The sequence below is a fragment of the Dreissena polymorpha genome, chromosome 8 (assembly GCF_020536995.1).
Source record: "Dreissena polymorpha isolate Duluth1 chromosome 8, UMN_Dpol_1.0, whole genome shotgun sequence".
In the NCBI taxonomy this organism is placed as follows: Eukaryota; Metazoa; Mollusca; class Bivalvia; order Myida; family Dreissenidae; genus Dreissena; species Dreissena polymorpha.
Window position 1 is genome coordinate 32,286,244 of NC_068362.1, and position 71,502 is coordinate 32,357,745.

The 71,502-nt window shown below is 33.4% G+C and overlaps 1 protein-coding gene and 1 long non-coding RNA gene across 3 annotated transcripts; both read right to left on the bottom strand.

Annotated features, from left to right (window-relative positions):
• Window positions 1–264: 264 nt before the first annotated feature.
• Window positions 265–9,940, bottom strand: LOC127842506 (uncharacterized). 2 transcript variants are annotated; one of them, XM_052372037.1, is made up of 14 exons: window positions 9,711–9,940; window positions 7,962–8,312; window positions 7,310–7,597; window positions 6,925–7,197; window positions 6,362–6,667; window positions 5,315–5,683; window positions 4,678–4,803; window positions 4,117–4,311; window positions 3,793–3,817; window positions 3,386–3,504; window positions 2,834–2,893; window positions 2,177–2,207; window positions 1,364–1,463; window positions 265–1,232 (listed from the first exon to the last, which is right to left on the bottom strand). In XM_052372037.1, the coding sequence occupies exons 1-13, from the start codon at window positions 9,784–9,786 to the stop codon at window positions 1,406–1,408; spliced, it is 2,277 nt and encodes a 758-aa protein (XP_052227997.1). In that variant the 5' UTR covers window positions 9,787–9,940; the 3' UTR covers window positions 265–1,232; window positions 1,364–1,405. The 2 variants fall into 2 exon arrangements, with proteins under 2 accessions (XP_052227997.1, XP_052227998.1); XM_052372038.1 differs by having other exon boundaries at window positions 265–1,247.
• Window positions 9,941–25,104: 15,164 nt separating this feature from the next.
• LOC127842535 (uncharacterized) lies at window positions 25,105–59,574 on the bottom strand. The gene is made up of 3 exons (XR_008031693.1): window positions 59,367–59,574; window positions 48,539–48,619; window positions 25,105–26,337 (listed from the first exon to the last, which is right to left on the bottom strand). It is a non-coding gene; the product is annotated as an uncharacterized LOC127842535 (long non-coding RNA).
• Window positions 59,575–71,502: the final 11,928 nt, after the last annotated feature.

A 71,502-nucleotide genomic window follows, 5' to 3' on the forward strand; every position in this document is an offset into this window, starting at 1 on the left:
CTGGATTTATGACGTCATTTCGTCGAAAATACGTCATTTCACAGTTAAACAGTGAAAAATATCGTTATTTGTCACTGTTATTTTTCACTGTTTAAAACAGTGAAATACCAGTTTTATTTCAATGATATGTCTCTATAAACTACTGGAAAGCATAAAATAAATATATATATATATATATATATATATATATATATATATATATATATATATATATATATATATATATATATATATATATATATATATATATATACTATTGTAAACCGATGCGTGCTCTTCTTGCTTTATCTTCTGAGAAACATAAAAAAGTCATATGTGCTGTTTATCATATTCCTGAACTCCTGTCCCCACAGCTTCCACAGCCCAAGACCACACAAAATACGAACAAACAATTCAATATTGCTCACAACTTGAGCGATTCCAATAACTTAATTAGGTAGGAGTGATGGGAAACACTCCGAGTTCAAGCGCAGATAAACAACATGTCAGGTATAAGTCTACCTCTTATACTTGCGTCGAAATATTTTATTCATCAACCCTCCCCGATAAAAAAGCAACAAATAAACACCACCAAAACAAAAAACGTACACAACAAAAACAATATAAACACAGTATAAATAAAGCTTTTTGTCCAATTAAGCAACCCAGAAAACGCTCGATCATCTCCACGGCTGGCGTCACTTTCTGGCTAGCAGAACAGATGTGATTTTTTATTCTACCAGGATCTGTTTCCGTCAGAGAGAACACGGTATCTTTTTGTGTTTATGCACTGCTACTTTACCTTTCTATTAACACATTCTATGTACAATGTTAATGTAGTTAAAAATCTGCATCAGGCACAGATCGGGTTAAGGATCTGGATAAACGTATGAAGATTGTGCGGCATTGTTGATGAGGTCTTTTGTGGACGCGATGTAGACAAATGAACGAATTTCAAGCGTAGAAGAAACACAGCGAGAGATCGACCTGAAGTGCACACGTCAGCGTTACGACCATGAATTCCGCATGCGTCTCTATCAGATCTTAATGTAGTATATAAATGATTGGTACTGTTTCCATTTTCCTTTCTCGTTCTCACCATATACGTTGTAAGCATACTCAAAAGCTTTCCATGTCCTACACGTTTACCAAGACACTACCAGATCTCCATTGCGTATCTGTTTGTTCGCTACACGTTCAAAAAATCCTCGCCATCATGTAAGGACGAAGAGGACGTAGACACAGAACAATGTCTGAAAATGGTAGCACTAATGTAAAAGAGCAGAATTATGAAATTAAATTTTAAAACTTAAAGATTTCATTACCACACACGCGCGCGCTTATTCAACTTAAGCATTATTACCATTTATAGAGACATACTTACTTAAAAGAACAGACCCAAGTTGTTTTATTTGGGCCATGCATTCTATGAACGTGGTTGTATAGAAGTGTTCGCAACATCATCATATTCACTGGTTAAGAAACTGGTGGAAAAATAAAGTTATACGAATAAGATTCGCAAAGTTCGAGTGCCGCTTTTCTTTTATTAAATAGGACAATATGAACTTCCTAAAAAACAAACGTATTGAACGCTTGAATTTGTTTTCATATATGATCAATCGAAAGCGCAGAAACAGTATTCGTTTCATAAAATATTTAAGCAATGGATGAATTTACTCAAAATCACACACATATACACTAGACAAGGTATGGATAACAATTATTCAAAAATACAGTATCATTAATAGTTGAATTCCTTTTTAGTTGTTCAACTGTAATCGGTTTACTACATGAACTAACGGTTATATGACATTGCCCCAATCTAGCCCAAATAAAGTCCGAAGCGAAAACAAAATATAAATTATTGAGTCGTTAAGTGGTAACTAATATTCTGCCTTAAAACTGTTTACACTGAACTAAAAAGCATTCACTTTGCATGCAATATGCTATTCCAACCGAAGCATTGATTACACATATAAATGTTTTTACAAAAGACAAATAATTCCTGTTCGTTATCAAGCGGAAACTACAATCTGACACCGAACAAGTGACCAATCAGCACCACCACCACACTCAGACCCCCACCGCATAAACACAAGCAAATCCTGATAAGGTATAACGTATTGTTATCCTGCAACCATATGCGCTATAGCATGCACACACACTTACTTTCTATACAATTACTTAAAGATATTACCTTTCGGGTGGAGTTGGCAGGTTGTCAATCACTGAAACATAACGATACAATACAATAAATCAATTGTTTTTTTTGCAAAAATACTGAGTTGTAAATTATGAATGCCTGTCAATGTAATCATTGAATTACTTATAATATTTATCCAGTGGTCTATACGTTTCTTTTAATTAGATGACGTCGCGAAATCGTAGTAGATATGCTGTTAGAATTCAGACTCTTGGACCGCATTTAGATTCACCATGTGCCAGTTTTCTTTATATATTACCAAAAACACACAGTACTGATTCTTCCCAGATTAACGGTGTCTCATAACACTTCAGTGTTGCGAAGCACTTGAGCTTATATTCAAGACGTTAAGCTTTATCATAAAAACAATACACAATACAATAACAACTTACACTATTTGACAGTCTATCTGAAAATTAATTTCTTTATAATTTTAGGTAAATTCACAAACCAGAGATGACCTTTTCATATTTATTCATTAAAATACACATTACTTGACGCTAAAGCATAATATAGACACGCTTCTAACGCACTTGAGTATTTGACCATATAATACAAACAAAACATACAGATTGAAATTTATGTTTATGTCTAACATTGGTAGCTCAACTATAACTGTCTTCGACTAAGCAAAAACGGTAATATGCTGACCTGTTAAGTACTGTAAACATGTGTCGGAGATTACCGAATCGGTTGTCGAACTACTGCTATCTGTAAAAAGATAGGATACAAAAATGTTAAAAAATATTGGACAAAATAAAAACAAACAATCTGGTCAAAGCATACAATGGTGTTCAGTTTTTACTAATTGTAGTGTGACATGCTCATTTTCGAATGTCGAATTAATTTTTCTACAATAATCTGCTGCTGTAGTCAATATTACCATTAAACAAATCTAGCATTCTTAAAACATCTAGCATTCGACCAGTGTCACAACAATTCCTCTAAATATACAAAGAAAAACATGAATAAGGCTACGGCTAATGCTACTGCTACTGCTTCATCATGTATAACTTCTAGTACTTCAACGTGTACTACTTCTAATAGTAGTTGTAATACCACTATTTCTAATATTCTTTTATTACAACCAACGAGATGGTGTAGAACTACAACAACAACGTTCTTATACTACCTTACCTATTAGTGAGAATTAAGTTTTGGTATCAATACGGCTTCAACTCGTTTACACATAGTATAACTTACGGCAGCACTCAGTCGTGTATTCTTCTACTTCACATTCATCAACCTCTCCCAAATAGTTGTACTGCTCCTCAGACGGGTTTCTAGCGCGATTCAGGATGTAATAGGCGTCTTTATTGGCCCTGTGCATATCACAGCGCGAATTACTCAGAATATACTGTCCAGAGAGCATAAAACAATACTGGTCCTTCCAGAATGCTATGACTATGGTATTAGAATTACATGCGAAAATTTCCGAAGTTGAATTGGTGGATGGCATGTTTATGATGTTTATGCAATCGATATTAAAAGAAATAGGTATTTAACGGAAACCGCAATCAACTGAACCCATTACAAACCTTAAAAATCTAATCACGCAATACATATGTACTGTAGAGAACAAAACGACGTTAACCATGTAAATTACATACGTTTTAGTCTGCAAACATATTTCATCTGAAAATAAAACACGCGTGTATATTATGTCATTCTGGAAACAGTTGTTAGCCAGACAAAAAATCAGTTTAAAAGCATGTTAACTATCAATTGACAGCGTTTAATGTAATCGCCTATCCGGTATCAAGCTGATGCATATTCACAAGAAGTGATTAATATAACGAATTATAATAACAACACAATTGGGAAACCGAACAAATGCGTGATCTTGAATGGACTCTGCTTAATATTTTCAAAAGATACTAAACGAACTTCTTGTCAACGTCATTACATAAATAATGATAATCTTAAGAGCGCACCACGTAGATTGGTTCCACCAATAATTTGAAGAGGGACTGATTCAATATGAGCACTTCGAGCGACTTGTGGATCGATACTTGGATGCATTCTGCTCATGTCAATGCAATCGTAATGGTCTTCAAATTCAGATGCATTTCCTACCGTACTCATGGTGGCCATATTATTTCGCGCGCTCATCCGTACGTTTTCAATCTCTGCAAGCAAACATTACATCCGCTCTTAGAGTGTTGAAGCTTTTTTTTTAAATAGAAGGCTTGATACTTTAAGTTTACCACATTGACAGTGAAGCAGTGAAATACTAAGTCTAAATAGTTTTGATTACATAATTTGTTGTCAACGATTTCCCATGTTGTTTACCACGCGATAGAATTATAGATATTTAGATGTATATATGTAAGCTTTGCAAACACCAATTTATGCTTTACTATCCAACCGGTGTAAAAATCTAATACACTTTGTTTGATTTCATTTCTTTATATTGCTAAGGTTTGATAACAAAAAGAAACACTCAACTAATAGCAGTTGTTGAGGAAATGTCCGTCTTACATATTGATTCTTACCTCCCTGTGTATCAGATCTTAGTGATCTTTTCAAACACAGTCGCAGAACTGCGCCCATGATGCACATGATAAGCACCGAACCGACAATAGCCGCAACAATTATGTAAAGTTTCGTCTCTTCTGAAACTAGCACAGACATTTAAATAATAGTAACTTTTCAAAATTCATGCATTTAACAATAACACAGAAATGTATGCGTTCTTCAATATATAAACGTGCATAAATAAAACATCGGCATAACGTTGTTAGGCAATCATTCAAAAGTAACTTAAATCTCAATCTTTAAAAAATTATATGAACTCCTATATTTGTCTCGAGCAAAGCATGATACAAACAAAGACGCAGGAGAAGTTCAGAAGGAAATTCGGTGATAAAGTTTGCTTAGATATATTAGACTTGATATATTAAAATCAAATTTATTGCATGTCATTAAAAAACAACACCTTTAATTTTTATTAAATGAGTATTGAATGAAGATTAAGCATGTTCACATAGAATTAATATTTGCAATGACCTACCTATTGATTTATTATATTAATCATTCATATTTTGAAATATATTAAGGCAAGCGTCTTAATAATGCAAGTAGTACATTGCCGCTTAAAACAGACAACTAAGACAATAAAGCAATACATACACGACAATGTCTTGAACGGCACTGTTGGTTCGATGGAGTAATTGCCAGACAAGAAACTTGTCTTGAACGTCAATGTTGGTGCGATGGAGTAATTGCCAGACGAGAAACTTGCTATCAACTGAGCTTCATACTGAATGTCAGGACGCAGGTGCGTAAGCTCAAGATCCAGCTTTAGTAATGTCAAATTCAGCGTCCAATTTATATCTATTATAACTTTGTCCCAAACTATTTCTTTACTAGTCTTGTAAAGAACAAAACACGTGTTGTTTTGCACTATATTTAGCGCTCCAGCGTCGGAAAGAATCCATTGTAAGTTAACTGAGGTATCAGTTACAAGCATCGATCTTCCGTGCATAAGATTCCCAAGTTCTAAAATTTATATTATTTTTTGGTTTAAAAAGTGTGAGTACGCATATGCTATTATTATAGACGAAAGCTTATTGCAACCGAGAGGGGTCAAAGAAGAATGTGTTATATATAAGTTATAATAGTTGTATATAGCAAGTGTATTTGTAGAAGATGGGGCTCGTGACATTTCATACAATATTACAAAAATGACAAAACATGTGATAATAAGAATTATGAATGATATGAATATAGTCTGAATAAACACACATTTAATAATACCATAAAATGAATGGTCCCATAAGTGTGTACAAACATATTCTAACCCACCACATTCGACGACTGTAACGGACTAGAGGGTCTTGCCAAATGAGAGCGGGTTTAGTTAATTTTGAAAACAATAAAGAGTGATGTATTGGATTGTCGATTAACATCTAGCAATAGCGACAATAAATGGATATTCGACATAACAATTAATACATAAACCATATTGGATGAATTCAAAACTAGCAGATAACATATTTTTTACCTTCAGTAAATGGATATTATATTACACGGGATATTATAAATTGACCTTTACTACAAAAACGTTTAAAGCGCTATAAAAGATTCATTAAAAGGCTATTTATAAATCGAATAATTATAATCACCAGTTATTGTAAACTGGTCAATATGAATTCAATAATTATTAAATATATTAACCTTGTAAACTTTTTATATATAAATGAAGAATTCTGGCATTCTCGCCAATAGAGTTGGAAGATGCACAGGTATACTGGCCAGAATCTTTACTGCTAACAGCCGCAATGTCATAACGGAGGATCATTCTATCAAAGGTATGTGTTAATGTCTCATTTAGATCATCTGTTGGCTGTTTTATTAATGTAAGTGTTGGTTGAGGATTGCCATCTCCGATACATTGAAATGTTGCATTTTCAGTTTCTATCAGCGTCACTTGCATATTTTGGGGTAATGCGTTGATGTGAAATCGTGTTATTGTTGCGGGATCTACAAACATCACGGAAAGCAACCATCATAACTCCCAAATCTTTATCAGTTGATATATTAATATACATATATTTGTATGATACCAGAACGGTCAATGCAAATATTTAAGACGTAAGGTTATGATGAAGCAATAAAAGTACGAATAATGTTATCCTTTTGGAGGAACAGGTCATGCCAAATGTATTGTAGCTACCGTAACCACCAATGTCATTACTTTGCTACTTTGCTGACAAAATTAAAAATACATTTCTACTCACACTGGACTTTGAGTTGCAACATGCCCGATCCTTGGCCAATATATGTCAAATCATCTTGATCAAAACGATTCATTGCTTCACACATGTATATTGCAGCACTCTGTCTGCTAACTTGATTTATTATGAGCTGACTGCCGAGCACAACTAACTTACTCCCTACCCACCAAGATATATTTGTCTGCGTTGGGTTGCCATGTATATACTTGCATTCCTTGCTGATTGTTCTGTTCTCTATAATTGCAATGTATCCCATGTCAAAAACAGTCGGTGGATCTGAAAATGTAATTGTGTTTATCACCGAGATGTCATTAAGTGTACGTGAAGCATTTCAATATGATTGCTATAAATGCAATATATTTAATGCATAGTTTGAATTGTTTCTTACACAACACGACGATTGTCCATCGGGCTATGATCCTTAGCCCACGTATGCAAGACATAAAGGTGCCGTTATCATCCCTTGTAAATGAAACATTAAAGTGCTCATTTGTTTCACTCTTTTGGATTCGGTTAAACTGCGTTCCATTTCGCAAAGACTGTACTAAAAACTCGTTCACTGAGATTGATTGCGTTGATTTCTTAGTAATTGATTTATCGTCAGAACAATTCAGCAAAACGCTTTGGTTTTCCGTTGTATAGAAAACGTATTCCTGTCCTTTATTTTGATTAATATCTGAAAAATAATATTCAGCATAATGTGCTAGTACACTGTATTATATTGATACGTCGAATGATTCATCCGATATATTCTATTAAATAATTAAACATATATTCATATTCGAAAATCTGGAAATAAAAATGACACCGGCACCTCAGTAACAGTTGTGTGCCAACGTTCGTGTATTTGTTACACAGTGACTGCTGAGTAACATTCTTGATGTTAACAACAAAACGAATTAGGGCAAATCTTTTAAGCTAGCTTTACGAAACGTAGATAAAAAGCAATTTTATCAACAACGTCATTGATTGACGTCTTACACTAGCATATGTTATATTTAACATTTAACATTATAATAATGTTATGGAAACACACGTACCTTTTATTGATACAGTGACACTATTGCTTTGTTTTATTACTGGTCTGGAAAGAATTTCACACATCCATTCGACGTCTTCACTGATTTCCGGAGAGCTTGTTATATTACAACCTGTACGTCCACGGATTAAACATCCGCATTTCACACCATCAGGCTGAGACGGCGGTCTTATAGAACAACCGTTCTCATGATAAGATATCGTCAAGATATACTGCCAATCAGTGTCAGACTTCTTTTTTCTGTACACACCGACTGGAGCGTATGGGTCAATTGCCCAAGAGCACACCAATTCATATTTTACTCTTGGTGATGTTTCGATTAATTGCACATGTAAAGTAACGACTGATGATGCTGTCAAATAACAAGAAAGCGCGTTTTGGAATTATTATTGAATTATGATTATTAAAAATAGAAAAAAATGATAACACATATATTTCGAATAATATCATGCATACGTTTAGCATAAATACATTCAATACTTATTAAGCCTGTTAAACAATCAACGACAAAAACAATCTAATGGTGTTGAATCATACATTACATAACTATCACTGCCAGTGATAGATCATTCTAGGTACGAACAAACCTTTTCCACTCTATTGGAATACACGTGTAGATCATTTTATCGAGCATTATGACTGTTATCGGATGGATACATTTAAAACAGTGAATGTTAATATATTTAAGCACATAGCAGGTTTTACATGTGTTTATTGTTTAAATTGTTGCAATATTCCAGTTGCATTATTTCAATTTAAAGTTGCGACTGATGTGTAGAAGATAGAAATTTGTTGTAATACATAGCACTTTTGTATAGGCCCATAGTTTTTATGAACATGAAGCCATTGAATTTATAATTGATAATCGCAATTGTTTGCACTGTAAAAAAACGCATATATATTCCTCTTTTTTCCTATGTGCAAACGTTGACACATAGAAAAAAAGATTTTTTTTTTCAATCTAAATTTAAATATTGCTCGTACAACTTTTTCATAATATGTTGTCAGAATTCGTTCATAAGTTGATTATGTAAAATGCTTTGATAAGAAGTGATAGGAATATTGTGTAGGCTGTAATTAAACATACAAATGGTGTATTGTATATCCGATACAGTATGGCTGATGTTTAATTAAATAAAAAATCAGAATGTATGTGCGTGCATTCATATTATTATCATTCTCTAAAGATAGCCTTAATTATTCAAAGGTACATTTTCGTATTTAGTAACTTGAATATGTTGCTATATGTGTAAGACGCGTTGACGTCATATTTAAGTATGGTCAAGGAATCAGGTTATTAGCAAACATGGCTCTTGATGTTCTACTTTCAGCAGTCAAGTGTACCCCTTTTTAAGCTTTAACATCAGCACCATTACCCCTTTGCCACAAATACATGCGCGATACCCCATCACGAGACGGCATAATGCATTACTCGTGTTCTGTATATGTGCCTACTTGTTCGTGTGGTACCGACTGTGACGGGCAATTTACTCGTCACTAGCAAAAACAATCAAAGTAGGTGTTAATTGGGGCATACAAGTTTTTTTCTTGATTAAAATTTGTATTATACCAGATTGCGCTAGTTTATGGAAAAACACTCTTATATTTGTACAAAAAAACTGACCCATTATATTAACCTATGGTACCTTCTGTTAAATAATAACGATTGATTCGGTATGTGATTCAGTACTCGTTCCGTCTCTGCTGCATTGAGGTAAAAAGAGAGATGCAAGTTTAAAATAGTACTTACCTGAAATGCAAACTACAAAGCACACAGAGCATAACACTATTTCTTTAAACCATAGCATCTTCTTAGATGTGTCCATATTTCTATAAAACTTTCAAACCAGTAGTTACACGAATCATACGATCACAACGACGCTACACATATGTTGCACACTAAAAAGAAACGATACGCATTTCATGCTGAGTCGCGTCAAATGTTTAAACATTTAAATACTGATTGTGGTAAAATGTGAAACAATGATATGTTACAGGACATAACTCCACGTTTCTACCGAAGACTTCACATTAGAAAAGTGAAACTAAAACTTAAATCAATTTACTACGGAAAAAAAATAAACACAATGACTTTAAAGCAGCACTGTTTTAATCAAATAAAAACATATAAGCTAACTTGTATAACAAAGGCAAAAAAATAATATAAATTGCGAACCTTACTTTCACTACTTACTGCAATCAAATGAAACAGAATTAGTTTGTAAACTAAAGATACCAAAAATAATGAAACTTTAGTTACATCGCTGAACAAGGAATTCGATTTTTACATATGACAGCGCTTTTTTGAAGGCTTATGAACCTTTTCCAATGCATCACAAGTCAAACACCACAACATTTCAAAAGTATGTGCTTAAACCGAGTGTTTGTTTTGATTGTAGTTGGATGCTAGAAAATAAGTTAACAGTAGATCCATTCTCCGTAGTATTTTTAATCTTCATACTAATATATGTCTGACCAGTTGTTCCAAATGTGCAAATTACGTACGTAAATATTTGGAAGACTTTCTTTACTTTTAAAATTCATGATTATAATAAATAAAAAGTAATTTGTTACTTAAACTATTTGTTTCTTAAATCCATATCCGTTGTGATATATATGCAGTTTACGGTAGTTCGTTATTTTGTATAAATATACCGCTTAAATTTAACAAACCTTTCCCCAATTCTGGGTTGATTTGAGTAGACATAACCCTGTAACCATTATAAAACTTACATTCCATTCAAACGAGCAAAACAATGTTAGTACGACAAATAAAGCAGTTGATTTCGCATGGAAGTGTTTATGTATATGCATAAATGTATCATCATTCCAATTTATCAATATATTGTAATTTCTTTCAAATAATAAAGATTGATACGGCAAGATACATTTCGATAAATCAAGGGTCGTTCTTATCAAACTTGGTCAATATTTCAAGCCAACATCGATGCAAGACAGGATTATGCGGACCAGGTGAAATTCGATTTTTTTTTAATTAAAGTGCCACATTTCAGATTCTTCAGGCGAACGAACAAGTTATCGAACTACAATTGAAAACTGTTTTATACACCGTAATTTAAAATTATTCTTGATCTCAAATTTTTTCTCTTGAATTAAATAAATTTTAAATCGCCAAGTTAATTCAATTTTGTCAATATTTAAAATAAAAACTCTGCCCAACAACGCTTAGTAAGCTAGATAGTGGTAGTAGCAGTAGAAGTAGTGGTTGTTGTTGTTGATGTAGTAGTAGTAGCAGCAGTAGTAGTTGTAGCTGTAGCAGTTGTAGTAGTAGTAATAGTAGTAGTAGCAGAAAAAGAAGTATTAGTATTAGTAGTAGTAGTAGTAGTATTAGTAGTTGTAGTAGTAGTAGTAGAAGTAGTAGTAGTAGCAGCAGTAGTAGTAGTAGTAGTAGTAGTAGTAGTAGTAGTAGTAGTAGTAGTAGTAGTAGTAGTAGTAGTAGTAGTAGTAGTAGTAGTAGTAGTAGTAGTAGTAGTAGTAGTAGAAGTAGTAGTAGTAGTAGTAGTAGTAGTAGTAGTAATAGTAGTAGTAGTAGTAGTAGTAGTAGTAGTAGCAGCAGCAGCAGCAGTAGTAGTAGTAGTAGTAGTAGTAGTAGTAGTAGTAGTAGTAGTAGAAGTAGTAGTAGGTGGAGGAGTAGGAGGAGGAGGAGGAGGAGGAGGAGGAGGTGGAGGTGAAGGAGGAGGACATTGAGGAGTTGGAAGAGGAATAGTAGTGTAAGTAGTTTTTGTAGTAGAAGTGGTAGTAGTAGTAGTAGTAGTTCTTATAATAGTAGTGCACTGAATATTCTATTAGAATGACGATTAAACGCTGCATTGCGGATCACATACGGTGCTCTCTCTGCATGGGTATTGCATTGTTACCATCTGAAACCAATTTGTTCCTCCATTCCTCTTGCTTGCTGAACATTTTTCTATGATTTCACATAATTTAAAACAACTTAAAGCCATTACCCATATGTTGAACTTAAACCTAGTAATATCATTGAAATAATAACTATTGCGTCGATTCAATAGCATACATAAATGATTTCCTTTAGAATATTTATAAATGTTATGCTTGCTATCGCCGAATTAAATTTACGCGATATTGTTATCGTTGTTGAAAACTATTCGTTGAGATAAACATGCTTGCTCAGGTAAAATGTTTAACTCCAGTTTTTTTATTGTTGGTTATGTTCTTTTTGTACAATTGTGTTTACGGGTTGTCTCGATTTCGAGCACGCTCTACGTTTTTGAAAGAATTTATTTTTTCAGTTAAAGTCTTTTCTTTAGCATCTTAATATATGCACCAGAAACAAGTAGTGTCACCATTATGATCAACGAAAATAACCACTGTATATTTAAGATTGTCAATTAGATCTAGGATAGGAAAGGACATGCTTAAATGTCGAGTGTGCAGGACATATAGTACTGCTATTATGTGGATCTTTGTTCAGGTATACATTAAAATCAAATTTAACTTGTATGAGTATAAACCACGTAATACAATAATCATATAATTGCTGGCCATTGTTCATGTATTTTCCTCGGGTGCGTCTATCCGGTTTCGTACATAGATTGTGACTTTGACCGGAAAACACTCAGTTGGACTCTATCTGCCACAGTAATGCTGAGAAGAAAACCGTACTAAGGCAAATTGTATTGAATAATATTATCTACAGCATAACAATTTAGGATATTTTATTTAAAGAGCGTTCCCTAGTCTTTGTTTATATATGATTTTGAATGACAACGTAGTTTTGTGTAGCTGCCAGGCGTTTTTCTTTATATGTGTGATTGTGCAATAGTTATGAAATTAACATATGTGTGACTGATTGACATGCAATAACTTTCAAATACTAGTTACATACGTTGCAATTTGGCTTATTTTATCATTGTATCGATGTTATAAAAATATTTACTTTAAATTGCCATTTTAATTTTATGTTTTCAATCAGAAGTACTATGAACGCAAAAAGACAATTTTTTGCAAGGTATGTAAGTCCACGACTGAGTTGTGTAATGCAGCGAACACATTTACCTGATTCTTCTGACTTGGATTAAAATAATGTCTGTTTGTGTTATTGTATTATCTATTATTATAATTGTCCTTCTCGTCAACTCGACACTTAAATTCACGTGGGTCACTGTCAAGAGTAAAACAATGAAAAGTTGACCAATATGTATAACTGTGACCGCAGAAACATTCGTCTTAAATAATAATTCTTTTTTTTTCCAGAAAAATCTGTTGAAGTTGGTTATCGGTATGCGCTGACTAAAATGTTCTTATAACATGTATGACGATGAAATCTGGTGTGTATTTTACACATTCATATTTTCAATATTTTATTCGGTTTAATAAAAATAAATCTTCAGAATGTTTTATTGGTTAATACAACATCGCCTCTCTCTTCTAAGAGTGCTGTTAACCAGGCCTGTTGGTATCGATTGAAACCAGTCGCATCGGGGTGCAAAATTTATTAACGCCGGAAACCGCCTAAGAGATACATCATAATATAGTTTGATTAAAATATTGCCACATTCAGGAACACAATTCATGAATATGTCAGGTTCAAAAAGTATTGGGGCAATTTCAAATCTAAAACATTGGTGTTTTTTAATCAAATATACAAACATCAAAGATTTATTATAATATTGAGATACAATAAGAAGAAGGTTTTAATCAAAAAACAAATATAAAGGAGCTTACCAAAGTTTAAATATGACAGTGCGTTTTATTTCATACAAAAACAACAGTTTTGGATGCATAGTATATATTCTGTTCACACTTACGCATATTATTATTTATCGAGCAAACACCAAGTGTTCTGTTGTGGTTCTGTGGTTGGGTTTCGGCTTGAGATGGGTTCGTGCGATAATTATATGCAGCGAGAACTTATACTGCAAACCGAATTTCGCTCTTTTTTATGTTAATTACATGTGAAATTAAAAAAAACAGTTTAATAGAACACTTATTTTTGGAAATTAAAATCTGACAACGTTAATTTGTTAATTAACGGAAATAAGACTAATATAACAATTATTATAACCGATGGAAGTTTTCGAAAGGTGTATAATATAGACAGCAGAACTCGGCGGTCAATCAAGACACGTAACCAATAATCTTTGCACTTCTGTTATGTATTGAAGACAAAAATGACTTCAGTGTTAATTTGAAGGCCGATTGTATTCTGTAAAGACATTTGTTGTTTGCGTTAATCTAAAACACTCGTTCTTAAATGATGTAAAATGTTTCATTCATTAAATATTGGCGATTAAATCGTGTTTTTATATATCAAAGAATGCGTACATTAATAAACATTTGTCTTCAAATCAAGCATCGTGTTATCTAGTATAAAACAGATGTTTTATAGTAGAATTCAATGTTTAGAAACATAACACTCAGATCTTTAATTAAATATGATGATGATATTGATATTGATGACGACAATTCTTTTCAAAAAGCATACATACATAAATGGCGTTATTTTTTATGTTAATAACATCCTACATGTTAACATAAATTAATAACATATAACGGATTTCCTTCAAAATAGGGTGCAATACATATTTATTAATCGCATTTAAATGCGGGTACGTGTTTGGACTTCCAATCAACACAAGCATCAAGAACTGCGTCCATTCGACTGTCTAAATAGAAATAATCGACAAACACTTGAACATTCATAATGACTATTTAACGATGTCGATTGCGTATCTTCATATTTGTCTTATTACAATTCAAATGTCGGAATTCGTTTACTCAAATTAAGCAGAAATCGCCAACTGATATGTGTTTTATAACACACGAAACCTGTTCATGGATCTAAGATGTTACAATGACTTTGTTCAGAGTTCTAAAATGTTACCAATATTAATAAAAATAATATAATTTTATATTTGGCAATACCAAATTATAGCAGGTTTTCAAGTATGCTAATGGACGATTTCAAGTGATCATCAATATCATAAGGTTGCTGAACATCACGTCAGTAATATTTTATATGTTCAGTATAAATGAATGTATCATGTTTTCCCATTTTATAAAAGAGAGATAATTTCATTAAGCTGAATGCCGCTTTGTAAAACAAATAAGAGTTATCTCAATGTTTTTCAAAAGCGTTTAATACATATAAGCAAATTATCTCACCATATGTCATAAATATACTATTTCATTCATATCGCTCTAAATCATGTGCAGATGTTTCTTCACAATTAAGTTTAACAGTATTTATTTAAAATAGAAATTGAATCATGACATGTCAATAAATGTACAATGAATAGTTCATACTTCATTAGAAAACAAGAGAACACGTTTAATATTCAACAAATTATCATCAATATTATACATAGAAACGTATATTAAAGTACATTATATTTTGTGATGGACTTCCCTGAATGTAAACCATGGTAGGTTTTGGCTCTGAGATCATGGGATTACATTGTTCTTTATATGAGGTCTTTGTAGTATGGCCTATAATGAACACTAGAGATAGAAACGTCGAACGATCATGACGAATGTTGAGCAAGGTAATTGGCTTCGGTGCCTATTTTACAGGATTGACGATGGTAACCCATGGTTAATAGTAGAATAGATTTTATGAAAATTGAAAAATCGTTTATTATCTGTCAATGAGTTTGAATAGGATATAAGTATAAGAAAATTTTTGTTTGCTTGAAGGTGTGCGGAAGGTTAATTGTAAAACACGTCCACATGCAACAGTTATTCAATTATTATCATAATACAAAGAATAACTAATACATCAAGAATAACTCAGAAAGAACAACTCATAAGCAATACATATGAGTCTAGCTCTGGGCAAATCGGGCTTTATGCATGCGTGTAAAGTATCGTCCCATAGTAGCCTGTGTAGTCCACACAGGAATTTTTGTTTAAAGAAAGTATATTCTAAACGGAAATCCTTTTTAAGTGTCGTCCTTGATGAGCATGTGCGGACTTAACCAACTAATCTGGTATGACACTTCATACGCAGTTGAATTAAACGCCGTAGTCCCATAGCGCGGCTCATTTATACTACTTGAGGCATCAACTTGAAACTTAAGATATTGGTAAAATAGGTCAATAATGATCTAGACGCGCGTAATTCTGATCGAAGAAGTTTAAACATCTAAAGTTAGATAAATGCCGATAAATTATGATTTTTTCCTTAACGGTTTTTCAATTTCTCTGTTTTCTTCTGGTATAAAAGCAAGATATCCATTGCATATTTTCAAGTTTGTGGATATTTCTTGTATCTTTTGGGTCTCTGAAAAAATATCGCTAATATCATTTAAGACGGCGCCCTTCTGTCCTTTTGGTTGGTTGATCATCATCATCATCATCATCATCATCGTCTTCATCATCTTCATCTTCATCATAGTCTTCATCATCATCTTCATCATCGTATTCATCCTCCTCCTCCTCCTCCTCCTCCTCCTCATCATCATCATCATTAGCATCATCATCATCATCATCATCATCATCATCATCATCATCATCTTCATCATCATCATCATCTTCTTCATCTTTATCTTCATCTTCATCATCATCAACATCATCATCATCATCATCATCGTCATCATCATCATCATCTTCATCTTCATCTTCATCATCATCTTCATCATCATCTTCATCATCATCATCATCATCATCATCATCATCATCGTATCATCATCATCATAATAATAATAATCATCATCATCATCATCATAAACATCATCAGCATCATCAGCAGCATCATCATCATCATCATCATCTTCTTCTTCTTCTTCATCATCATATTCATCTTCATCATCATTATTTTCATCATCTTCATCTTCATCATCATCTTCATCATCTTCTTCATCATTTCCATCATCATTTTTATCATCATCTTCTTCATCATCATCATTATCATCATCTTCATCATCATCTTCATCATCATCTTCATCTTCATCATCATCTTCATCAGCATAATAATGATAATAATAATAACACTCATGAAAATGAAACAGATTGTCGTTGAACTGCAGAGCGGATGTATCAACTCAGTGGCCGACAATTCACTTACAAGTTGTTATATAAAATCTGCGATGTATACACTACATGAGGAGGTTTTTGTTCTTTCACTACAAAATGAAGTGATTGTGAATATTTTAGCATGTTAAGTTTGATAGATAAACAACACCAACAACTCTTACATGTGTACGAATCGTATTGTTGCTTTAAGTAAATACTGTGATTTTTAACAATACATTTTAAAACTGCAACTTTTATATCGATTTTCAAGTGCGAAACTGGTGTATCTTCTTAAAATGTATTTGTAAGATACCATTGTTTCATGCTCAACATTTGGTAAATACATATAAATAAAATAGCTTTAAAACACACTTTCAATAAGTAACCCATATAGTATTTGTCCATGTTTGTGAAAATAGTTTAAGACAACAATCATAATCTTAAAGGGGCCTTTTCACAGATTTTGGCATATTTTGAAGTTCGTCATTAAATGGTTTATGTTGATAAATGTAAACATTGGATCTTAAAAGCTCCAGTAAAAAGTCAAAAATAAAATTAAAACAAGGTAAAAAAGAAGCCGGTACCAGGGCTCGAACCAGTGACCCCCGGAGTCCTGGAGTTAGTCTGAAGTAAAAACGCATAAGCCCTCTCGGCTATTCCGCCGAGTATACACAAAATAAGTGTTTTATACGTTATATAAGCAATCTTCGTGGTTTCGATAATTTAAACGACAACAACAGAACTCTCCAAATTATTCAATCGTTTCGCGTTGCAACGCTTTATAATTTTTAGGTTTTCAAATCGTCAAAAGATACATATTATGGCTATATTGGACTATGGTAAATGTTCAGAAATACTTTTTCCTCACAAATATCATAACTAAAACGAAAATTTGCGAATCTGAAACAACTTTTTTCAATTTTGACAATTTACCAAACCGTGAAAAGATCCCTTTAAATGGTAATTCACTTTTGTAACGCAGTTTACCTTATGACAATATTTACTAAAGAAAATAGTAACATTTTAGACAAGACATCTATGATAGTTGACTTTAATAGTTGTGTATAACCATAATGATAATGCATGTATTAAATATCGCGTTGTTGGTGAAAATTATCTTACTAATTATAGCGGCGTTTATGAAACGCATTGCTTACTCAATATGATTAAAAGGAATATTACGAAATCTGTCTTCTCTGAATTCTCGCAAGAAGGTCGCTTATATACAATATTCCAGATCTCGTTTAATAAAGTATGGTATGAAATACAACGCGAGTCCGATCCTATTTTACAAACTACTTTTCACAGAAAGTCGTGTTTTAAGGTTGATACATGTATCTGAATATTTGTTGTAAAAAAATACAAAAAAATGACCTAAATGAATTCGGTTAAATGTATTTATGCTTTACATATTGAATGCACTCTGATAGCTGGTTCATGTATATTATGTTGAGAACACAACATTTTGATCAACAATGTTTGAAGCGAAAACACTGGTTGCCGTAGTCCCTTTAAGCAGATCAATCCGCAAGCGCATGAAAAAAAAGCTCTACAATCGCTAAAAACATCGCGTGGAGTGTCAGATGATATGCTTCATTGCGGGCGTGTTAATCGCAATGTGACAGTGTGTTACACATTTATTTAAAAAAACAACGTTATACTTGCCGGAGAATAATTATTAAGTAAATTATTTGAAAGAACTTGTGACCTAAATATTGATATATTTGAAAGTGTGTATTACTACTGACGTGAACTGCAATTAAACTGTTTTTTGCAAACTAGAACAAACAGGTAAAATATATATCAATTATCTTTTTAATGTAAGATAAACTTTATAAAATAAAACAGTAGTAATAGTAGTAGTAACAGGACTAGTAGAAAAAATAGAAGTAACAGCAGAATAATCGTATTTGTTGTATTTACACTAGTCCGGCAGAAAAGGGGCCATTGTTCCACTAAACACAACATTTGGGTGTATAGTAAATATTAAAGTGTTTTTGTTTGAGGACATGCTACTGATGAAGAATCAAAATGATGCCGGGCTGGTATATTTGGGGGTTTCGAGAAATTAAAGATGGCGTCCAATATAGCGGCCTTTTTCGGTCTGATTTGTTAAAACAAATATAAATGCATTATTTTATGTATTATAATGGTATTTGGATATATTTAAATTTGTTAGATATCAATATTAAATAGAAACATGTGTAATATAAACAAAAAAAACAGATGGCGTCGAAAATGGCTTCCATAATCGATTTGGCTGCTCAAAAAATTCTCTTAAAACAAGGATCATACCCAAATTTTCTCGCAAAAATAATAAATATGAAAAAAATCAGACAATTAAGTAGCCATTTAGGTTTTACTAAGTGTTTGATTTTATGAATTCCTAAAATACTTAATCAAAATATAGTATAACAAGAACATAGCGACCTAATCATGACCATTGGCGAAAGTTATATTATCTTTGTGTACAGTAACAGCAACTTTGTCAAAGGTATGATTTGTATTATGAAGAAACACCGATGTCATAAATGCCATCAAACACATTATATATAAATTGAAATACCATAAAGCGTAAAATTCCACAGTTGTTCAACAAGGTATAAGGTCACATTTTTCAAACATCATAGTATAATGTAGTATGTATACTAGATAAGCTCATGTTGTGAGTTGTTTTCTATCATAGAGTGATGTTCTAAAGTAAATATTAGCTCAGTCCTATGTCTGTCTTTCGTAACAATAATTAATTAACGCAATATAACATTATTTTCCATCTTCCCTTCTTTATAAACAACGTTAGGTACCTCATGGACATGTTTTGTCTAATCATTGTTAAATTGTATTATTTCAACCTGAATCTTTTGACCAGCGCAAGCAAAAGTTCATGGTAGTCGCTCTTTTTACATGAGCAACATTGGCTATCGCTTATACACCCTCATTTTAGTACATTAAGTAAATTGAGTGGAGCTTAAGCAACATTTTAAGGTACGGTAATTGGTAAAAAGGTTTAAATCACATGGATTCAGATCTAGGGGACCTGCATCCAAACTATCCAACAACTTTATTGCATCCAATTAGCTGTTCTTTGTTCTCAGTGACACCTAGTATAATATTATGTGGTGGTACAGACATGTCACACGTTAGATTGACACCCTTGAGACATTCGATTGTCTAACTGACCTCGCCACACTCTTGGTGCTGAACTCCATGTATCGACCAAACACTACTTAGAATTCGAATTTGTTCAGATTGTGTCTTATATAAGACTTAAAGTTGCCAATAAAATAATGTGATTTTTCGTCTAAGGGCCAGTTAATTACGCACAGGACAGCAAATTTATCTATCTATAAACATGTCATATGGCTTTCAATGTACGGCTCACACACTTCTCCTTTTAATTGTTTTTTTTCTATTCTGTATTCCACTGTAGGTTCTGGAGCCGATACATTGTTTGGTATATGGTATACGGTTATTTCCTAGAATTAGCTTGTAAGCAAATCACGCTTAAATAAATCAGATTGATGTCAAACACTTTGGTTTCTTCACGCATAATGTGCTTTAAAGACACAATCTGGGTTTCAATTGTTTAAGATATTGACCCATAAATATGTTTGCAGCCATGAGTTTGCAAATTCCATGATTTGGGTTTTACCAAAACCTTGGTCAACATTAGTTCACTAGACTAGGTGGATGCTTGCTTGGATCCAACAGATGAATACATTTTGTTAACTGTCTGAGAATACTTGCTTTATCCTAAGCATCTGCATTAATCCTCGCCCATTTTTCTCTTTTGTGTTGTTCATCAGTGTCTACTAAATTGGCACTGCTAATTTCTCTCAGATCTTCTACCGTCTTGTTGCAAAAATATGCATGCTCAATACCTTGAGATATTCAGGTCGAAGTGATGAACCTATAATTGCCTTCTTCTCATGGCTATCTCTTATAAAAGTTGTTCCTATTATCATGTCGCTCCGTATTGCATTCCATATCCCCGAAACATGTCTCATGACATTCTCATCCTTTAAAGCCGCCCGAGTTGAAGTTGGTGTATTTTCCCATTTTTGTTATGTGTCGCAAAAAGTGATTATGTGTTTGTATTCGATGTGCAAAAAAATTGGTCAAAATCGGTCAAGACATGTCAAAATTCAGTACAACGATTGGGCTTTTCATTTTCTGTGCATGCACAGAAATAATCTAAATTTAAACCCGCGCGGGTCACTTGTAAAACCACGTGACCATTGCATCATTGTTTACAACGCCATTTGCATGAATGATGAATAATCATGTCATTACCCGTTTACAATGGGACAAGCAAACAGACAGGACAAAGCAGCGTAAACAGTATCCAGATTAAGTTTGCAAATCCAGATTATTTGCAAACTTATTTTTTTTATCTATTGAACAATTGTTATGAAATTTTGCATATTTGTAGGGGACAATGAGTACATACATATATTTGAAAAAAAAAGAGTTAAAATGTTTTTGGAAAAAAGAGTTATTTGATGATAAAGTTGCCATCCCCCGTGGAATTTCAACGGGGTTTTGGCTCCCCCGTTAAGAATTGCTATTCTCCCACGGGTGATTTTTCCAGACGGGAGAATTTTACATATATTTAAAAATTTTTTTTTAAATATAATGTTTTGCTTTCTGTTCCAATGTTTACAAATACACATGCTCAAGTCATAATTGTAAGAAATATGTACTTAAATAAGAAAATAAAGTGTTTGTAGATTTTCTTCCCCCGTGGATTTTTACGGGGGCCCCCGCCAAACTCCCATTTCCATTAAACTCCCGTGGGAGGTTAGAAGGGTCCCCCGTGGGAGGTTTGACGGGGGACCCAGTCAAACTCCCATTTTCAATGAACCCCAATGGGGGTTTGACGGGGCCTCCCGCCCATTTACAAAGAACCTCCCGTGGGAGTTTGACAGGGGGTGAATCAGACTTCAATAAACATTTAATACCCATTGCAATATATTCCATTGTATAAAGACACCAAACTTAATTAAATAATTTATGTTTTCTTTTTAAGGTGTCAAAATAAATTTATAATGATTGAATTTTCTAAAATAAGTACCAAAATGTATGTTAAATAAAATGTCTTTTTGGTAAGAGATTAGACCAACATATCGATATTTCTGTAAAGATGAATTTAAAACGTTCAATAATTTTGAAAGTGACTTGTCTCGAAAATATATTACATTTACCTTTTGATAATCCAAACGTTGCTTTTATCCATTACGGTGATGATAAATACAATTGCGAAAGACAATATCATTGGAAACATACTTATTGTCATTCGGACTTGTATTTCTTTTGATGTTTATTCCCGTGTAAAAGTTTTGGAAGTTGTTTGCTCGAAACTGCTTGGAACCATGTTCGGTGCAATGTCGTACCTTAGTGTACCGGTTTCATTCCACAAGTTTTTACACAAAATGCCTGAATATGGCAGTGTGTTAGGTTCATTGTTTTGTTACTGTAGTTGTTTGTTTTTTATCATTAACAACACCGTGCACTGGTGGCGTTATTATCAGAGAAATGAGGGAGTCTTCTTGCAACATACTGTACTGGCTACAGTACATTACAACATAACCAATACAAGCAGTTTCAATTATGGGACACAACATCACTTCTCCAATAGAATCGATGATGTTGAAATACATTTGAGTTATATTTGTAGTTTCAGTTATTTACTGGGGTGGGGTTTCTAATGAGGATACATTGTATGATATCCCAGACGTTAGTGCCTGTGCTTTTGTTTCTCTAAACAAACAAACATTTTACCTCAAGGACTTTGATCACTTTTAATTATTGTGTATAAAATACAAAATAACACACAAACTGAAACATATTTGATATAACCTTATCAGCAGCATGATTTCCTTTCTAAATGTAACAAAAACTTAATTTCAATCATGAACTTGATATTTCAAGAAAACAGGAAACCAAGAAAAAATGTGAAACCAACAAATGCGTAGAATTGTGAATTATGCAAGCCAGAGTTCTCGAGTTACGATTGTTGTGCGCTGCACTTCTATACACCACAACCTATCTTTGTTCGAAGTTTGATGCCATTAGGCCTTAATGTAATTACGTTATGACCCGGACAATAAAAAAGCAAGATAAATATAGTAATTCAGCGGCTATAGCTATAATTCTTTACACAAAACTTCTCATCAATAAGATATATCCATATATGAAGTTTCATGTGAATAGGTGTTATAGTTAACGAGTTATAGTCCCGACAAAGACTGGAAGCTGCCTGACCCCAGGCATGACATAGGTAACTCCTAAATATGCCCTTTATAAGACGGACGTATATAAAAGACAAATGGAAAGGATGAAAAAAAGCAGTAATTAGTTTTATCAGAGACAAATAACAGAGATAGGCAGCTCGCCAAATATCGGCAAACTCTCGCATGTCAAATGGTTTTGGCGAGACAAGTCTAAGCGCGCAACTGTTTGTTGGTTGCAACGGTAGATAACATTCTTATCAACATTTCTAAAACACGCTTTTGCATTCCATTTTTTTATATGAAACAAAGATACTGTCATGTATTATTAAAATGATAATGTATGTAGTATTATCACTTAATTGTAATGTGTCAATTAAAACAAGAGATTGCCAAGCAATATGGTCCCCTACAGGTGAAACTCCACCATTTTCAAGTTTTATTTGTTGCCATAGCAACCACAATTCTTAAGGTAGGAACAAAATGAAATGACGTGCATAATCTCCCTATTGCCATCTATCCATGTTTCAAGTTTCATGTAAAAATATACAAAACTTTCAAAGTTATCGCATGATCCAAAAAAGTGTGATGGACTGACAGACTGACTGACGGACAGAGCGCAAACCAAAAGTCCCCTCCGGTTTCACTGGTAGGGGACAAGTCATCACATGCCGCATTGTTTTATTAAGCGATTTTATCCGGCTACAGTTTGAAAAGAAAAGATTTCCGGTATATAAAGTTGGCCTTTGTAATAAGATAAAGGAGCGATCAGAATCTTACAACAAACAACTAATTATAGGTTGTTGTAATTAGATTTTTGCTTTGTTTTTCATTTTTATTGCAGTGTTAAAATTTGATCAATCTGAATGCCATTAACCTGTAGTATAATTTGAATACAGCTCTGAATTTTTTTTCTTATGGAGAGAATCTATTATCGGTCTGTATATGATCTGTATATAATCGGCTGTATATGGTCTTTGTTCTCTTTAATTACCGCTAAATTCAATGCACAATTTTAACAATTATAAATAACATTACCATCTAGAAATCTTCAGACCCGTATACTGTGCCATTCTCCGATATTTAGCATATCGATCAAGTTATTTAGTCACATTTCTGTGTTTATTTACTATGTCTTCGACGGATTTTGTGTCATAGGATGACGAGGATTTAAATCTGGATTTACTTCTAGGTATACCGATGATGATGAGCACTGTGATAGTGAATTTGTTCAGCACATTAATCAGTCAGTTGTGTATGAGTGCCCAGAATGCAAAAAGTTAATGAAAAGAATATATGGATTCTATTTATTGTTAACAAGAGTGCCAAACTGTCACAAGACACGCCCGTTCGAAGGTTTTGGACACCATGCTCAATGCTTGCAATGCATTAAGTGACCTCGAGACCAAGTTATTGACCCAGTATGACCCGTATTTGAACTTGACCTACATATCATCTAGACACAACTTCTGACCAAATTTGGTGAAGATCGGGTGAAAACTACTTCAATTAGAGAGCGGACACCATGCTTAATCCTTGAAATGCACTAAGTGACCCCGTGACCTAGTTTTAGACCCGGCATGACCCATATTCGAACTTGACCTTGATATTGTCTAGACACAACTTCTGACAGTTTGGTGAAGATCGGATGAAAACTATTTGAATTAGAGAGCGGACACTGCTGTGGACGCTGCCCGCCCGCCAAGGGTGAAACTATAATACGTCCCGTTTTTAAAAACCGGCGTATAAAAAGCATAATCTAAAATTGAAAAGTATGTCCCTTTATGTACATAATGATAAACTAAATGAAATGTGTCCCGGCTTCTACAGAGGAACCTATGCAACCATTTATGTGATACAGTCTCTTAATAAACCTCTGAAGTAACAATTTTATTCTGTGCATAAAAGAATGCATGAACACAGTTTTTACAGTTTAATGATATTTCATCAAAACTTCATAATTCATGAACAAATATCAATACACCTGGCTTAAAAAATTAAGCAATTTATCAAACATTACACATATTCAGCAAGTTGTTGATATTACAAATAACATATTGGAAGAAAACAGCTAATATTCTGCAGTTATGCAGGCAACAAACATGTAAGCATAAGAGCCATAATCGTATAAGGCAGGGTATTAATGTTGCATAAGTAAAATCATTCTCACATGTGACTTAGAGTGTTAACATGTTTTTACCATAGCCATGTAAGGAAAAAGCTTTGCCCCCCCCCCCCCCTGGAGGCCATGTTTTTAAACCATGATATCATTGTGACACATTGTTTGACCAAGTTTCATGAAGACCGGACAATAAATGTGGCGTCTAGAGTGTTAAAAAGGTTTTTCAATAGCTATATATATAGACTTATAAGGAAAAATGCCCCGCCCCCTGGTGCCCATGTTTTTGAACCAACCGGAACCATTTTTGAACTTGCCCAAGATATCATTGGGACAAATTACCTGACCAAGTTTCATGATTATGGACAATAAACCGGAACAATTTTTTAACTTGTCCAAGATATCATTGGGAAAATTGTTTTGACCAAATTTCATGATGTATGTGGCCTCTAGATTGTTTACAAGGCAAATGTTTACACCGCACAACACACATCGCATGACGGACCATTAGCACATTGTGCTCAGGTGAGCTAAAGAGCAAAAAGATAATCACTAGAAATTTGTTTCCACAAAAATGTTCCTGTGCAACTTCCTTTACATGAACATACACAGTAGTGTGTCCTGCTTCATTAAAACATACTTTCATACTTAAATATGTCTTGCCATTGCTTTGATCTGAATGTAAACAGAGAATGTCAAGGTCTCTAGCGTGCATATTGACAATACATGGCTTTGGATCACTTCATTCAGTATGTAACACTCAACCCTGATAGGCACAGTGATCTCAACTTGACAGTCTCCAACGTCAGCTGAGTCTGGTTCTGTTGTTGACGATGACGAACCACACTGAATTGCTTTGTCTTCATACAATGCAGTGATGAGAGAAGTATCATCCTCAGTGCTCAGTTATGGATTCATCGTCATCGAGCAGGAAACCATCGTCAAGCGCTGTTTGGGATGACTCATCATGTCAAGATGGCTTGTGCTTCTTCTGCACCCCATAACTCAGTCACTCCCTCCTGAGCATGGCCAAACTGAAAATACAAATCAGCATATCAGATGAACACCAAATCATATGATATGTATTATATATTATTCTAAATTTAGATAAAAAATATAAAGGCCTCATGGAATTTATAAGTAAGGCATATAAGTATGCAAGTTATAATGTTTCATAGGTGAATTATTTTTCTTTCTATCCGCATTTTAACCTGACAACATTCAGGCTGTTCAGTTGACTTGTTACTGCATATTGTAACAAGACTATTGCCAAGCAATATATGTCCCAAACCGGCTCCACCATTGTCAGAAATTCAACCATTGTCAGAATATTATTTTTGCTGTTGGTATATCAACCAGAAGTTTTGACGTAGGAACAAAAGAAATGACTTGCATTAAGTCCATATAGCCATCTATCCATGTTTCAAGTTTCATGAAAAAATATGAAGAACTTTAAAAGTTATTGCAGGATCCAGAAAAGTGTGACTGACTGACAGACAGACAGAGCAAAAACCGGTAGGGGACAATAATGGCATTTCTCTTTAAGATATAACAGACTACTGCAGTTGACGTCCCCAAAAGCCAGTTACCTTTAAAATATGGATTTATGTGTGTTACATGAAATTATGTTACATTGTAACTTAAAATCACTTCCATAATACAAAATTTATTTTCTTGTAATAGACCCTTGTCAAAAAAGTGAGCAAAATACGGTTATAACCCAGTTTTAAACTGGGTTTAACCCTGCGGTATTGGCACCGAGCTAAAAGCGAGTCTTTTAAACACACTTTTTGATTACCGACTTGGTTTTATCTGAGTTGAATCTTGGTTTAACTCGCTTAAAGCCAACATAGTGGTTTTTTTAACCGTCTTAAGTGGGTTTAAAGTGAGTTTTTTTCAGGCATCTGTGTTTAACTCTGCGGTATTTGCACTGTGCTAAAAGCGGGTTTTTCAGACACGCTTTTAGCTTACCGACTGGGTTTTTTAGCTTACCGACTTGGTTTTTTCTGAGTTAAATCTTGGTTTAACTCGCTTTAAACCAACATAGTGGGTTTTTTAACCATCTTAAGTGGGTTTAAATTGAGTATGATTTTCTACAAGTTGCTTTTGTGAGGTTTTTTAAACATGCTTAGACCAACATCTGTCTGTGGAGTTGGTTTTAAGTGGGTAAAAAGTGTGTTTTTTATGTGAGCTATAAGCAGGCTAAACACGGTTTTTAAGTGAGCGAAAAGTGAGCTGAAAGCACGCCTTTGTTAGATTTTTTCACAGTGAAAACATGCTTTTAACTCGCTTTAAACCTAGTTATTAACAGTATTTTATCTGTGAAAAAAACAAAAGCAATTTGTGGGTTTGGGTAAGTTGATTTTTGTGGGTTTTTAACAGTGTTTTAGTGAGTTTTTTTAAGAAAGTAGGTTTTTTGTGGGATTTTGCAGTGTGAAAAAAATAATTTTGGACTGATATGTTCTAGAAAAAATGGTTTTTGTGAAGCAATTACAACAGTTCATTATAAGCCCCATGTGGTTAAAAGGGAAAAAAAACACAATGTGTACGAAAATTATGTTTATATGACAAAAATAGTACACCGCAAATTAATAAAAACAGATTATTTTTACAATACATTATACAATAATAGACATTTATGGAAGATTTTGAAGCAAAAGGTTGACCGCAATGGACCACTGCGGGTGGAGTATTTAGACCGCAGCTGCTGCAGAGACCTGGATCTCAGCTGTTGGAGGAACCTGAATCGCAGTGGAATGAGGAACCTGGATTTCAGCTTATGGAGGGACCTTGACGGCATACAGTGTTGGGACCTGCACAGCAGCGACTGGAGAGACCTTGACTGCTAGGGGACCTGGAAAGCAGCCAGTGCAGGGACCTAGACCTGATCTTGGCGGGTGGAGGGACCTGGAAAGCGGGCGCTGGAGCGACATGTAGTTGTACCATTGATGCTGCTTGTGTCCTTCTCCTCTTGAGCATCTCTTATGCCAGTTGATCTGCAAAGGATTAATACCATATCACTTTCAAAAGGGCAAGGCATTCTTCAAACATGTTGATTGGTTATGTTTTCGTTCCACTTAACTATGAAATATTGCTGTTATGGTAATCTTGTTGCTTTAATAATAATAAATTTAAGTTATTTGCTTGTTGTTTTTGTTTGTTTATTTTTGAAATTTTAATCCCGTGATCACATGTGACTTAGCACTTTTCATCAATTATTAAAAGAAATTGGGTTTGGTAGAAAATGCAGTTTGAAAATGTACCAAGATGCGTGGTCTCATTTGGCTGTGTGGTCTGGTGGCATTGTAAATGCAATAACCTGTATAGTTTACCTCTCAACAAATCGAGCTTTCTTGGTCAAGGACAGGGCGAGGTTTTCCCACTCTTGTTCCCCTCAAGTTTGCCAGCTTGTGCAGGGTAAAAACCGGGTTTAAAAGTCCATATATCAGGCAGGCGATGATGCACATTCTTTCCAAAGGATCTTCCCATCTATGTCAATTTTGCCTTGTGGCAAGAGTTTAACCTTCAAAATTAAAATATATAAGTTCTAATTAAGTATGAGGGAAAGAAATCCGTTCAGTAATAACCAGAAATAGATATAAATAAAATTTTAGATGACAATAACCATGAAACACAACCATAATTATTCACTGTACACAACATTTACACTATTTCATGTGTAAGTTTATCTATTTTTGCTTCAAAATGTGTTGTTTATCCTTTAAATTGCAATACAATAACTTATCCATTTACATTTCCCAGTGACAATACATAAATATGATAATGATCATAATTAATTCAATAAACTAAATAAAAAAGGGGTGAAGAAATGACAATACAAACCTGTTAAAACTGTTCTTCAGTATTCCAAAAACAACAACAGGCAGTTCAACCCCTTTCCAACCAACTTATTATTGATTACCACATTGCAGTAAAAAACACATTGTTTTCATCACACAATACTTCATGCTGACAGAATTTCAAGACATTTTACACTACCATTATAAGTCTTTCACTTCTTTATATTAATGTTGCTGAATTAAATTTAGCTCAATATTCAATTGCTGACACCAGCTTGTTTTTCAAAAGTTGTTTTTTTTCAAAAAGATAACTTCCTCAGTGCAATAGCCAATCAAAAGCCTTATATCTTATTCCACACAGCCTTATCTCTAGGCAAACCCCATCAGTAGCCTTATCTGCCCCTTAATCAGTACCCTGTTTAGCTCTGAATGCCTGACAGATTGTTATCTGTTTATTGTTAGTGGTGTGAAATAAGGGTGTTTTTAGGTATTGTCTTGTTATTTTGTTGACAGTTTATGTAACACAGGTCATGTTTGGCATTTTATTATTTTATTGCAAATTAAGAAAATGGATATGATGGTATCATATGCAAATATCAAAATCTTGCATAACTTATGTACAAAAATAAATAGATTATTTCCAAAATAATGTTTCCAATACCATAATTATTTAAATATGCAGATTTAACAAGTAAATACTGTTTTAAACAAATATAAACAATCATATGAGATTTATTTTTAAAAATAAAAAATTAAGACATAAAACAATCATAAGATATTGTTAATAAAAACAAACATAAAGATAAAAATTCAAAGTGAAACACAAACTCTTTCATTTTCATGTATAAAACTAAGCTTGACCATTGTTATAGTTTTTGTCAGTGAAACTTGTTGTCCATCTGTGAACCTGTGATGTTCTGAAAGAGCCATTTTCATCCAATATTCCCTAAAAATTATGGGGAGCACACAAATGTACAATAGGGACAATGGCAAACAAGCTGTAAAAAAAGCCCCTTTACAATTGACTTGTTTTATTTATGGCTAAAAACATCAAACAAAGACCCAGTTGAAGAATTATTGTTTCATTGATGAGTTATATTAATAAACAAAAGACCAACTTGTTGAAAAGTGTGTTAAAGTGAGTCTTTAAGCCTCGTTGCAGCTCTCAACTTTTTTACAAAAAGACCAAGTTAAACTCGCTTAAACCCACTTCTGTTTATAAAAAGACCAACTTCTGTTGTAAAAGACTCGCTTATAAAACAAAAAGACACACTTAAACACACATAAACCAACTCATAAATAAAAAGGCTCACTTTTGACACACAAAAAACCGACTTCTTACAGAAAAAAACTCGCTTAAACACACATCTTCTTAAAATAACTAACTTTAAACTCAGTTAAGCACAGTTTAGCGCACATAAAACTCACTTTTATTAGCAAAAACCAACTTCTGCTAAGAAAAACTCAGAAAAAACACAGTTTTATGTTGGTTTAAGTGTGTTTTGGTATGAAAGTGGGTTATTTTTTGACAAGGGGAATTAGCTTCATTTTTATAAATTCATTGTCATATTTCAGCAAATGAACACCGAAAGACAATAAACAACCAATCCACCATTTACACCACACAATACCCGGTAATAAGACAAAATTTTATTTCCAGGTATTGTGTGGTATTAAATATTACCTGAGCTAAGACACCTTATTAAATTTCCTTCCTATATTATAAATTGATCAACAAGCACCTGTTTTAAATAAAATTCTTAGATTTAATATTCCTTGATTAATGGATTAAAATGAAATTACTAATTAAATTCTTATATTAATTATTAAATGACTATTGTATCAAAACTGAATTTATAAATTAAATCCTATATTAAATGCTCAATTTATTAAAAACTTCCTTAACTTATAAAACTGAAGCACTTTTTTAATCAAGCACATTATTGATGGTTTTAACTGAACAAAATAAACAAACCATAATTTAGTCTTATTTACACAAAGTAAGATTGTCAATGAGGATAAAGTCAAATTATAAATGTTAAGATTATTATAAAAAGTTGATTTAATTGGGGAGAGCTACCGTAATCTGGTATCATACTGTGTCTGCAATAATAAATTTGAGATATATCAACTGATAAGAGACTTTTCATCACCCACATAGCCATAGACTAGATGACAAAATTAATTGGCATTTTTGTATGAAATATTACACAAAATTAGTAACTGGCATCAAGTTGACATCTTTAGTTGGGTGGTTTTTATGGATATTTATGAAAGTTAAAAAAGGAGGAAAGGAAAACATCTCTGTGTGCGCTTAAATTGAATCCAGATATTGAGAAATGCTCAGTTGTTCATTGTTTAAGAAATCAATACTTATGAACCATTATCATATTATACTTAAAATAACTTTACTGTAATTAACATGCACATGTTGAATTTGAGCTTTAATTCCATTGAAATACTAGCCATAACCCTTGTCAACTGTAATCTCCCATTATCTCCCTCCTTGTATTGCCAGCTTGAGTTCATTTCTGTGTAATAAATTTATTTTTTAGTAATTTTTGTATAATTTAATTTCAATCATCTTGAGATATATTTGACTATTCGAGTGCTTGACAGTATATCGTAAGCCATCATGGAGATGGGGGGGTTGGGGGGGGGGTATAATGTGGCTGTGTGATCATTTAATAGATGATCTTTCAAAAATAAGAAAAGTGGGGGTGGAGGTTGGGGGCGGGGGGGGGGACTTCTGGGGTGGGGCGTGGGGGGATGGTTTTGGCATTGTGGTTTGTCAGGTAAGTGTTGTTTTGTCAAACTTTAACATAGATTTATCAATAATATGCATATTCTAAGTATGAAAGGGGCCATTATTCTGTCAAAATGCTTGATACAGTTGTCTGCTCTTTTTATAGATTGGGGTCATGTTGGTTAAGAAGTATGCACAATATGAAAGCAATATGTCAAAGGACATAGGAAATATTTGGGGTAGTACGCAAACTTTAACATAGATTTATCAATAATATGCATATTATCTAAGTATAAAAGGGGCCATAATTCTGTCAAAATGCTTGAAACAGTTGTCTGCTCTTGTTCATAGGTTGGGGTCATGTTGGTAAAGAAGTATGCAAAATATGAAAGCAATATGTCAAGGGACATAGGAAATATTTGGGGTAGTACGCTAACTTTAACATTTGCACGCTAACGCCAACGCAAACGCCGACGCTGGGGTGAGTAAAATAGCTCCAGTATATATATTTGATATACAATAGTTGAGCTAAAAAATCAAGTTTATCACATTCTTTCAGTTATGATTGCCTTTGCCCTTCTTCATGCACCTGCAAATTAGGATAAAAGAGTCTGTAGTACATTTCTTCTGTTATATAGGAATTTCACTAAGCAAATGTGAGCAAAATAAAATAAAATTCGCACATTAGAGAAAAAAGTTATGATGATTCAAGCACCATTTGTATGGCTTTAATCAGTCAAAATTTTGAAGTTTTTTTTCGAAAGTAAAAATGGCTGATAGCAAGTATGTGAAAAATGTGGTAAATAAAATCTTGTATAATTTGATGGTTTCAAGGAACATCATATAAATGAAAATATGGGAAAACCATAAAACTCAATCAGCACATAAAATCATCTATGGTATATGTTTTCATTTTTAGTCGCTACAACAATGAGGAGTTTGATTGAAAATAAAATTAGCTTAAAACATGCACTTACAAGATGGGTATACTAAATCTGGTATAATTTTCTTATGCAATAGAATATCACTATAAAAATTGGACTTATAATAATAAATTATGTACAATCAGCACTTAAAAAAAAAAAGTTAGCACATGATGCAATGCAACTTTTTTAGCTTTGGTCACTCAAAATATGCATTTTTTTGCAGAAAATCCAAATGGCTTTATTCAAATATCTGAAAAAATGGATAAGTTAAAACTTGCATAATTTTATCATTTAAAAGAATATCACAATGTAAATATGGGCAGCCATAAAACTCAATTTGCACTGAAAACAATACAGTTTATGATACAAGCCATAGTATATGTTTTCAGTGTTAGTTAGTACAACTAGGAAGAGTTTAGATGGAAGATATTTTTGGCTTTAAACATGCACCTGAAAAATGAGGTGTATAATATATTGTGTTTTTTCTTAAGCAAAGAAATATCAAAACTAAAATATGGGCAGCCTTAAAACTCAATTGGCACTTTGAATGCCAGCATATGTGATGTGATCCATAGTTTATATTTGAAGTTTGATAATAAGTCGCTACAACTATGAAGAGTTTGGATTTTTTTAACTCTTCATAGTTGTTTTGAGCGACTTGAACTTCAAATAATTTTTTTGTAAACTTCGGCTTAAAGAATGCACCTGCAAAAGGGGGGTCGCCGTGGTGTAATGAATATGGTGTCCGCCTAGCGACCGGGAGGTCACAGGTTCGATACCCACTGTGGGAGCATTCTTCAGATCTCCCTCAAAGACACCAAGTACTGGTTCTAGGCCCAGGAAACGGACTCAAGAGCGTTTATATAAGCCAAAGGCTTTCGACGCAATCAAGCTAAAATAAATAGGTTTAAACTAAAAGGGGTTAATACAATCAAGTGTAATTTTCTTATGCATAGGAATATCACAATGAAAATGTGGGACTAAATAATTTACAATTAGCACTTTAAAAAAATATAAGTTATGATAAGATGAAATGCACCCTTTTTTAGATTTGGTCATACAAAATATATTTAGCTTTAATGTCCCGGAGTTTTTTACCCCCCACAACAATTGCTAGGGAGAGGGGGGGGGGGGGGGCTATATAGTAGTATTTAGTATATTTTGTCAGGACCATAAGTATGTCATTCATTTCGAGATTTTATATGTGGTCCATATATATTGTTTGGATTACACTAATTTTAATAGTGTTTCCTATGTGGTCAGCCATACAAATTATGAATCCTATAATGACAAACCGTGTCAAATGTGTTCTTTTCTATTGATGTAAAGAAATACTAAAATTACTTACCAAAATGTATAATAAATAATAACATTATCAATTTTTGCAAGCATTTTCCACGCATTGGGCATGTCTGCCACAGTTGTTTATGTGTTAGGTATGGCAAAATATATTAATTTGATATCTATTCATATATCTAAATGTTATTTATACATGTCTGACTTTATATTAAAAAAGAAATATTTGCAAAATATAAGTAACTACTGTCCTGAGATATTATCCATAACTTCAAAGGGCACCAAAAGGCCAGTCTTTAAAAAAATCTGAGAAAAAAAAAAACTAACAAGAGATGTGTTTGTCAGAAACACAATGCCCCCTATTGCGTCGCTTTGAAGCCATATATTTGACCTTTGACCTTGATGGATGACCTTGACTTTTCACCACTCAAAATGTGCAGCTCCATGAGATACGAATGTAGGTAAAAATGTCAGAGGTAAAAAAGCCAGATGTAAAGTGGTAAAAATGCCATAGGTAAAATGCCATAGGTAAAAATGCCAGATGTTATATAGTAAAATAGAGTTTTGAGCAATATTCTTAAGGATATTGAGTATTGTAGGGGTTAAGTGAATGTTTAAAATCCGCAATTAATTAAGAAAAAAAAGTGCAGATAAATATTATGTACAAAATTTCAGTTGTGGCGGGAGGGGAATTTACTCTGTAATAAATCTATATATTATCGGCTCTAAGTTAAAATGCTTTAATAAGCTATAATATCAATACATGCCTCATTTAATAATTAATGTAAACATAATTACCATCAAAACCCTGCTTGTTTGTCACATTGCTTTTATAATTTATTGTCCTCAAAAATCAAAAGATTCCTTTACATCAATAAAAATAGCTTTTAAAAGGAAATTAACAAGTGTTATTTAATGACCGATTCATCAAAGAAACAAAAATCCCAACCAATAAACAGAACGAATAAAGCACAATAAAACAAAATTATAATCTAAATTTATTAGTAAGACAAGTAGAATAAAAATAACATGTTCAATAAGAAATGTTTCCGTACAATACTCAATATCCTTAAAAAAATATTGCTCAAAACTCTATTTTACTTTTTAACATCTGGCATTTTTACCACTTTACATCTGGCTTTTTTACCTCTGGCATTTTAACCTCTGGTATTTTTACCTATGGCATTTTTACCTCTGGCATTTTTACCGCACACCTAGTCACCATGAGATACATATGCATGCCAAATATCAAGTTGCTAGCTTCAATATTGCATAAGTTATGGCAAAATGTTAAAAGTTTGGGCAAACAAACCAATCAACAGAACAACCAACAGACAGGGCAAAAACAATATGTCCCCCACTATAGTGGTGGGGGACAAAAAAAGATATACGGCATTTATTGTGATTGGAGTTGCTGAAAAGTAAAGAGTTCAATGAATGAGATCAAAGATAGCGAATGTCTTTTTCGGTGCAGTTCTTAGCTATATCACATGCAGTACAAGATGTTACGCGGAGTTTTTGCGGCTTATTTAACAGTATTACATATTGCTGGTCATAAATCTATAATACAAAACAGGAAACCAAAAGAAGAATGGAAGTGAAATTAAAACATAGAAGTCAACCAGCCACACCCGAAGTATCTGTACATATTTAAAATATTTATACGCGTGTTCTTCGAACAAACCCGTTTTAGTGGTTTGTTGGGCATTTCTATTTGATTCGATTATTTACAGTATCGTGAATCGTCGTGCACATGCATTAGTCAATATGGTGGAATAATTCTTGTTAAATTTATCAAAAATAATATTTATCATGGTATTGTTGGAAACACAATAAGATTCTTTTATTGACATACCATAATTATATCGCTCAAATCAGCCAATGGAATAAATAAGGTGTCTTTATTCGTGTCTAGCCGCGGGATATTTTTTATTTGAATTTTATTACAAAGCTCATGGTGAAAAGCTGGCTTAGACAGCTTCACAGCAAAAGTACAATTGAAACATATAACTGTTAAACGGGTGCTTATTATAGCACAAAACCAAACCTGCATATTTAATTGGCTTTGGAGATAATCTGTGTACCGTACTGGGGCAGGTGTTGCCCCCCAATAGCTTATCTTATCAGTTTATTTATAACTGCAGTGTGATTGCTCTTAGAATGAAGTGAAGCAAAATGTCAATATCACAAAACAGTGTTAATCTCAGTTGCAACTGGGCAGACATGTGGTCAATTACTCGAAAAAGTAATCAATTAAATTAATGATTTTAACTTATTTTTCAAACATGATCAATGGTTTTTGTTCATTGAACAATTATTAATTGGTAATCTAAACCAAAGTGATCAAATTGTTTATTAATGAATCTATTCATGCATTTAATAATATTTGGGCTTCTATACACTTTATCAAACACTGTTTATCTAAAAAAAATATATATCCTATTCTTATCCTATTAATTTGCACACAAAAAAAGAAAGATGTAGCATACTGCATGATAATTGCATTTGATGTTTATGGGCATTTGAAAAGTGTGGTCACTCATAAGACTTCTATCAGGATGGATAGAAAATGCCAGTCTCTCCACTGGTGCAGAAGTTGCATCAATCATACATGCCATACGTCCCGATCTCGGCGGGACAGTCCCGCTTTTGGGCCCTTTGTCCCGCCGTCCCGCCATGAGACGATTTGTCCCGACATTCGTAAAAAACGATGTAAGGTGTATAGGTTCCCAATAAAATTCGCTATTCAAGCTCTGTTTCGCTAACACTTAACACCGCTAATCCCTTTATTGCCCTCCAATTAACAATCCGATTCTACTTATCGTGTGTACCAGTGTTGTTTATGACACCTTATCAGCGATTTATCGGCTAATTATTGATTTCATCAGGCATTCACACCATGGTGGTCTTCAAGATAGTGGTCGCTTATTGCTATCGATAGTTTTATTATAATGAAATAAATGTTGAAAATGTGTTTATTTTGTATTTGTTTGAAACGGTTTACAAAACAATTGTTTTGTAAAATTAACGCTACGTCATAATAGAGTCTTTTACATTCAATGTTTAGTTCCAATATAGCGGGATATTCCGAATGTGCAATATACCAAAATCGCAACAAACAGTCCAATAAGTGATACCCATCCTGTCTAGTGTAATTGTAATAAAAACAACGAGGTGGTATGCATGACAGTTTGACCCTACTCCAATTAAGCTAAAAACAACGAGGTGCTATGCATGACAGTTTGACCCTACTCCAATTAAGCCGCGGAAATTGACAAGTAACAAACTGCGCATGGACACATGCTTAAAAAAACATCGCAACAAACAGTAAAAGAGTTACCCATCTTGTCTTGTGTTATTGTAATAAAAACAACGTGTTGTTATTCATGACAGTTTGACACTACCCCAATACAGCGCCTGACAATTCACAATTCAGTTTAATCTGTGTATATAGGAAGAAAACAAAATACGGAAATGTGTACGGCCGCGCATTCCGTGTGTAACGGAGGAGAAGTGCCCCCCCGGAGAACTGCCCCCCAAAGATTTTTCACTGGGCGGAGAACTGCCCCCTCACTGTTTTTGTATAGGGCGGAGAACTGCCCCCCTGCTGATTAATAAGGGCGGAGAACTGCCTCCCTGTCAGAATTGATGACCCGGAGAAGTGCCCCCTAATTAAAGAAATAGCGGTTGAATGACAATAACGCCAGTAACTTTCTTGCTATTATGTATGGAAATTGAGTGAAATTTCAAAAGTAATATAAAGTTGTACAAGTAATAAAAGTTATAAAACGGCATAAAATACCTACCTCGGCATGGACGTCGTCACGTCGCCAACTTTATAATCACGTGCTTTTCGTCAATGTGAACAAAGAAAAACAAATAACTTTTTGCTAATAAAAAGTTTTCGCGGCTGAATTATTTGATATTTTCCCCGTAATAAAAACAAACAATTAGCATGCAATTTAATCCATCCTTATGCCAGCTGAAAACAATAATTTATTTGTTTGTTTTCGCCAATTACGGATTTGGACGGTTCAATATAATAAACCCGTATGCGGCTTTATTCAAAGCTAACAAGTTCTTAACAATTAAGGTCGGTCCGGTCTACCAATTAAAAGATTAAAAGATCGCGGTACTTATCGTTAACGGTAACAAGTTCTCTGCCTGCCTTATTAGCTGCTAATTAAAGCAACTGTTACCGATTTTGTTTGTTTGGCATGTCGACATGATCTGCTCAAAATGCAAACTGCGGACGACTCGACGGTCTGGCGATGCTACCGACGGAAAAGGTGCTAGAAGACATGAATTAACTAAACAACATAAATAAATTGCTTATAAATTCAACTTCACTTCACTTTTTTCTTCAAGTCAGCTAAATTATTGCCTTTGCCTTGCCTATTAATTTACTTTTTTATATGTCAATTAACTTTTTTTCCATGGGTCAATACTATCTTTATAATGTAAATTAATTCCGATGTAACTTTTCCTCCATAAGTACCGAGTTGCACGTCTATATTTAGTTGCAACATATTGCCAGTATTAACACGCACGCGTTTCCTGTGTGGATCTCGACTATGTTTCGCGCTCTTATTAAAACACGACTTTTACAAGGCATTCATGTATAGTGAGTGGTGCAGTTGCGTACCAAGGGCCTTAAACAGTATTATCACATGCCTCTAGACAATTTGTGTTATTCAGTTCGATAAATGGTAATATACTTGTACTGAAATTAAATTGTTACCGGATAAAATGTGTACGGCGATAACGTAAAATTACCCGTAAGTATTGTTTTCACTACGTAACTAATAACTAATATGACACCGGGGGCAGTTCTCCGCCCCTACAGATTTGATGGGGGGGCAGATATCCGCCTACTAAATTCTGACAGGGGGGCAGTTCTCCGCCCCTACCGATTTGATGGGGGGGCACCTCTCCGCCACCTTTAAAATAAGGGGGCAGTTCTCCGGGGGGCAGTTCTCCGGGGGGGCACTTCTCCGGATACCGTGTGTAACTGATGTAACTGTTCGGTAGATAGTGTACTGTAACCCGTACTTTCAGTCAACTGGATAGCCTCCCCTGCGTTAATGTTTGCCATTGAAATTAATATGAGTATTGTTGTCGTAATGTTCTAGATTTTGTACTCTTAAACAGATGAATATTATCTTCGTTGTTTGCTATTGTCTAATTTAATAAAACTGTTATTGTTATGTTTAAGATTTCATGCTTCATATCAGATGTTTTATGTCTTGAATAAAAGTATCAAGAGTTTTTGTTAGTACTATACTGACTATAGTAAACGTGGAATGATAGATCGTTTTAGGTGTCCTGCTTTTTGGTCAAATGTCCCGACAATTTTTTATGGAATGTCCCGCTTTGGACCTAAAAAATTATGGCATGTATGCATCAATTGCTTTTCCACCAAGTAACTTTTATACATGGGTTAACATGGTTCAGTAAAAATTTCATGAAATCAATTATTTGACTGATTACTTAACTGTTCCCACACCTAGGTCCAACACTTATTTTTTGCATAAATGCAGATCATCAATGCATTTGACTGTATTCGGAACTCCACTAATCGTTAGGTACAATAAACTTTTAACCGTTATGATCCTAGTGTCACATGAATATTCTGGTACTTACTGAGTTTTAACAAAACTATTGCCATGCAATATAAGTCCCCTACCGGTGAAACTCCACCATTTTCAGCAATATTTCTAGTCTATTTGTTGCCACAGCAATCAGAATTCTTGTTGTTGGAACAAAATGAAATGACGTGCATAATCTCCATATTGCCATCTATCCATGTTTCAAGTTCCATGAAAAAATATGTAGAACTTTTAAAGTTATCGCAGGATCCACTATTTTCAGCAATATTTCTAGTCTATTTGTTGCTATAGCAACCATAATTCTTGACGTACGAACAAAATTAAATGACGTGCATAAACTCCCTTTTGCTATCTATCCATGTTTCAAGTTTCATGAAAAAATATGAAGAACTTTTAAAGTTATCGCAGGATCCAGAAAAGTGTTACAAACTGACCGACTGATAGACAGACAGAGCAAAAACCATAAGTCCCCTCCAGTTTCACCAGTAGGAGGGAAGAACAATACACAACCCTGTGGATCTAGGTCAATTTTATTTGTACCTCATGTAAATTAGTGGAAAAACCAGTTGTAGGCAAGTTCGGAATAATAACTACTATTGTTCAGACTTAATCCCTTGAAATAACCCTAGGGCCAAGGGCAATTAGAGATCTACACCACTTGAGTAATTAACTACATTATAAGTTGGCAAGTTATCTGATGTTGTTCATGTGTCATGTGTCTTCATGAACTGAAATTGAATCTGCTTTTTGGTCAAAAGTAATCATAAAAGTAATCATAAAATAATAATGAGTCATGACCTCTTGCACATAGCAGTAATCTATATTATTATTATTTAAGTTATACAAAAGCTATAATTAATGATCAATCCATGATTAATGGAAAAAGGAATCAATTAATAAGCATGATGATAACAGATTAACAATTATGATTACCCCATGTCTGCAACTTGCAACTTAGCAACTTATTGAAAATATAACCCCATTTTTCAGGTAAAAAGTGTTATCAACTTATCAAATAATTATGAAATGTTATTTGTACTAAATACTTCAGGTAAAAATGAAAGTTAGATTTAAAATTTAACATTTTCACTACAATAGATAGCAACTTGTGCTTCAGTGATGTGAGACACAAAGATACTATTATCTGAAAGCATGTGCAATACCCTTAATGTTTTGAAACATATTTTGCATGAAATGCAGTGCCCCACATAAGCTGCGTATCTGCGTCTTTCACCCTAATACATTGTTTAAAAACTTTAAGAAATACAATATTATGCGTATTGAAAACGCAACCAACTTAACTTTTACACAAATTCATCAAATATAATGTGTATGATACAATAGCTTCAACCGAAAATCCTTTGCTCATTTTCGGTATTTTCTCTTTATAATTATTATTGTAACGTGGCGACGGTTTCATTCAGCAAGCGCCTGGATGATGGAGCAGGACAACAGTCAAAGCTACTCAAATGTTCTGCGGACAAGATTTCATTTTTAATTATAGCGTCTGACCAAATTATTTAGGACGACATTCATGCTTTTTCAATCTGACTTAATTTGTCGCTCATTAAGCATGCATTTGTAAAGCGTCTGAACTTTCAGTTTCTACTACGATGCAAAATAAAAATGTCTAAGAGAGGTAGAAAGACGTCCACAATTGTTGCGCCAAAAAATCAGTCGATATGTTTGACAGTTACAAAGATGTCAGTTAACATCAGTTTTTTTTAAGTTTAAAGTTCATATTATGGACAGTTTCAAGGATTAAAGATGTTATGAAACATAAGTTTATTAAAGTTAATTATGATAGTTTACAGTTTAATTGAATCAATACAAGTGTGCAGCAACAGAAGTAAAACAGAATGATTTTAATGTATGTATTTTTATAACTCAATTCACCCTATTTCAAGAATGAAATCACCCTATTTATTTGTGAGTGAAGCTCACAAATAATGCAGACGCAATTTTGCAAATCAGTATGGATCAGTATGGGCTTAGGTACGGCAGGAATCGTAACCTGTGACTGCCTGTAAGGGTATCACGTTTAAACGTTTAAATGGTCGTGTTTCGTGTTTTGGTCAAAAACGCTTACAAAAACTGTAAACGTTTAAACAACAGTCAATATTAATATAAATCCGTTTAGTTCATAACGTTACGACGTTGCAAAGCTTGTTAACAGCTGCTGAAAAAGACTCATATTAAAAACTATTTGTATCACGTGCACCACATGTCCCTTATTCACAATACCGTAAACATAACAATACACCATGTACGGACTAGACGTCTTGAATATTTAATGCGCGTCATCACGAAATTCCTGCCTTTTGTTGCATGAGCATGACCCGAATCGTCTTGACCATTCGACGCGCATCGGCACGAAGTGCACGAGAAAATTTTTCCAACGTTTCTTCATCAGCATTCATTTCAAGAGATATGGCGAACAATCTCCGTATAGGAATATTTTTACCTAAATTGAAGTATGCATCTTTTGATGTACATCGTGTTAAGTAAAACATTGACAATTTTAAAACCGATTTACTCTTATTAGAGGAATGTTGGTTCGATATTAATTCGTCTTTGTTATAAAATATTACGGCATGTAAGTAGACAAAGTGTAACCCAATGGTTCGACAACGACGAGAACAGTTGGTTTTAATATGACGTCATTGCGCGAATGGGATATGCACTAAATATGACTTCAGGAAATAATTGCTACTTTCAGTTTGGAGATGCGATGGCACTGATGATTTTTAAACGGACATAGGGATACCGTTTAAACAGTAACGTTTAGTTTATTTAATTTCGTTTAAACGTTTAGAGCAATTTGTAAACATGATACCCTTAACTGCCTGTGTGGATAACTCCAGTAAACTTTAGCAGACGATAATGCTTCTGCTTTAATATCCGCATCTACCTGTTCTCACTGGCACAGTACATAGAGTGTATTTAACAACTTGTGGCAAGACAACGTTGGCCAGTCTAGAGTTTATAATTGAAATCTGTACATATTGGCTGCTTTCAGGAAAAAACGGGGCTTAATGAATGTCAAATAAGATTAGCCTGTGCAAACTGATTAGCTGTTTCAATGATTTGGAAAAAACACACATCTTGACCTGTGTTTTAAGGCACACTCTTTATAAATTTGAATGGGTTGTGATCATTTCAAACTTGCGTTATAAAAAGCTATAACATAATTTTGAAAACTGAGTTATGTCTAAGATTATACAACAGCGAAAAAATTCAGTGCCATCAGCGCTTTGATTTTCAAAATCAATGGGTAAAAACTCTATTTCCCAAATAATTATCAGGGGCAATGGAAATGTACAACTCTCTTATCTTGAAATATTAATGAGAAAATCAGAGCTTCCCTTAACATAATTATTTTTTGTATTTTCATCACACCCTAGGGTGAATTAAAAAAAGACAAAACAAAAACAATTTATTTTCTGATAGAATATTGGAAATAGTGTCATATAGACAATCCCAGAAATCGATACCTCCCGGATTACCCGCCCCTGAATACTCTTGCGCGCCTCCAAAACGGTACTGAAGAAATAAACATGGACCTATATATGTGTGTATAGGTCCCTACGCAAAACAAGGAAGCGAAACAGGTTTATCAAATATATTTGAGGATTTAAAGAGTTTCTGTTATCAATCTGACAACCACATAATAGTTTGTTTTTTTTTTTATTAATATAAATTACGTAATTAGTAGAAATAAGGTTCATCTGCATTCGTTTAAGAGTAATAACACACAGCATGGACATGGACCTATTTGTGTAGGTCCCTGGCATGAATAAGATCTTGATTGTCATTTAACATGTTATTTAAAGGTGACGCGTGATATCTTATCTCAATTTCGGTATCAACACATGTGCAGACATGTGGTGTCACGGGCAAACCCATAAACGCTTTTAATCCACACTTGGAACATCGCCTCCCATTGAGCTAATTCGTTCGCGCCTTTATCGCTGATGTTTTTTTCAAGAGATGTATGTTGCTGTCATTTATAATCCGTAATTAAAGAAAAATAAATCACTTATTTTGTGCGTGTTTTTATTTTTTAAGCATAAATTTAGACCGTTTTACGAACATTTAATAAAGACATACGTTTAGGAAATCTAGAGAACACAATTGGAACTATTTTAAAGTTTATTTAAGGCTCATTATTTTTCATGTTGAACATTTCAATCGTGAATTAAGATGTTATTAAGAAAATTTAATAATATTTCAGGCAACATGTAAAACGTTATTTAAATAATAATATAAGAAAGTTGTAGACAAAAGCTATTATGTCCTTTTCAATAAAAAAGTATGACATATCCTGACATCTTACACAGTTTTGCAAGCGAATAACTCCGATACTTGTTCATTTAAATCACAAAATTCATTTCCGGCTCGTTATTTTTGTATTAGCTTGAGAGCGATTTTTAAATAAAAGATTGCTAAAAACCACTTTAGTTTTAGACTAAACTAGATACATAATTTTAATTTAAAAAAAATCTCTACCTGAAAATCTTACAGAGTTTCGATAACAAAGAAATACGAAACAATTTAAGAATCACAAACTTCATTTGGGCTATAGATTTGTATAATTACCTTTAAAATGACACTTACAAGAAAAATATTAATAACGAAATGGTAACTGTTTAGACAAACAAAGAGATGTATTATTCAATTAAAGAAGTCGTCCTAAGTCTTTAATCTTACAACGTTTCTGAATGAATATCTCCGGAAAGTATAGAAAGTACGACATTTAATAAGAAATAATATAGGCTTAAACAAAGGCAGATATCAATTAAATTGTCTACATCGATCTTAAATCTATCTAATTAATATCAAAGATCTATCCAAAAAATATGGTCTGAATGGATGTTTCCAATCTTTATATATTGATAGATCTTTGTTAATATCTCGGCACTATTTACGCTAAAATTACAACGTTTACTTATAATAATTTAATTCCATAAAGAAATAATTAAATTTTATACAAAGGCAATATGCTGAAAGGTATGCTTAAAAATGCCAACACGGCCTTAAACATTACGTGTTGTCACTGAATATTGTTGCAGAGACACATATTTTATGAATCTATCGTGTATATTTTTAATTTAAATTATATTGATTTACGATGTGATACATATCGACACTTAGTTTCATGTTTCACTTGTTTTCAATCCTAATGTGCGAAGTCATAAAGTACTGTTTATTGGAATAAAGCGGGTGTACACTATGATAACGTTGTAATCTGTCAAATTCTTCAGTACCGTTTTCAATCGCGGGTTACGTAATAGCCAATATGGCGGCACCCATATTATCAATTCTGGGATTGTCTATTGGAAATAGTGTCACACAGCATTTTAAGTGAATGTTCAAAAGAAAATGTAAATACATTTAAAATGCTTTATTTATGGATGATGATGAAAAATGTAATGATATATATAAAAAGTGCTTATGAAATAATGGGAACAAATTAAAATGAATGTTGCCAGATTGAAATCTGATTGTGGTTTTTCCAGAGACTGTTTATCATCTATTATGTGAGGACACGTGAGCATTTTGAAGCCCTTATATCAATTGTAAGTCTGTCACATTGAATCTTAAATTACGAGTCTGAATATTGAATTGTGTAAAAGGTCTCTTTTTTGGGCTGGACTAAATGACAGCCAACGTATGACATTGAAAACAAGTTTTACTGGAAAGTGTAACATAAGCAGTATAACAATTGGCCCATTGACACCCCATATGCACAAATATTTTAACTCTTGGGTAAACTCATAACAAAAATATAATACTTGTATAAATAATAAGTAAGGATTTGTAGAAAACAAAAAAAAAACTTGGAAGATTGCCAGTAGTATTACACACAAATAAAACTATGTATCTGAAACTGATAATATTGTCTTTGTGTAATTAATCTGCAGATGGATTAGCCCATCATTCTCAATAACTAAATCAATTACAACTGATAGATTTACTATGCCAGCACATTGTTTTAAACAATGATTATAAAACTTGTTTTTCTCAATAAAAAAAAACGTATTTCATATTCATTTAAAAATTAATAAAAACAAACTCAAATCTGAATATAGTATGACCTGGAGATAATAAGACATTTGTGCAGAGTTTGTCTTTCAGCTTATCAGTTGCTGTGTTACTGATTGTTATCTTACAAACCTTGGATGACTGTGCTCTCTAGGGGTCTAAGGTGACACAATCAGATAAGACTGGATGCATGTATTTAAGAGGGCACAAGGCACTATTTGGATTATTTTGGGGTGGTGCGGTGGTCGAGTGGTAACACTCTGGTCTACCATTCCAGAGGTCCCCGGTTCAAATCCCGGCCGGGGCACTAGAAATTTCAGAAATGCTTCAAGTGTTTCCCACCCAACTAGAGATGTACTGGTATGAAACCCAGGTAATTCTCGCGTGTATCGGTGCTATACACTGAGCACGTAAAAGAACCAAGGTATCTATTCTCAAAGAGCTAGGGTATCGCACCCGGATTCCTTGTATCCCAATACTGTCTCTTCTGCTTGCTGTCTCTTCAGCAAAACCAAAGGACCCCATTGGAAATAAGTGCTTGCACTTTCATGGGTAATATCCTTGACCGCAAGGTCAAAATAAATACATTTGGATTATTTTATATTTATAAATGGCATTAAATAAAAATGGAAACAAGTGCAAGAATGCTCTCTATTTTTAACTAACTAACAGCTCAGAGATTATGGGCATTCAATAATGATGATATAATTTTGTTCCTAAAAAAACAACATTTATCAAAGAGAAACTTAACACATAAAATTGTCTATTTGGTAACCAAAAAATCTTTTCTTGCTGAAATTGTGATGTTCACACCATGAATGCATTTTGTTACGTAATATCCAATATTTCTACGACTTCACTGATGGTATTGCAGGGGAAGCGGGTCGCTACCCATAGCAGGGGCAATTTTCGCGGCGTTTCCCTTTTTGGGGGATTTTTTAGTTACTCTCTAATTATTACATTTGTACATGTTTGCACTATATTCATTGCTTATTTCATAATTTAGTATGTTTGAAAAGATTAAATTAAAATAGAATTGAGATATACCGGTAATAATCATAAGACATCTATCAAAAAAAATAAAAATAAAATTTTTTTTTGGGGGGGGGGGGGGGGGGGGGGGAGAGTAAACGTTTTAGGGGGGGGGGGGGGGGAATGAATGGATTTGACAGATTGAGGGCCCTGTATTGACATAACTTACATGTAACTGAATTAAAAACAAGCGCCGTCTCCATAGGATGACATATACCCCCAAAAAACGCTTTGATAGTTTAAAGTTATGTTAGACCGCTAAATAACAGAACAAATTTTGGAAACCTAAATGCTGACTCTAAATTCAAGGTCATGGCCACAGGGATCAAGATTTGTGTGTGTCTGGAAAGGTTTTTTCCATTTAGGTTATACTATGAAACCTAAACGCAGATTTCAAAACCTAAATACTGACCCTAACTTCAAGGTCATTGCCACAGGGATCAAAATTTGTGTGCTTATAGAAAGGCCTTGTCCATATACACATGCATACCAAATATGAAGGTTACATCTGAAGCGACATAGAAGTTATGAGCATTTTTTGAAACATAAATGCAGATTTTAAACCTAAACGCGGACCTTAAGTTCAAGGTCAAGGTCAATGAGGTCGAAATGTGTGTGGGTATGGAAAGGCATTGTCCATATACACATTCATACCAAAAATGAAGGTTACATCTGAAGCGACTTAGAGTTATGAGCATATTTTTTAAAGTGTGACGGACAAACAGACAGACAGATGCACAGTGTGATAACTATATGCCAACAATCGGGGGCATAAAAAATACCAAAAACTATTGCATGACTTATTGAAACTATGGCAACAAAAATTACTTTTTTTAATTGAAAATATCTCATAAATAGTAAATGTGATGTTATTTAATCATTATTCAATAAATGACATAAAATATACAAGACACAATGAGGAATGGGCAAAAAAGGAACATGTTACTGAGTCCTAACTAATGGCTGGAAGGTCATTATGGATATTACATGATTTTAAGTGTCTTAATTACCATGACATTGAACACTCACATAATTTTGAAGTCAGCTGTAACAATAAGAAAAAAAATAAATAAAGATAAGGACTTAACAAACAAAACTCAATTTACAAAATGAATTTCTCAAAATACCTTCCCCACAAAATAAACTCCATCTAAACAGTAATAATGTAATGATTTAATAAACAGTGATTTTAGATTTTTAAGTCTGTACATTTAAACCATAGTCCCTCTTAGTTTCTTAACTGTTTTAGAAAATAAATAAGATATTGTGGAACACATCACCTGAAGTTTTTTTAGCAAAAATATTGGGAGTTATTCAGCCACATTACCCACCTTTTAGAGTTTTTGGAGTTTTCCCCAAAGCAAGGCAAAGATTTCCCACTGTGGTGTATAAATAGGTTTTTGTTGTCATTAATGTACACTCTTACTCGTTATTATATGATATTTAACTCTTAGACATAGCTAAATCTTTCAGTTAATACAATTTATTAAAAGCAATAGTTAATTGTTCTTATCTTGCAGTGTTCTATACTAAACATAACTAATGCTTTTTATATTGTTTATTTTCAAAACAAAAAAACTCTTTTTATGGGTACACACTAAATTTTATAAACAGGCTATATAATTTTGTCAATTAATCCAATAAATTATTGCAAACAAAACTGAATATATGGTGTGTTTGGTTGCTTTTTATTCCCCAAAACAGCACAGTAGACATTTAGTTTTAACACAGTTCAATTGGTAGTATGTGAGCAAGTCCCCTTTTATTTGAAAATTACTCACCACTGTGTAGCGTTTTTCACAGGTATTGTACAACGATCCAATAACTGGTACTGATCTTCATCTGATAAGATTTTTTAAGTGCTGAAATATAAATACATAATTATAATGTTTTAGTTGCATTTCATTATGATCAGGCCCATAACCAGGGTTTTAAAAAGAGGGATGCGTATTTTCCAATTAATGATAGTTAATTGAGCTCGATTGGTCATTGTCGGCTCGGGTATTCTTACATGTACACCGGGTACTCTTAAGTATACTTACATGTACCCCGGGTACAGTAAACATATACTAAAATGTACCCGGGAAATTTAAAGCTTAATTGGTCGTTGTTGGCTATTTTTTTTAAATTAAATATATTCACATTTATGTCAATTTTCTGTAAAATGGCCTCTATATTATCGAAACTCATACCCACAAAGCATGTTGACGCAATTTTTTTACAAAGAGAAGTTTGTTTAAGATAATCGGTAGCGCGTTTTACGACATAGGATTTTAGGCGAGAATACTACTCGGGAACAGTCTTATATACACCGGGTATGATTAAGTTTATTTACGGTACCCGGGGTACATGTAAGTATACTTAAGAGTACCCGGGGTACACGTAAGTAGTACCCGAGCCGACAATGACCAATGGAGCGTTATAATTGAGCTACAAAGTGGCGAAGAGGATAGGTGCGGGAGAGGGGGGGGGGGGTTTGTGGTTTGGAGGTCCACCCATAAACAATTTTTAAAATGATACTCAAAATCCTGCATTCTGGTGACTTTTCATCTGTCTTTTAAAAGAGACTGAAGTTATAGAGCATTTTTATATGAACTTTCACTTTCATTGACCATACTCAGTGACTGATCCAAATTTTTTGTGTGTGAATGCTCCCCCCCCCTGGCTATGGGTATGATAATCAGCACACAATCAAACAATACAACATAGTTAAAATAATAAATGTTAATTATAATTATAATGCGAAAAAGTTTTCACCATAGATTTTCATTAACAAGTAATTGATCGCCTGATAATAAAGGTCAATTTGGTGCAGTCACACCAGCTACCAGTATTCGATTCCCATTCTGGGACGGTTTTCAGACGTTTCCCCCAAGACGTTTCCTCCCCCCCATTTTAGTTTAAGTGCAGCTGTTTCTCCCCCCCCCCAATAAATTTATACTTCTTTGTTTGAAGTATAATCTTGATTTTCATCAAATGATTATTTTGTTTATGAAGTCTTTAACTAACATTATCTATGAAGCAGCCTGTTTTGTTTTTTTTTGGTTACAATTCATTTTTCATTTGTTAAACTGTGTAAGGAATGTACGTAAATTATTAGTAAGTGCATGTTGGTGTACTAGTGGCATGAGTGAAATATTCTCAAAATCTTACTAAGTATCTTATACATGTTGCTCATTTGGGAGCACAAATGCAAACAAGATTAGAATAATGTGTAATCCAGACCCATTTTGAATACACAATTAACACCTTATTTCAGTTTGAGTTAACCTGTGCAGGGTTGTGGAACTTGTTTGTTGTTTTTAATCCAATTAAATAGGGTAAATTGGTGAATTGTAAAAAGGTTAGATCACATTTATATTAATTTCACAACTGTTTTTCTTGTTACATTAAATATGATAAATAAATAAACTATGTTACTGTCAAAAATTGTATTTTGTTCATGCATTCATATGTATTTAATCAAATTATTGGATGGCACTGATATTTTAATTTGTAATTATAACTCATTTAGACTAATTAAAACAGAATTGCACTTTCCTATCACAATATTTCATTATTAATAGTGTATTTACCAAATGTAATCAAAACTTTATCATATTTTACTAATTTAACTCAATGATATTAATAATATTTATTAGGAAAAAAAATGAAATGAATTTGTGTAATTTAAGGATAAATTAATAACTTTACGAATTAACAAAAATTGTTTTAAATGCAAGAATATGAAATATTTCAGTTTACAGAACACAATATCAATAAACCTAGATTTTTGTGAACTATTTTATTTGAAATTAGCATACACAAGCTGACATTTAATCTCAAAATGAACATACCAAACTTAAAATGAAGCAAAATGACAAATTTGTATAAATCTTATGATATGAGAGTGAAAAAAGAGGATTTTGACTTTTGACTTGACAACAGCTTTCATTCTAGTCATGAAGATATATGAAAGATTCATTTGTATTAACAAATGAAAAAGATGTTGAAAGTGTAACATATATTTTGAAACCATTCCTGTAAAATACAACAGATGCATCTATGACTACCTTCCCTTGTCAAATAAAAACGCACTTTTTACCAAAACACACATTTAGCGCACTTAAAAGTGCGTTAATTGTGTGTTTTTTGTTAATATGTGCGTTTCCAGTGTTCAAAAGTGCATTTAAGTGCGCTTTTTGTGCGTTTTTTCTATTCAAGTGCGTTATTTTTGTGTAAAAAAGTGCGTTTTTTTGTGTGTTTTCTTCATCTGTAAGTGCGCTTTTGAGTGTAGATGTGAGCAAAATGTGTGTTTTTTATCTAAGAAGTGCGTCTTTTATTTAGGAAGTGCGTTTTTTGTGTGTTTTCTTCATCTGTAAGTGCGCTTTTGAGTGTAGATGTGAGCAAAATGTGTGTTTTTTATCTAAGAAGTGCGTAATTTATTTAGGAAGTGCGTCTTTTATCTAAGAAGTGTGTTTTAAGGTTAACAGATGTGGGTTTTTTCTCACAAAAGTGCGTTTTTCTATTTTGATGTGCGTCTTTTTTAAGCATAAGTTAGTCTTTTATTTCATAAGTGCGTTTTTATCATATGATCTGTTTTAAACTATTGTATCTAAAAAGACACATGTTTAACACACTTCTTAAAAAATGCGTCTTTAACAACCGTTTAGCAAATGTTGTACAGAAATTGAACAAGAAACAAAATTGTTGCAGCCTCTAACAATTTATTTACATCAAATGAATAAACATAGACATATATCTCAGTAACCTGTAATAATATAAGGGGCAGTTTGAATAATTACTGGTTGTCCATATTAACCTGTTTAATGTTTACATACTTTATCATACAATTTCAATGCATACCCTATTGCTTACGTTTTAATCTCAAACATTTCTAAAAATTTCCACCTAAATCAGACTGTGTGTAACTAATTAAAAATATTGAAAGTGTCAAAAGTATTATGTGGGCTTGATAGTATCAATTATATTTCCTCAACATAAATAAGTATTTGAACTTTCTTATACTGATATTTATACCCTAATACAATTAATGTCTACCACATTGACCATAAACATACATTTTAAAAGGCAACTAAAATAATATTTATACTATTGATATTATTTGCTAAAACCATTCAGCATGTTATATTTAAAAAGTTACAATTAAATATAATGTGTTAAGGGTGCTGTGTATTATTCAATAAATATTTTGGTGTTGAAATGACTGCCTTATCAGTATTTCTCAAATTATGCAATTTTTGGCTTAGACACAGCATGGAATCAGATAAGAGAATAGCCAGTCCCTATTAGTCCTCCATCTAAGCCTAACTCATGCAAGTGTGGAAAATCTACAGCCGGGCAAGGGGTGTTGATATACTTTTGATTTGTTCAGGCACCATCTATTTGAGAACCACAGATAGGAAGTTATATTTTGAAAACAAGCAGCATCAGCAACTGACTTTAAGCTAGAATTAAGACTTATTATTCTAGTGTAAAATGTCTTGAAATACTTTCAGCATGAAGTATTGTGTGATGAAAAAAATGTGTATTTACTACAATGAGTAAATCAACAAAAAGTTTGTTGCAAAGGAGATTAAAAGTGGGTGGTTAAAGACATATAAAGTGATATTCACGATTTCGACATTGTTAAATCACGCGTAACAAGACTGCCAAGATAACGCGAGATTAAGGGTTCGGGGGGGGGGGGGGGGGGGGGATTTGTATATTGTATAATAATCCATATATTTTTATTAGTTCTGTTGCAAGCCTAACTTGTTGTGTTTTTAAAATACATAAAAATCATATTGTTGACAACTATAATATTATTTAAGATCATTATTAAGCAAAAGTAAGTCCCCCAAATCGAATCAAATCAATATTTATTTATTGTCGGTATGGTATACAAACATTATAACTTAAGCTATGAATAGCTTTTGACCGACAGCTTACCCCGGCCAGCTAAACCGGTAGAGTGCTGATCTCTGACTCGCTCATGGGTTGGTAAGTTTAAGCCTCAACTCGGGTTCATCTCTTAGAAATAATTACACCTTAGGCTACCCTGTCTGTAACCCAAATTGCAGTCGAGGGTCACCGACATACATGTATCAAATACAATGTATGTGCTTATGTTAACATTTCCTGAAGATTCAACCACTGAGCAGGATAACTAAGTTAACCCCATATTATTAATGAAAAAAATTAAATATACTATTAGATGTATCAAACAGACAAACCAACTAGTACCTACTAGTACTTTCATAAGGAACATCATCCATTAACCATCTATACTTCCAGGTCTTTTGGCTCTGCTACATCAACAGGAATTAGCGTTGGGTTCATGTTTTCTGTGTAAATCATAGGGATTACAATTTATAATATTTCATCCCAACAACAAAATCTTTATAATGATAGTATTCATTTTACAGTCAGGTTTTACTTCTATTAGGTTAAAAACTAAATAGTGAATCAGTTTTTGAGATGAGCTTGTACCAAACACACACACACACAAGCTCCTGTAAATTTTATACACACTTTAATGAGCAAGTATTTGGACTGTCACAGTTATTGCTTGTTGGAATGTCTCAGACTAACCAGGATATACAAGCAGTCTTCACTTTAGCATTTTTGAACAACTAGCCTGAATCTTTATGCATTAATAGAACAGATTAAAATACCCACTAGCCCGACTATATGAATCAGGAAATTTTAATAGCCCAAATTTAATACATTTCACTAGCCCCGGGCTGTTGGGCTAGGTGTTAGCGTCAAGACTGTAAAAGCAATAACAATTCTTAAAACATTGATACTTGTCTTGTTTTGAACAAGTCTTGTTTTGAACAAATCTGCCATGACGGGTAGTAAATGGGGATAGCCCAACAAACAACCAGTTAAGAATGACTGTGATACTGCTGAAAGTTTCACCAATATGGATATTTAGCCAATGGACATTTGACCAGGGACACTTTATTTAATTCGAAGTAAATGTTTTCTTAGCAGTGTTAATAGTCATGTCAACACATCACATGTTATGTTAAATGACTACATGACAACATTGGATGTGTAGCAACTTAAACCACCATCCATTTTATTATATTTCTGAATGTGTAGGATATTTTTTAATGTAAGGGTATAAAGTAGACACACATCTGAAGTATCTTTATTTTTATTTTTTTCAAAGAAGATAGTTATGTAACTGTGGTGATGTATAATATTAATTGCAAGAGTTAATAACATTCCAGGTGTAGAATTCTTGAGCTTCATGCAAAATGAGATACAGTATTCCAGTTTCTGACTTCTGTTGACACTGTGATGTTCCTGAAAAAAAAGGTTTCTATAAGTTATAACAATAAACCATTCAATAACATTTAAAGACAGCATAGTTATCTGTTTTAAAATAATTGTTCTTTTCAAAGAAAAGTATTTTACCAAAGGTAATCAAACTTCTCATTTGCCCAAACTTAACAAATAATATATTTTTCCATACCCCACCCGCTTTTGGCATGTTTCGTTTTTACCTACTTTAAACACAATAAAATCGAAATAAAGCATAAACATGAACTACAATTAAATCAAAGATACTAAGCTAATAACAAATTACAAAAAAAAACATACCATATAAGTTATATCTGCAAATTATTGGGAAATTATAATTGCATCAACACAGAACTCTATGCAGACGCACTTCAGTAGATGATCGAGTACCCCCCCGACCTCACTTAATCCACTCAGAGTTGTCTCCCTTAAAATAATGTCGAAAAGGTCAATGGTCTAGTTCAACAACTGCCTGTATTTTTGGAATACTGAAGAACAGTCTGTTGTAACAGGTTCGTATTTTCAAATCTGCATCACTTTTTTATTTAGTTTATTGAATTAATTATGATCATTATCATATTTATGTATTGTCACTGGGAAATGTAAATGGATGAGTAAATGTAATGCAATTTTAAAGAAAAACAACACCATTTGAATTATTATGGCTGTATTTTATGGTTATTGTCATCTTAAAGTTATTTATACCTATTTTTGGTCATTAATGAACAGATTTTTCCCCCATATTAAATGAGAACTTTTAAATTTAAAGGTTAAACCCCATGGTGACCGTGAAATTTACATTGATCAGAAGACCCTTTGGAAAGAATGTGCATCATCGCATCGCCTGCCAAAAAAGGGAGCAAAAGAGAGACTACCTGATGTATGGACTTGAATACCAGGTTTTACCCTGCACAAGCTGGCCGACATGAGGAGAACAGGAGTGGGAAAACCGCGCCCTCTCCTTGACCAAGAAAAGCTGGATTTGTTTAGAGGTAAAACTATACAGGGTACTGGTTATTGTATTTTAAAGGTGTCACACTTCCGACCAGTCCACACAGCAAAATGAGACCACGTATCTTGGTACATTTTCGAACAGTATTTTCTATCAAACGTATTTATTTATGAAAAGCGTTAAGTCACATGTGATCAGGGGATTAAAATTGCAAGATAAACAACCAAAAACAACAAGCAAACAAACTAGTTTTGATTTAAATTTATAATTTTTATAGCAACAAGATTACCATAACAGCAATATTCAACACTTACATTATAAAATATCTTTCAGGACCTGATCAAATGAGATCATGCACGAGACGCATCGCGCAAAGGCCATGACAGTATAATAGTTGCAAAGAAGTTTGACCGGCTGGTGGCAGACTTGGAGAGAAAGATGAGAGCTGCACTCCGCCGCCTCAAAGAAATGCTGACAGGCCTTGATTGATATGCATCTTTCTTATGTATATAGCTGTTCGTATGTATATACTGTACATGTTATTATAGTATGCTATTATTTTTTGTTTATTTATAATCAAATTATGTTTATATTTTATTTCATCAAATTGCCATTGATATTTAATTACTCATGTATGTTAAAAACTGTTGGTGTACATTAAAGTATAAAATTGAATTATCTTGTAATTATTAAAATACACAAATATATATGTTTATATAATTATTGGTTTTTATTGCATATCTGAATTAAAAAAACTTTAAACAGCATATAATTGAATCAACTGTTAAGGCAAAAGATGCACCTTTAACGCACATGTGTGCTTTTTGTGAGTGCGTTTTTTGCTGCCATTCATGTGCGTAAATTGTGCGTTTTGTGTGGGTGAAAACTGCGCTTAACGTGCGGTAAATGTGCGCTTTTTGTGAGTTAAATGTGCGCTTTTTTTATTTAAAAAGCGCACATTTAACGCACATAAAAGCGCACATTTAACATACATGTGCGCTTTTATGTGGGTTATAACTGCGCTTTTTGTGAGTTAAATGTGCGCTTTTAAAATAAAAAAGCGCACATTTAACTCACAAAAAGCGCACATTTAACGCACTTAAAAGCGCACATTTTACACACATAAATGGCAGTCAAAAACGCACTAATAAAAAGCGCACGTTTAATGCACATAAACGCACTTTAACACACATGTGCGCTTTTATGTGGGTTATAACTGCGCTTTGTGTGAGTTCAATGTGCCCTTTTTAAATAAAAAAAAGCGCACATTTAACTCACAAAAAGCGCACATTTAATGCACTTAAAAGCACACATTTTACACACATAAATGGTAGTCAAAAACGCACTTATATAAAAAGCGCACGTTTAACGCACATTTAACGCACATAAAAGCCCACTTTGAACACACTTATAAAAAGCGCACGTTTAACGCACATAAAGGGCACATTTATCCACAAAAAGCGCACATTTTCTTGTTTGTTTGTTTTTGTTAAAAACTCACTCGGTAAGAAAAAGCACACAAAAAACGCAGTGCCAATACCGCCACGTTTAACACACGCAAAACGTACTTAAAACGTACATTTCACACACTTTTTTAAGAAGGGTTATATAATACTATTAATAAAGTAAATTCAAATCAATTCATTTATAATAATTAATACAGTGAGTGATAAACTATTCAAAAATGTTTTTGTATGATAATGTGCTAAACTGCTAATCTCATCTTATGAATGACTATCCCTCTATAAAGATGTCACCTAATCTCATCAATGGCGATTAATTAAAGGGCCTGTATATTGCACCAAATGTACCCGTTATACGATAGCTGTTATCTTGTATAATACACTTGCTAATCTAATCAACGCTTGTATATTGCACCATAAGTGCAAAATTGTATAATGTAGGTGTGTGTTGTAACTTTAATATTAGGGAAAACATAAAAATGCTGTCACATTTTTATGGCAACAGATTAAATCAATTTTTTATTTTTTTAAATGGGATGGTAAATAGTAATAGTCAATTGTAAATATTCTGCATAACTAAACATATAAGTGTCCAACTTTTTATTATACTGTATGATAATCTTGATGACAGACTGAATCAATATGTAAAAAATTTGATGGAAAATAATAATGTATGAAGGGATATATAGACATCAAAATGGAATATGAATATTATATCCAATTCACAAACTCTGAAAATGTCTATCACTATGATATGTATGTATAATATTATAGTATTGCAGTAAATTCTAATAACAGAATGAATCAGTGTAAAATGCTTTAAGTATATACAGGTATAATTGAATTAGTTTGTACCAAAATGAATTCATTAATTCAATAATTATAATTATTTACTTTGTATATATATTATTCCACTTAAAATGATCATCAAAGAACATAAAAGGTGTGCTTTTACTCAATTCATTAATACAATAATAGTTTAATTTGTAACATACTATTTCACTTAAAATGACCATCAAAGAAAATCAAAGCTGTGCTTTTACTCAATTTTTCAATGATCTCAATTAATAAAAGAAAAATTTCAGGCACTTATAACAACAATTATAATTAGATCTATTTAATTGGAAAATGGTCATGGGGTTAAACGTCCAGGGAGAAAACGTCTGGGGAGGAAACCTCTTAATTTTCGACACGTCAAATATAGTGACGATTAAGATTGAAAATCGTGAAACATATTAATAGGAACTCTTTTTGACATAGAACTCTACATGGCTGTCAACTTTAATTGTTATGTTAATCCTCTTTTGATTACAGATTTTTTGCAAGTTTCCAGCACCACCATATCATGTAAAACTGTCAATGCCGCCCAAACAACGAGTACCTGCTTTCGAACCCTTCAGTGTACATCATTAAAAATTAATTCACCCCATGATTTGACCATGGTCACGTGACTTGTCAAGCAAAGTTGAGAACGAGAATAAGACCATGTCTTCATAAGTTGTTATAATGAAAATCATTACATATGTAAAAAGCATTAAGGAATACTACAATTTTTACGTGTTTTATGATTACTCTATAAATTCGACATATTTTTATGCATTTTCATTGATATGCCGCTACGTGCAAGTCGGCATAAACAAATTACATATACAGTCAAGTTAACATTACCTGATCAGTAGAGTAATACAGTTGTTCTGGTGAAAAGCAATAAATGGTTTGAGACTTCTTTTACACCAGTTAGATTAAATATTACCTTGATTTACTGTTTTAGCACATAGTCTTATTTCTAAGCGCAGACAAAATGTATTTGTGATACCTTTTTTCGCGGCAGAATTCATGCACTACCGGATCAGTTGTAGCCATAACAGATCACGCGATCGAAACCATTCAGGAGGGCACCTAACACGATATTTGAATGGTTGAAACATGAACTGTGTTGTTTACAATGACCAAGTAACATTGCCAGTTATAAATTATATTCATTGTTTTTGTTATTAATTGTTTTCTATATGTTATCTTGTATCTACACTTTAGGCATGACGTGTGAATTATCTGTTGAAAATTCTAAATATGTAAATTGTTTGAATCATATCTAATCATCGATATTGAACATGGAGCATAAATAAAACATTCAGATTGAGATCATTTATTGAAAGAATCAACAGGATTTGCATATATTTTAATATAATATATTATCAATACGCATATTATCACGCTTGATCCGTTATTGCCTTAATTCTTCATTTTATTTAAGGTGTTGCAAAATTTTAAACACGAATCAAAACTGAAATGGACTTTTGCAAGCACAAAGACTATTAAATGGCCTTTAAATTAATGCGTAAACTTCTTACTTTCCAACAGAGTTATAGCATGTGGCCGCAAATAATGTTCAACCTCGATTTGGAAATGAGTCAGACGTCAACAAAGTTGTATATACATGTCAGCAAAACAAACCAAAATGTTTGACAAAGAGAAGCTCAGATAACAATTCAATCAATGCGTTTTGAAGAACAAGCCTTGAAGATGCTGTGTGCAAAAAATCTTCTAAAAATGTCAACTATTTATCTCTTTACGCAGACTTGAACATCAAAGTGATCCGCTATGGGTAATGATCCAGTAATGGTAACTTGACTGTACATAAAAAAGGTGACGAAGTGCGTGTGCGGGCATGCGTATGAAATGTAAACATATGAAGGGTTCGAAAAAAGGTGAGGTTCGAGAATAGGTACTTTAACGATAGATCCAATTGTTTTTTTGTGGTGATATAGGTGGGGCTTAAAAGGTTCTCTGGTTGACCCACATGGCACTAGACCATGTCAACTTTAAAATATGTTTTTCAGTGAGTCAGACTCAGAGATTAATGCATAGAATTAAGCTCTTAATATTAAAAATTCTTCCCACCTTTTGAGTCTTAACTGCAGGAGCTCCAGGTCGACACATTGTGATATGCACGATACTGCATATTCATCATCACACACTGTCAAATTATTCAGGTGAGGAAGAAACTAAGACATATAATACATGTACACAATTGTTCACAACCTGTGGCTTTTCAACCCTAAAAATGCAGCAGAGGTTAACCTGTTGTGAAAAGTTGATATACAAGAAATTAAAAATAATCTTCGGTACACTTGATTTACCACACAGACTAGGGCTAGATTGCACTTTATGTGTTTACGGCGGTTCCTAAAACGCATACGGTAAAACGCATACAATATATATATCGTTGAAAAACGCATACGATATGAACGCGCGGTAGCCCCCGATATTAAGGTATATAGGATAAAAAGGATTATTAGGTTTTAGGATTATTAGTTAGGTTTTGCAGGTGAGGGTTCGCTTTTCCGTTATTTTTTTGTACCGGTAAAGTGCAATTGCCACAGAATAGATCCACAGGCAGCAGTATCATAAATTTGCCCTCCCCCCGCACTTACCCCAGGGGTTCCAGATTGTTAAAAGTATACGTATTGTGTTTGGTTTGACTTTTCAACAACAAATACTGACAAAAATACCCCTCGTAGTATTATATAGTGTATATATAATGCCTATACGAGACGTACTTTTTTCAAACTGTGTTTTTTGTCAATATTCATTGTTGAAAAGTCAAACCAGACACAAAAGTGTACATTTAAAAATCTGGAACCCCTGGGGTAAGCCAGGGACCTATACAAACAAAGGGATGAGACACTCACTGAACCGAAGAACAAGCTAACGCGTTGTTACGCAAAAGGGAAACGATACTTGCGACCCAACGAGACTTCGCGCTTCGAGGCAAATTTTCACAGCCGCCATTTTGACAAAGCGAGGCCGCGACAAAGCAATCGAGAAAGAATAAGAGTACAAATTAACCAAGTGTTGCCAACACAGAAGTATTCATTGCAAAGGTTTGTTGAGTTTGATACATCTTATTGTTTCATTTGTTTTCGACTATGCTTTGTATTTACTTATAAATCAACGGTGGGTATTTTCACCAAATCATGCGTATCATTGTTTACACTTCCATAATCCGAGAAACGTGTGTCGTGGCTTTTTTCAAAAGGCTTTGTAAAATAAAGCTCTATACTATTGATGTTGGTATTCTTACAAACGTTACATTTCAACGCATTGTGTGATGCTAATTTTATTTGTATTATTAGCAAATTCATGATTTTGAATGAGCACAAAGGCAATACAATTTAAGTCATTTTTTTTTACCACTATCAGTTTCATCAACATATGTCGTGGCTCGTTTTGAAAGGCTCAGTCAATACTAGCCCTATATATATCATGTAGGTATCTTTACAAACGTTGCATTTCAATGCATTGTGTGGTGCAAATTTAATTTGCATTATTTGCAAAGGCATAATTTTGTATTAGCTCAAAGATTATACAATTTTAGTCATTTTTTTATTTTGTAATCACTATCAGTTTGATCAACATATGTCTTGGCTCTTTTCGAAAGGCTCAGTCAATACTAGCCCTATATTAATCTTATGGGTATCTTTACAAACATTACATTTCAACGCATTGTGTGATGCTAATTTTATTTGTATTATTAGCAAATTCATGATTTTGAATGAGCACAAAGGCAATACATTTTTAGTCATTTTTTATATTTTACCACTTTCAGTTTCATCAACATATGCCGTGGCTCTTTTTGAAAGGCTCAGTCAATACTAGCCCTATATATATCATGTTGGTATCTTTACAAACGTTACATTTCAATGCATTGTGTGGTGCAAATTTAATTTGCATCATTTGCAAAGGCATAATTTTGTATTAGCTCAAAGATTATACAATTTTAGTCATTTTTTATTTTGTAATCACTATCAGTTTGATCAACATATGTCGTGGCTCTGTTCGAAAGGCTCAGTCAATACTAGCCCTATATTAATCGTATGGGTATCTTTACAAACATTACATTTCAACGCATTGTGTGATGATAATTGTGTTTGTATTATTTGCAAATTCTTGATTTTGAATGAGCACAAAAGCAATACAATTTTAGTCATTTTTTAAATTTTTTTACCACTATCAGTTTCATCAACATATGTCGTGGCTCTTTTTGAAAGGCTCAGTCAATACTAGCCCTATATATATCATGTTGGTATCTTTACAAATGTTGCATTTCAATGCATTGTGTGGTGCAAATTTAATTTGCATTATTTGCAAAGGCATAATTTTGTGTTAGCTCAAAGATAATACAATTTTAGTCATTTTTTTTTATTTTGTAATCACTATCAGTTTGATCAACATATGTCGTGGCTCTTTTCGAAAGGCTCAGTCAATACTAGCCCTATATTAATCTTATGGGTATCTTTACAAACATTACATTTCAACGCATTGTGTGATGCTAATTTTATTTGTATTATTTGCAAAGGCATAATTTTGTATTAGCTCCAAGATGATACAATTTCAGTTATTTTTTTTTTAGCACTAAACGTGTTATCAACATATGTTGCGGCTTTTTTCAATAGGCTCAGTCAATAGTAGCACTATTTTGATCATGTTGGTATTTTTGCAAATGTTAAACTTCAATAAATTGTGTGGTGCACATTTTATTTACATGAATTGCAAAGGCATAATTTTGTATTAGCTCAAAGATTATACAATTTTAGTCTTTTTTTTTAACCAGTCTCGGTTTTGAATGTGTATGTCAATGCTCTTTTCAAAAGGCTCGGTCAATAATTGAACAATGATAATCATGTTGGTATCTTTAGAAATGTGACACTTCAATGCATTGTGTGTTTCACATTTAATTTGCATTATTTACTAACTCATAACTTTGTATAAGCTCAAGGACAATACAACTTTAGTCATTTTTTAATTGTTAGACCGCTTTCAGTTTTGTATACATATGTCATTGCTTTTTGCGTAAGGGCCAAGGCTCTGTAAATACTAGCCCTATATTATTCATGTTGGTATCGTAACCCTTTCAGCGCTGGAATCGAATTTTAAAGGCCTTTGCAAACTGTTTGGATCCAGATGAGACGCCACAGAACGTGGCGTCTCATCAGGATTCAAACTGTTTGCTATTCTGAAAGTCTTCTGTGAAACAAATCTAAGAAAATGCTAATTTTAGAAATTCAGCAGACGACACTTTAGCAGACGACAAATTTCCCAGCAGCAAATTGTACACTTCAGTGCATTGTGTGGTGTACATTTAATTTGAGTTATTTGCAAAGTTCTTGATTTGTATAAGCTCAATGATGATACAATATTCGTCCTAAATCAATTATTTAAAAAAAACAATTGAGATTAACATTTGTCTCCGCTTTTTCTTAGGGATTGGTCAATACAAGCTCTATTATTGTTTGTGTTTGTACCAATGTTACATTTCAATGAAATGTATGGTGCATATTTTAAATGCATTTTTTGAAAACACATAGCTTTGTAATAGCTCAAAGAAGATGAATGGAAGTTTACTTATCTTTAGTTGTATTCGAACGATATTTTATGAATGTGTCACAGAGTTACAAATATTATTATATTATTATTAGATTTTTGATTGAGAACATTATAAATTCATACAATACAATAGTTACAGTTTTAAAGATATTGAATTGATTTCTGTGAATATGTTTGAATATGATTTCTTTGTCTACTGACTTGCAGTAGAAGGTTGCTTGGAACCACATGTTTAACTTGATATTGATTACATTGAACGACCAATCATAAAGTAAAATCAGTTAAAATAATGTACACATATTCAATGTAGCATGTTTTTACAATGTTAACTGATGTCAATATAAGAAATGTACTGGGGTGAACACTTCTCCAATGAAGCAGGCACTTGAAGTAGAAAGACAATTCAAAAGCCAGTTACTTACCAAGTAAGCTACCTTACCACAGCAATTAACCATTAATGTTGGGTTAAATGTCTAAGTTAAGTTTTATTATTATATTACTATGTACTGTGTGTAAATTTAAAATTCGCGCGCGATCATTATTTGATTTTTTTGGGGGGAATGGGAAATATGGTACTAGTTTTATAAGTAAACTAATGCTTGACTTTTATATTTTTAACAATATTATTTAAGTTACTTGTGTAATATGGGGTTCCGTTAACCATTTATATCTATAAGGTTAGAAGATATATACAAGGTGTATATATGATCAAGGTGTACAAAGGGTGATCAACGACTTAAGGAAGGCGCATTTTAATGATGTATGTAGGTAGACATATATATAGGCGCAATGGAGATATATGATGATGTAGGTCTTAATTACAAAATGACTATTATGGCATATCATAATTCTTAATTTAAGTAAACCTATAGATGGTTACAGAATTAATAAAGGTACTGAAATGATGAATGTAATGAGTTCAAACTGGAAAAGTCTTTAATACAAAAATGTGTGTGGCCTTGCTATATGTACATCGTTTAAAATATAATATATTGTCTCAATCAATTTAGAAAATCATGTTTTATCATGACTATTTAAAAAAAATGGCACTATTATGCTTGCAACCAATAGGGTGGTTGTACTTACAAACTGTGTAAAAGTGAAAAGTGAAAAATGTTCATATGAAGTGACAAATATGTTTGAATATTTGTTCTTTGTCGTATGATTTTAATGACATTAATTTGACAGACATATGAATGATTATTGATTTGTTGTTATAAACATATGTACTAAAGAAGGTTCAATTTTAATGTATGACTTTGCCTATTGATGAACTTTGAAATTCAAGAAATAACTTCTGTGAGTATGTTTGTATATTATAAACAATGACTTTATTTGTTTATGTTATTTACTTTGAATAATTGTGATTTTCATATAGCTTTGCTTTGTTAATTTGCAGAGCAAATTGTTTGAGAGAGTGAGGATGTGTCACAGAGTTACAAATATTATTATATTATTATTTGATTTTTGATTGAGTACATTATAAATTCATACAATACAATACTTACAGTTTTAAAGATATTGAATTGATTTCTGTGAATATGTTTGAATATGATTTCTTTGTCTACTGAATTGCAGTAGAAGGTTGCTTGGAACCACATGTTTAACTTGATATTGATTACATTGTATTAGTTACAGTCTTGGAAGTCTTCTCATGTTGAATTCACACTCAATGTGCAGACTGTATGCTGACTGTATGCTTATCAGCCTTAGCTATAAATAATGACTGTGACTAAGATTCTTAGACTAGGTGCTAATTAATTACAGTCTTATAGAAATAAGAAAGTAAGGTACTGTATGTTGGATGAGAGATAGATATGATTGGTCAGTGTGGGTGTGACTTGGCATTAAGGATCTGTATTATCGATGGATGAATATGAGAGATAAGATTGGTCAGTGAGATGTGTGGGTGTGACTTGGTTCTAGGGATGAAAGGGTTTCAATAGAGTGACAAGTTAGTTTATGAAAGAAGGAAGTGGAGGTCAGTAAGAAAAAGTTAGAAAGTGAGTTACAAGTTACAGAGAGACAGTTGGAAATAGGAGGATGGAATTTGTTAAATAAGATCTGATAAGAATGTAATAGAGTTAAGAAGGAATGCTTAAGAATGCAATATAGGAAGATGGAATTTGTTGAAAATTATGTGAACTATAAATGAATAAAAGAGTAAACGCAGAAAGCGAGTTATGTTATGCCATTAATAACAAGGGCATAGATTTTCCCCGGTCCGGTTACATAATGATGGAGAATCAGGGTAAATGTAATCATTAAACAAGTGGACTTAATTGGTATCATTAAAAGGAAATATAAGTTTCAAAATGCCAAAAATGGACATTCCGTTACTAAAATTTGATCTTGAACAAAATTCTGCTTTCTTTTTGACAAAATTCAAAAAAATAGCAGACATAAATAAATGGAATGAGAACAAAAATGCTTAAAGTTGTGCTTAGCATTACCAAAGGAAGGCGAGTCATGGTTTATGTCTTTGAAAGAAGACACAAGAAACAATTATGAACTTTTAAAGGATTCGTTTATGTTGAGATTTGAAGGACAAGAGTCAAAACTGTCATTGTACGACAAATTTGTATCAGGAAAGCAGGACAAACAGACTATAGTTACATATGTGGAGAAGGTTCAAGCAGTTGGCCAGAGGCTGGGAAGATCAGACAAAGAAGTCTTCGACCAAATAGTCCATGGACTTGATGATGATGTTAAGAAGCTTGTCTTCTTAAAAGATGTCACAAACGTTGTTGAGTTCGTGAAACTGGCAATAATGGCGGAGGGCAGCAAAGCATCAGTAAACCAGACGTCTGCTTTCACAGAACATAACAGTCGAGGGACCGGAAGGCAGGCAAGACCCATGTTCAAGCAGGCGTATGACACACCTGGGCGGCGGCAACCACATGAAGGAAGAAGACAGGCGGGGCGATGTGAACATTGTGGTAGGTACAATCACCTATCTATTGATTGTAGGCATAGGGGTGCCACATGTTATAAATGCCATGCAATAGGTCATATAGCAAGAACACACAATGTTAGGCAATAGGGACGCGCGCCTGTCCCACACACTTTTGGGGATGGGCAAAAAGGGGAAGAAAATCATAAAATTGGTAAATGTTCCACATTAGGGGAAGAAAGAAACCTAATTGATATAAGACTAGGACAATTTTCTGTGGCTGCAATGATTGATAGTGGAGCATCAATTTCATGCTTGACTTATGACATGTATAAGAAAAGTGGGCTGCACAATGAATATGAAATACAAAATTCTGAAATAAAAGTTGCTCAGACAGTAGATGGTACAGAAATGAAAATCATGGGTAAAATTGTTATCCCTATGGTAATAAGTAGGTTAACAATTACACAGACCTTTCATGTATTCAAAAAGCTGAATCAATCGGTCATTTTAGGTCGTGACTTACTCAAGGATCAAAAGGCATGGATTGACTTTGAGAATGATGTGGTTGAAATTCAGGGTGTTCTTGTTGTAGCGAAAATGTTTGCTTCACCTCGCAAATCGAGTTTAGCAAGACTATGGTAATAAGTAGGTTAACAATTACACAGACCTTTCATGTATTCAAAAAGCTGAATCAATCGGTCATTTTAGGTCGTGACTTCCTCAAGAATCAAAAGGCATGGATTGGCTTTGAGAATGATGTGGTTGAAATTCAGGGTGGTCTTGTTGTAGCGAAAATGTTTGCTTCACCTCACCTCGCAAATCGAGTTTAGCAAGACTGGTTAATCGAATAAGTATTCCACCTCAGTCTGTTACGGTTGCTAGAGTCAAAGTTAAAGGTGATGTTTCAAGTTCAATGTCAATCATAGAACCCCTTAGAACATTGCCAAGTTCAAACAATGCTGTAGGAGCTAGAGCAATTGCTGAGGTTAAAAAGGGACAGACTTGTATGCAAATCATGAATCCTAGTAATGTTTGGGTCCACTTAAGCCAAAATGAGCCAGTAGCGAAAGTAGAAAGAATAGATTCTGACATTTGTGTAATGGATTTGGAGTCTAAAACTGAAGTTATAGAAAATATAGATAAAATATCTTGAAAAAAATGATGAGATGTCTGATGAGGAATACATAATATTGCAAAGTCTATTGGTATAGATCTGGAAAACTCAAATTTAAGCAAAGAACAAAAACATAAATTATTGGTTTTTCTCGGTAAAAATCGAGATGTGTTTGCAACAAATACTGCATAATTAGGACATACTAATACTTTCCGCATAGGATTGAAACTGGAGATACTGCTCCAGTAAGGCGACGTCCGTATAGGGTTACCCCTGAACAAAGACTTTAAATTGAGCGTCAAACTAATGAGTTAGAAGAACATGGCATCATACGTCCATCAAATACTCTTTGGCAAAGTCCTGTTGTGCTGGTAAAGAAAAAGAATGGTGAATATAGGTTTGCTATTGACTTTCGTGGTGTGAATAAGGTTACTAGGCCTATGAATTTCCCAATCACACATTTCCAAGATGTGTAGACTCCTTAGGGCAAGCTAAGTCAAGTTTTTACTCAGTTTTAGATATGGCACAAGGTTTTTTCCAAATTTTATTAGATCCAGAAACAAAGGATCGAACAGGTTTTGTAACCCATCAAGGTGTTTACGAATTCAATAGGTAACCCTTTGGTCTCATGAACAGTAGTTCGGCATTCGGTTTGGTTCTGAATGAAGTTCTCAGAGGGATCAACTACAAGTATGCACTAGTGTACATTGATGACTGCCTGATTTTCAGTCGTTCATTTGAAGAACATTTGGATCATTTGTCTGAGGTCTTTAAGAGATTTCGGCCGGCAAATTTGAGATTGAAACCAAGCAAGTGTATGTTTGCTGCCAAAGAAGTAAAATTGTTAGGGCATGTTTTCACAGAGCATGGTTTGCTGGTAGATTCTGAAAAGGTCTCTGCTGTCACAGATTATCCTTGCCCGAAAAATCAAACTGATGTAAGATGTCATTCTTAGGACTTGCAAATTAGTACAGACGTTTCATTAAGGATTTTGCCCATATTGCTAGACCTTTGAATGATCTGTTAAAGAAAGATGCTGTGTTTGATTGGAATGAATCATGTGAGAGAGCATTCAAATTGTTAAAAGAAAGGTTGACAATGGCACCCATACTGTCATTCCCTGATTTCGAACAAGAATTTCTTTTGTATACAGATGCTAGCCACCAAGCCATGTCTTACATTTTGGGTCAAAAGGATGACAAAGGTAGGGAGAAGGTCATTTCATATGGTGGTAGAGCTTTGCGCCAGGCTGAAAGGAATAGGGGCATTAGTGATGTGGAAGGTTTAGCTCTGGTAGAAGGGATAAGGCATTACCATACATATTTGGCAAACCGCAAATTCACAGTCATTACTGATCACATAGCTTTGAGAACACTAAAAGAAAATAGAATGAGTGGTCGTCTTGGAAGATGGGCTGTTTTTCTGCAAGGTTACCAATATGATGTAGTACATAAACCAGGGAAACTACACACAAACGCAGATTCTTTGTCTAGACGTGAATATGAAGCTCAGAAAGATGATACATATGATGATTGTGATGATGTGGTGATTGATCAACAAGTCTGTTCAATTCAAACTGATATGATTGTAAAAGAATACAAAATTGAGTATTTCATAAACAACTGTTCTGAGGTAAACTCTCTTAAAATTGGTCACAAAAATGATGCATTATCAGAAATGATTTGTGCAATAGACACATACGAGAATTTGGATCCAGCTCAACACATGTTCAGCATATGTGACTTAACAAATGAAACAATGAGGGAAGCTCAGTTAAGTGATGCAAGTTTTGGTCCAATGTTTGACTATAAAGAAAACTTGAAGGTGCCCGATGATAGAAATGATGCAAATAGGCTAGTGTCTGAGGCGCAGTACTATGAAATAGAGAATGGAATTCTTTATCATTTCTATCATCCCAGGACAAAAGGTCACAAATGGGATCAAGTCAAAAAACAGCCGTTCCCCATCAATTTAGGAATACGGTTTAAAGGTCATACCATGATGCTCTAAGTGGAGGTCACTATGGCATTGAAAGGACATATGAGGCAATTAGGATGAAGTTCTTTTGGCCATCAATGTACAAGGATATTAAAATCTACTGTCAATCATGTGAGCCTTGTCAGCAAGCTAAAAGATTTGTCAATCACAAAAATGCACTGCTTCAACCCATGCCAATTGGTAATGTTTTTAGCCGTATCCATGTTGATATATTAGGCCCTTTGCCTAAGACTGAGGAAGGTTACAAGTATGTTCTGCTAATTGTAGACTCGTTCACAAAGTGGTGTGAAGCGTTTCCGTTAGTTACAATGGAAGCAAAAGAGGTTGCTTGGAAATTGTATGATGAGATTATTTGCAGATATGGATGTCCAGATTCGATTTTGACGGACAGAGGTGCAAACTTTATTTCTAAGCTGATGAAAGAGTTGTGTAGTATTTTCAAAATCAGTAAAATAAATACTAGCAGTTATCATCCAGCAACAAATGCAGCTGTTGAAAGAATGAATAGTGTGGTCTTACAAAAATTGAGGATCTTTTGTAATCAAAAGCAAACAAGCTGGGCTCAACTACTTCCAAGCATCATGCTAAGTTACAGAGTTAGTCCATGCATTGACTCCACAGGTTACTCTCCCTATTATATCTTGTTTGGTAGAAAATGCAGGTTACCGTTGGACACAGTTTTGTTACCTACAGAAACGGCTGTTACATCTCATGAGGCACACCTAAGGCGCATTCTAGAAAATCAAGCTGTATGTAGGGATCTGGTCAAAGAAAATATTTCAAAAGCACAAGAGAAATATAAACATCAGTTTGACAAGAAAGCTAGTGCTGTGGAATATCATGTTAGAGACAATGTTTGGCTGTATAATCCTAGGACACAGCCAGGACTGTCACCAAAACTGACCAAGAGATGGGTTGGTCCTTTTTACATATCTGAAAAGATAGGTAAAGTTAACTACAGGCTTCGAGATTTGAAATCTCATGTGGCTATCAAAAATGTAGTTCATGCCAACAGGCTAAGACCGTATCATAACCTAAATTTAAGACCGACAAATGTCCCTGTTGAACTAGTAGGACAGGATGTTGTTCAATTAGATTTGGATCAATTTGATCAGGTCACTAACGATGAGATTATTGCAAACAAATCTCTGAATCAGTCATGCAGTGATGAGACAGGGCTGGGTAGTTGATTGCAGTTTGATAAAATTTTAATGGCTGCATATCATAAAGGACATATTGTGTACAAAGTAAGATACAAAGATTGTAAGGGTAAGACTATGTCACAATGGAAAAATGCTGAGGAGGTACCAGAAAATAGTAGGAAAGATTTTCACATTAAGTACACATTTTCTGATAAGGTTCGCAAACGACCAATCATAAAGTAAAATCAGTTAAAATAATGTACACATATTCAATGTAGCATGTTTTTACAATGTTAACTGATGTCAATATAAGACATGTACTGGGGTGAACACTTCTCCAATGAAGCAGGCACTTGAAGTAGAAAGACAATTCAAAAGCCAGTTACTTACCAAGTAAGCTACCTTACCACAGCAATTAACCATTAATGTTGGGTTAAATGTCTAAGTTAAGTTTTATTATTATATTACTATGTACTGTGTGTAAATTCAAAATTCGCGCGCGATCATTATTTGATTTTTTTTGGGGGAATGGGAAATATGGTACTAGTTTTATAAGTAAACTAATGCTTGACTTTTATATTTTTAACAATATTATTTAAGTTACTTGTGTAATATGGGGTTCTGTTAACCATTTATATCTATAAGGTTAGAAGATATATACAAGGTGTATATATGATCAAGGTGTACAAAGGGTGATCAACGACTTAAGGAAGGCGCATTTTAATGATGTATGTAGGTAGACATATATATAGGCGCAATGGAGATATATGATGATGTAGGTCTTAATTACAAAATGACTATTATGGCATATCATAATTCTTAATTTAAGTAAACCTATAGATGGTTACAGAATTAATAAAGGTACTGAAATGATGAATGTAATGAGTTCAAACTGGGAACGTCTTTAATACAAAAATGTGTGTGGCCTTGCTATATGTACATCGTTTAAAATATAATATATTGTCTCAATCAATTTAGAAAATCATGTTTTATCATGACTATTTAAAAAAAAATGGCACTATTATGCTTGCAACCAATAGGGTGGTTGTACTTACAAACTGTGTAAAAGTGAAAAGTGAAAAATGTTCATATGAAGTGACAAATATGTTTGAATATTTGTTCTGTGTCGTATGATTTTAATGACATTAATTTGACAGACATATGAATGATTATTGATTTGTTGTTATAAACATATGTACTAAAGAAGGTTCAATTTTAATGTATGACTTTGCCTATTGATGAACTTTGAAATTCAAGAAATAACTTCTGTGAGTATGTTTGTATATTATAAACAATGACTTTATTTGTTTATGTTATTTACTTTGAATAATTGTGATTTTCATATAGCTTTGCTTTGTTAATTTGCAGAGCAAATTGTTTGAGAGAGTGAGGATGTGTCACAGAGTTACAAATATTATTATATTATTATTTGATTTTTGATTGAGTACATTATAAATTCATACAATACAATAGTTACAGTTTTAAAGATATTGAATTGAT

What these genes read in the sequence shown, in the direction of transcription:
- LOC127842506 (XM_052372037.1), bottom strand. Translation starts at nt 9,786, where the DNA reads ATGGACACATCTAAGAAGATGCTATGGTTTAAAGAAATAGTGTTATGC. An exon ending in GTTGCAACTCAAAGTCCAGT is followed by an intron (nt 6,668 to 6,924) that starts GTGAGTAGAAAT and finishes TGATGTTTGTAG; the next exon opens with ATCCCGCAACAATAACACGA. An exon ending in GCCGTTCAAGACATTGTCGT is followed by an intron (nt 4,804 to 5,314) that starts GTATGTATTGCT and finishes TGTCTGTGCTAG; the next exon opens with TTTCAGAAGAGACGAAACTT.